The sequence below is a fragment of the Saccopteryx bilineata genome, chromosome 8 (assembly GCF_036850765.1).
Source record: "Saccopteryx bilineata isolate mSacBil1 chromosome 8, mSacBil1_pri_phased_curated, whole genome shotgun sequence".
Lineage (NCBI taxonomy): Eukaryota > Metazoa > Chordata > Mammalia > Chiroptera > Emballonuridae > Saccopteryx > Saccopteryx bilineata.
The window spans coordinates 55,869,905-55,940,664 of NC_089497.1; the positions used below are offsets into that span (position 1 = coordinate 55,869,905).

Consider the following 70,760-nt stretch of genomic DNA (forward strand, 5'->3'; position numbering starts at 1 on the left):
TTTAGCCATCTTCTTTGTCAAAAGGGTTTCTGCAGCCTGACCAAGCAGTGGCACAGTGAATAGAGCGTCAGACTGGGATGCAGAGGACCCAGGTTCAAGACCCCGAGGTCGCCAGCTTGAGCGTGGGCTCATCTGGTTTGAGCAAAGCTCACTAGCTTGGACCCAACATTGCTGGCTCGAGCAAGGGGTTACTCAGTCTGCTGAAGGCCCATGGTCAAGGCACATATGAGAAAGCAATCAATGAACAACTAAGGTGCCGCAACGAAAGACTGACGATTGATGCTTCTCATCTCTCCCCCTTCCTGTCTGTCTGTCTCTATCTATCCCTCTCTCTGACTCTCTCTCTGTCTCTAAAAAAACCCCACAAAACCCAAAAAAACCTACCAAAAAATGGGGTTTCTGCAATTAGCTAGCTGACTACTTGATTAAAAGGAGGGAAGTTTACTTCCTGACCTCACAACAACCCATGTACATTACACATTATCCAATAAAAATTTGGTGTCCTGGAGGACAGCTGTGATTGGCTCCAGCCACCCGCAACCATGAACATGAGTGGTAAGAAATGAATGGATTGTGATACATGAGAATGTTTTATATTTTTAACGTTATCATTTTTGTTATTAAAGATTTGTCTGTGAGCCAGATGCAGCCATTAAAAGAGCCACATCTGGCTTGCGAGCCATAGGTTCCCAACCCCTGTTATAGAGAATTGATAGAACTTCTTCCTGAAATATTTGGTAGAATTTACCTGTGAACCCACTTGAGCTATATGCTTAATTCTTGATAAGTGAATGCCAGGATTAAATTAATGTTGTTTTATATGGAGATATGATTACATTTTGAGGCATTTGAGGGTAAAGTCACAACCTTGCACATAAGAAAGGGGTTTTGCCCTGGCCGGTTGGCTCAGCGGTAGAGCGTCGGCCTAGCGTGCAGAGGACCCGGGTTCGATTCCTGGCCAGGGCACACAGGAGAAGCGCCCATTTGCTTCTCCACCCCTCCGCTGCGCTTTCCTCTCTGTCTCTCTCTTCCCCTCCCGCAGCCAAGGCTCCATTGGAGCAAAGATGGCCTGGGCGCTGGGGATGGCTCTGTGGCCGCTGCCTCAGGCGCTAGAGTGGCTCTGGTCGCAACATGGCGACGCCCAGGAGGGGCAGAGCATCGCCCCCTGGTGGGCAGAGCGTCGCCCCATGGTGGGCATGCCGGGTGGATCCCGGTCGGGCGCATGCGGGAGTCTGTCTGACTGTCTCTCCCTGTTTCCCGCTTCAGAAAAATGGGGGAAAAAAAAAAAAAGAAAAGAAAAAAAAAGAAAAGAAAGGGATTTCACCTGCTAGGAGAAAGTCATTCTCTGTGTAAAGCCAACAGTTTGAAATCTCTGTTCAGATCCAAGATTGTGTTTCTGTGGAAACTTCCTCTAACACCATTACACGTCACCTACAAGAATGAACCTGAGCACCAGGTTTGTATCATGTGATCTCTTCTCCTACCCTATGGCCACAATTGATTAGACCAAAGATGGACAACTGACATAATTTGGACCAATCAGATGTTCTCTTCAGGTATTTTGTATTTAAGACCAAAGTGCAGTTATCCAGTTTCTGCACACAGTTGGAAACGAGGAGCGCCAGATACAGGAGTTGTGGGCCAGTTGTTGGAGTGTAAGTTATTTCTGCTAAGAGAGAAGGATAAGGTAGAAACTGATCTGGTTGCTGGGAACACGCAGGCAGAGTGGGGCTGCTGGACGGTGGGGTGGAGAAGCTCAGAAGGCTCTGCCTAGGGCAGGGGAAAGGACAGAGAAAGTGTGAAAGGTATCTCTGCCAGGGTCCTTGGAGGACCAAGCCTTGGCTTGTGTTGGGGTGAGCAGAAGAAAGTGATGTGGAGACAGAAGCAAGGATCCAAGTCTGGGCTGGAGCAACTGAGTTTCCCAACGTGTTGTACTGAGAGCTGAAGCAGGATGGGCTCTAACCCATCTCTGCTCTCCCAGCCCTCGGGCCTAGCTGTTAGTCAACAGAAGAAAATAACAAATGGAACTTGTGGCTTTGCAAAGACAAAAAGAGAGGCTTTATTTAAATAGACTTTAATTAGAAGTAAACAAGAGAGTGTTAAGTGCAAATGCAGTTTGGTTTTTAAGTTAGAGCCATCACCCCATTATTAACTCTGGTGTGTGTGTGGGTGTGTGCAGGTTAGTGCCCTGCTTGTGTGTATGTCTGTGTGAGAATCCATCCGTTTATGTAGTAGATCTTTATGGCTTCTTCCAGCCCACCTCTGCGTCTGCTGATAAGTTATGCTCTTGTCTTTATCATTATTCATCCCTATTATTCATTCTCCTTGATGACTCCTGAACTGCCTTCAGTCATCTTTTCCCGATCTCCCCAAAGCAAAGGCGCCTGGGAGTCTGCAGTTGAGCATGGGGTGGGGCTTGAGGTAACAGGCCACAGCAACGCCCTGGGGTTGAGGCTTCAGCTTTCTGAGTCCAGTGGGTAGGAGTACCTGAAGCCCCAGAAGCGCAGGCCCACAAACACCACGGCCCCGAGCAGCAAGAGGGCGCCCAGGACTCCAAAGAGAATCCCGAAGAAGGCCCCGAGTTTCATGCTCAGATGTTCACAGTGCTCGCCCCAGGGTGCATAGATGGAGAAGGGCACACAGCTGGGGACAGAAAGAGGGAACACGGTCAGTGGGGGCGGGGCCAGAGGAGGTTTCCCACGACAAGTTGTGCTCCCCTTTAGGGGAAGAGACCCAGTCACCGTGAGGTGGGGCTGAAGAGAAGTCACCGGGCAAAAGAGCAGACGTGATGTGACTTCTCAGGGGTCAGCATCACCAGAGCAGCGGGGCGGGGCGGGGCTGGCCACAGGTGAGCACGCGCAGTCACAACCCCAACCCCGCCCCTAAGAGCTGGGCCCCGCCCTCGGCTCCACCCGCTCGCTCCTCGGACCGAGAGGAGATGCAGTGGGCACGCGTGTAGACGGATGGCGCTGATGTGACAAGGCGACAAGGCCCAGGTGCGCTGCCCTCTCCTCCTTAGCAGGCCTGCGGACGTAGTGCGTTCCCCCGTGGCAGCCCCGCAAACAGTTAACTTATGTCCAAGGGGACACAGGGCTCCCGTTTGAGAGCACCCTCCCCCTGCCTGGTACTCTTAAGAAGGGGCAGACCAGGCCTAGACACAAGGCAAAGGGTTCCTTTTCTCCACAAGGAGATAGCAGGGTGGTCACCCAAGAAGCAAAATCAGGTGGAAGAGTTTGACTTTGGAACCCATACCCCGCTACTTAACTTAATGGGTGCCTTGGATAGGGTCCTTAACATCTCTGAGCTGAAGTTTTCTCGTCTTTAAAATGGTCATAATACCTACATAGTAGCTATTGCGAGTTTCAGAGGTAATAGGCACCGTTATTCCCCACAGAGTAGGCACTCACACGTTTACTTTGCCATCATCCTTTTCTTTCTGGCCCCTATTCTTTCCATAACAAAGGGAACCATTGTAATTTTCAGACATCCTGAGGGACCATGGACTTTCTGGACCCCTTGCAGTATATTTGCCCAGCTTGGATTCCCCAGCACTGTCCTCTGCCTCCTGCTCCCTGTGCGCCGTCTCACTCACCTGCAGCGGGGCCCATCAGGCAGGTGCTGGCACTGGCCTCCGTGCTCACAGTAGCCCTCCCTGCACGGCGACACGCAAGTGAAGCCGTCCCGCGGGCTGTAGACCAGGCGGTAGTCCTTGTAGCCATTGCATTTTAAGTAAGTCTGCAGCGTGCTCTCGTTAACTGTCAGGTAAGACACAGATGGACACAGAAAGCAATTCATTAGCACTAAATCTATACCTTTTCAATCAAGAATTCCATTTTAGGCACTTATCCTTAGAAATAATTGGAAGAGTGCACAAATATATATGTTCATGAAAGTCCAGAGCAGCATGGTTTAAAGAATAACAAAGCCAAAGTCAGCCAGCGACTTTGGGCTCCAAGCTAGTGACCTCTGGGCTCAAGCCAGAAGTTGTGTTAAATAAGGAATATTGTGCAACCAGTAAGCACCAAAGTAATGGAAAATGCATTGGTTATGAGACTATGATTTAAAGTTAGCCAGACCTGAGCTGAAATTCAAAATCTACTACTAATTCTTAATTTTTTCAGCCTGTTTCTGTATCTTTAAAAGAAAATGATCCTGACCAGGTAGTGGCACAATGGATAGAGCATCAGACTGGGATGCTGAGGACCCTGGTTTGAAACCCTGAGGTTACCAGCTTGACACGGGCTCATCTGGGTTGAACATGGATTCACCAGTTTGAGGACAGTGTCACTGGCTTGAGTGTGGGATCATAACCATGACCCCGTGGTCGCTGGCTTGAGCCCAAGGTTGCTGGCCTGAGAAAGGAGTCACTGGCTCAGCTGGAGCCACCTAGTCAAGGCACATATGAAAAAGCAGTCAATAAACAACTAAAGCGCCGCAACTATGAGTTGATGCTTCTCATCTCTCCCCCTTCCTGTCTGTCTGTTCCTCCCTCTCTCTCTCTCTCTCAAAAAAAAAAAAAAAAGAAAGAGAAAATGATAATAGCATCTACTTTTCTGTGAAGTTTAAATGAGATAATATTCAGTATACTGGTTGACACAGTAAGCACTACTAATGGTCACTATTAGTATAACATTCTATTTAAAATATATTATACCATACTATATTAAAATATATATATTATAAAATAATGCATCAAATGGGAATATGCACACAACATACAAGGTAATGTGTTCACAATTGTTTAATAAGGTTATCAAACACTAGGTATAATATGAGCCCTTTATTATAGAAAAATTTTGATCAGTGTGAAAGTGTCTGCATAAAAGAAAAATCAGGATACTTACAAAATGGATTTGTCTCTGGGGATTGGAATTACAGCTGATTTTTTTCTCTTCTTTTTGTTAATTTTTGTTTCCTAAAGTTTATAGTTTATACTAGTGGTAGTCAACCTGGTCCCTACCACCCACTAGTGGGCGTTCCAGCTTTCATGGTGGGCGGTAGCGGAGCAACCAAAGTATAAATAAAAAGATAGATTTAACAATAGTAAGTTGTTTTATAAAGATTTATTCTGCCAAACAGCGAAAATCCCACATAAAGTACTTGGTAAGTAATTATTATTATATGCCTTAACTTGCTGTAACTCTGCTTTATAAATTTTATAAAGTAAAGTTACTTCCCTACTTTATAAATCACCATTACTGTGGAACTGGTGGGCAGTTAGAAAATTTTACTACTAACAGAGATACAAAAGTGGGCAGTAGGTATAAAAAGGTTGACTACCCCTGGTTTATACAATAAACATATTTTACTTGTATAATAAAAACTACTGGTTTTTGTTTGTTTTCTTGAACAAAAGGCACAGTCTTGTCTTGGGCGGTTGTTCCCTTGTCCCCACTCCTACTGCACATGCACATAGTTGTTCACAGAATTTCCTATTGTGGCCCCCAAGAGGGACGAGGCTTAGCCTGCATTCCAGAAGAAGCTCTTGCTTGGCTCTGGACCCAAGTAATACAGCAATTTCTGCTGGATTTGGCATGGTCACGGCCCTGTTCTGTGTCTCACTCCCAAAACAGCGTGGGCTATTCCTTTACTTCTCTGACAAGCTTGTCAAACTGTCTCATTCCTGCTCCAGGATAGCCAGGGCCTGAAAGGGACCTCAGAAATCCCATCCCATTTTCTACATGGGGGGGTTGAATCCTAGACTGGGGATGCCTTTGCAAAGGATCACACCCCTCTAGGGAGGCTATCTCTGCCCCTGGGCTGAGACTGTACCTTAATATCTTCCAACTGAAGGACAAAGGAAAAAGGATGTCTTTGTTTATGTATATAAAGTACAATGGTGTTTTGGCTCTGCCTGGTTAGCTCAGTTGGTCAGACTGTCCCTAGTATGTCAAGGTTGCAGGGTCAAACTCGAGTCAGGGCACACACAAGATCAACCAATGAATAAGAGGAACAATAAATCAATGTTTCTCCTTCTCCCTCTCTCTCTCAAATCAATAAAAAAAAAGGTTTAAGTAAAATGGTATCTTAACAAAATCACTAACAATTTTACTAAAAGAAAGCAAACCATTAATGGTGGTTAGGAAGGCAGTGGTTGATGTAATTGCTCTGTGAAACTATGTACATGGGGATTTATCAAGTACTATTTTGTGCTCCTGCTCTTGGACCTAGAAAGCTGGTGTAAAATGCTTATAATTGCTCTCAAAAATTGCAAACAAGGCCCTGGCCGGTTGGCTCAGTGGTAGAGCGTCGGCCTGGTGTGCAGAGGTCCCGGGTTCGATTCCTGGCCAGGGCACACAGGAGAAGCGCCCATCTGCTTCTCCACCCCTCCCCCTCTCCTTCCTCTCTGTCTCTCTCTTCCCCTCCCACAGCAGAGGCTCCATTGGAGCAAAGATGGCCCAGGCGCTGGGGATGGCTCCTTGGCCTCTGCCCCAGGCGCTGGAGTGGCTCTGGTCACAACAGAGCGACGCCCCGGAGGGGCAGAGCATCGCCCCCTGGTGGGCAGAGCATTGCCCCTGGTGGGCGTGCCGGGTGGATCCCGGTCGGGCGCATGCGGGAGTCTGACTGTCTCTCCCCGTTTCCCAGCTTCAGAAAAAATACAAATAATAATAATAATAATAATAAATTGCAAACAAAAAGCCCTGGCTAGGTAGTTCAGTTGGTTAGAGCATCATCCCTATACACCAAGGTTGTGGGGTTTGATCCTAGGTCAAGGCTCATATAAGAATTAACCAATGAATGCATAAATAAGCAGAACAAACAGATGTTTCTCTTTCTCTACAATCAATAAATAAATCAAAAATTAAAAATTACAAAGAAACTAAATAACTTGCTTCTAGCAAGTAGAATACTTGACTGCTTTCTCATGTATGCCTTGACCAAGGGGTTCCAGCTGAACCTGTGACCCCTCGCTCAAGCCAGTGACCATGGGGTCATGTCTATGATCCTATGCCCAGTGGCCAGATGAGCCTGCATTCAAACTGGGGACCTTGGGGTCTTGAACCTGGGTCCTCTGCATCCCAGACTGACGCTCTATCCACTGTGCCACCACCTAGTCAGGTGCAAATAGAATACTCTCTCTCTTTTTTTTTTTTTTTGTATTTTTCCAAAGTGAGAAGGGGGAAGGCAGACAGACTCCAGCATGCACCCAATTGAGATCCACCCGGCATGCCCACCAGGGGGCAGTGCTCGCCCCATATGGGGCATTGCTCTGCTGCAACCAGAGCCATTCTAGTGCCTGAGGTGGAGGCCATGGAGCCACCCTCAGCGCCTGGGCCAACTTTTGCTCCAATGGAGTCTTGGCTGAGGGAGGGGAAGAGAGAGATAGAGAGGAAGGAGAGGGGAAGGGTGAAGAAGCAGATGGGCGCTTCTCCTGTGTGCCCTGGCCAGGAATCGAACCCAGGACTTCCACACGCCAGGCCAACACTGTACTGCTGAGCCAACCGGCCAGGGCTAGAATACTCTTTTACTATTGGTTTGTATGGGCTATCTGGCAGGCTCCCTCTGTTTACCTCCTCCTTCAGCTAACCCTGTGACTGTCCCCAAGATAGCAACTCACAAAGCTTCACACTGAGCACTCCTCTCCTGGAGATGGCGTGGAAGACTACATTGTTCCTAGGCTGCTCACTCCTCTTCCACCTCCCAGGCCGGGCCTCCAGTAAAAATGCCTCCAGCACAGCATCCAGCAGCCGGGTGTTTAGGAAGTCGATGACAGGCCCCCGAGGGCGGTACTGGAACTCTGAGGTGACGTCCCATTGTTGAAGGTAGCCTCCTGAAGCCAGTGCTGTTGGAGGGCCGCTGTATGGGAGGGGTAGAGTGAGGGACTAAGGGGTGTGGGTAAGAGGAGAGTTTGGGGACCAGACAGGAACAATACGACTTACATTTTTTCCACTTTGCTATTCCTGAAAAAGGCCCGCACATCCAGCTTCTCCAGTCTGTAGGCCACCTAGTGCAGAGGGTTAGGGGAATGGGGTGGGGGTGAGGCTCAGTCCAGAGAAGAGGCACTTCCCTTGTTAATGTATTCATTCATCCCTGTCTGTTTCCATCTTTGAATGTGAGCTCCAAGACCCCATCTCGTCCATTTCTGCGTTCTCACACCCCAGCCTACCCCGTGACTGGCATGGGTCCCTGATTAATAAAAGTTTCTTGGTGAGTTAAGGACTTTACATACCTCCCCGACCCCCAGCCTCCTAGTGCAAGGGGAGAACCTGAGATGAATGGCCCCACCTTGCCTCTGATCCTTGACTTACGCACTCATTCCCTTCCCATGTGTACAGTGCATATAGATTAGCTAGACGTAGGGGATGATCGGGGCTGGGATGTCAGCTTGATTTAGGAACAGTCCAGATTCAAAGTCCCACAGTCTGGGGCAGTAGACAATGTCCACAGATTCTATGAGTGTAGATTGCTATAGTAGTAGTAGTAGCAGCAGCAGCAGTAGCAACAGTAATAGCAGCAGCAGCAGCAGGAGGAGGAAATATTGTAGTTTTTGAACACTTGTGTTTCAGGCACCATGCCAAGTACTTTACATATGTTATCATTTAAACCTTGACACAAGTCACTGACACAGGTACTATTATCATTTCTATTTTTATAGATGAGACATCAAATACTTTGTCTAATGAGTGGTAGAGCCTGGATATAAACCCAGGTCTGTAGGATTCTAGAGCCTCAATAACTCAATCACTGTGATTGAGGAATGGCTAGGGGATGGAATCCAAGAAAAGGGAGCCCTCTGTTCCCTCCTGGGAAGTCAGGGAAGGCTTCCTGGAGGTGAAAGGCCTTTTGTGTTTCTTCCATATAATACCCAAGTACAGGTCTCCAGGGACTCTCAAATGGAGGCTGGGGTGACACAGCCACCCTGGGCTCTGTTCATTTCAAGCTGGCCCTTCCAACCCCCTTAAAGGTCTCTGTCCTGAAGCTTCTGCCTTCCTCACCAGGCCTTTCCTGAGGCAGAAGGCCCTTGTCTGCTCTGGTAATTGAATCTAGGTGGCTGATGAAACTGCAGAATGCACAAGTGATGGATGGCTAAGACCCTGCCCCAAGCCTGCCAAGATCCTCCTCCCCCTCAGAGCCACCTGCAGCACTGACCGAGGCGTTGACCTCTGCATCGGAGGCATTTTCTTCTTCTCTGAGAAAGAGCCGGATGATTCTTAAGGGAAGCTCTGGAGATGGGAGAAGCAGATTCATAATCTCTTTGTGAGTTTACCCAGACTTAGCCAAGAAGCCAGTTCAAGGAGACTGCTGATTCTACAGCGATCGGTCACCAGAGGATCAGCAGAAGAGGCTGAGTCTGCTGACCCTCACACTAGAGCTCGTTTGACTATGACCAGGGCTTCCCTGACTCTCTTCTCACTGAGCCATAAGGTCGCCTTCAGTCTTTTCTCGTAAGACCACTCAGGCCCGTGCCTCATGCTGGGACAGCTGCCCCCACCAGCTCTCATAGCCTGCAACTTACTACCACCCAAGAGAAAGTTGGATTTCTGTCTGTGAGTTTGTGGAACTTTGCTCTGGGCCCCAAAGTCCCCCCATCCCCCATTTTTCCCTAAGAGGAAGAAGAGTGATGGCGACAGTGGTGGCAGCATCTGGTGACAACCTGAAATGATGGTGGGAGTGAAACTGTTCCCAGCCAGGAAGCATCGGGCATCTGTGAAGGCTGGTGGGCAGGTGCAGGTAGGTTGGCAGCCAAGAGTCTGGGAGATGTAGCAATGGCCGTGGTTGTAGCAGTAGTTCACAGGGCAGGACGTGTTCTCACAGAGTGTAGTGTCCTCCAGAGCTGCGGAGAGAGCAGAGGTCAGCAACACCATGCTGGGCAGCGGCAGAGAGCCCCCACCCGTGGAAAGCTGCTCCCAAGACAGCTTGGTTTCTTTCCCCCAAAGCCCACTCAATCTACATTCCACCCGTGGGCCACTCTGAACCCTAAACTATCCTCCTCCCTTTTACAGGCACGTCTCTACTGAAAAACTTTTCTCCTCTGCCAGGTGGTATTTGCCCACTTCTGCTGAGGGAAGAGGGGGTTAATCAGACCCTCCACGTCAGGAAAGGACCCAGAAGGCTTTCTCCACTTCCATCCCATTTTCTGTCTTCAAAAGACTGTGGTTCTACCCACTCTGACCTCTGCTCAGATTTCACTTGGGCTTAGTGGAAGCCTCACTGTGATTTCCCTCATCATGACTTCAGTGGCTCAGAGGTCAAGGAGCAAATGGTGGGAGACCTCAAGGGGAATATGAGGCATCCCTGCCTCCCACTGCCCATGACAGCTCCTCCAAGTTTCCCGATTGGAGGAAGCAAAGACCCCAGGCCTTGCATTTATGAAGACCCCAAGGAGCCTGAGGGTCTAGGACACCTCTGGTTTTCTGGCTCTGCCAGAAATCTCTCTTCTCCAGGCCACCTTCAGCCTTTTGCCCTGGCTTTTCCCCATCAGTGTCTCAGGGTGGCCCTGCCCCAGCCTCCCCCACCGCCACATACCTATACAATCTCTTCTCCATCTGCCAGACAGCCTTCCATGCCTACCCTACCTCCTGTCACACCCACCTATTGTTGATCATTCTAAACACTTCCAAGAAAAGGAAAAGAAATGGTTTGCTTGTGGCTGTCTTGGACCTTCCAGGTGTCAACTGTCCCCAGAACCCTTTTTGGCCAGGGTCCCGTTATCAGCTTACGTGCACAGTGATGTCCGTTCCCAGTTAGATTTGGGGGGCAAGACTCGCAGCCCCTCCCAGGATTGCAGTTCACGTTTGGGAAGCACTGCTCCTCACAGAGATTGTTGGAGCGTTCACAGTAGAGACCGAAGGTGTTATTGTCACACTTGCAGCTGGCCACCTGGAATAAGTTGCTGATCACTGGGCGGTCAGGAGGCTGAACCGTTAAGGGCACCTGGGCATTTCAGTACTGACCCATTTGGTCTGAGAATCCATGGACCTTGAGTCCGTGTCTTATTTTGGCCAGCATTCACTGAGCACCTTCTTGGCCAGGCCCTGGGCCTTCGCGCCCCTGCCCAGAGGCACACCGTCCTCCAGCCCGCGTGCCCCAGCCATTCTTTCCCCCAACCCCTCTGTCTGCCTGGCCCTGCCCCAGGTGTCTGGCTCTTCCCTCTCTCACCATGTCTCCACGCCTGAAATCCTTTCTAGAGTAAGACGGGGGGGAGGGGGGCTAAATAAATACATAAATATTCTACTATCCCTTGAAAACTGGATCCTCTGAAAGCTGCAGTCTCCTGCTCATTTCCCCCTTGTTAACCCCAAAACCAAGAAGACAGAGCCTTGCTGCTCAGCACAATGAGAACACCTGTAACCTAGCAACGGCCCAGGGAAGGAGCAGTTCTGGAAACCTCGTCACACTCGCTGGGCTCTCTTTTCTGACCCCTCTCCTGAGATGACGCTGGAAATCTCCCTGAAATGCAACTCCCCAACACTTTCTGCTCCCCAGACTGGATATTTTGGAATCTCTAGGATAATACATTGACTTTAATCTCTATTTTCCCCACTCACTATGTTTTCTTCTCTTCTCCAGCCCCTGGGCTCCCCCACCTCTCTTCCTAACACCGTGATGGTGAGACCGCAGAGAGAAATGGCTGTGCGGGGCATTACACCCCCTTAGGGAAGATTCTGTTTCAGAGCACCTCCCTGGGTCTGAAGAGGAGGGAGTATGGAGCTTGTAATCACTGTAGGCTGTGCCCAGGAGCCCACTTTCCTAACCCACATCTCAGTGCCTGGTTCCAGAAACACGGAGCTATGAATCACTGGGGAACTCTAAGAAAGCCTGAGGTGAAGATTTCCTGCCAGACTGGCAGAATGGGAGCTGGGAGATGGAGATTCAGTTGAGCTGTAAACTGTAGAGAAAGTTCTAATTTTCACATGAATAATTTTGTGGCCTGAGATTGGAATCCACACGCCTCACCTCCCACAGCTCCACCCTCATCCCAACGCACACTACCACAGAGGGGCTACCACATCCCTCCAGTTCCCACTGCCTTCCCTTCAGGACGGAAACCTCCCCCAGCCCCTCCCAGCACTCACCTGCAGGGAGGAATTGCCCACCCTGCTGGTCTGGTTGTATGAACACTGGTCCTTGCCCTTGCAAGCACAGACCACGGTCTTCGGCTGGAGCACAGATGCTAAGTTGTTCTTGACATTTCTTGCTAGAATCTCCAGAGTGAACGGTTCCAGCGAGTTTGGCGTCCATAGCAATGTCCCATTCTCTGCCCCAGGGAAGGAAGACGAGATGGTGGGAAGGTGGAAGCCTCGTCTTCTCTGCTGTCCGACCTGTCTTGGCATCTAACACCCTGAAAGCTGATGCTAGGCCTTCCCCGCCTCTCTCAGACCAGCCCTCAAACCTCATCAGGCATTTCCTTGAGCAAGGCTGGTTTCCTGGGGTCATCCTGGGCATGCTCCAAGCTGGGGGAAGCACCAGGCTAACGAACTGATTATAGGGTGGAACTCCCCATAGAGGGGAAAGCAGTTGCCTCCTGAAGAAACCCCCAGAGGGCAACCTGCTGGGCCTGCACCAGGGTGGGACATCCAGGGGGGGATGGAGGATGAAGGCCAGGCTACACCCCAGGCAGCACCGCAGGCAAACTGGCTCCACCTTCACGGCAGCCCACCCCTTGCCCTGAAGTCTCGCCCATTCCTCTCACTTCCTGGACCTTAAACCAGCCACCCCTTCAGACACCAGTTTGTACTGAAAGCACCATTATGTTTCAAGAAGGACTCTTCTGATCAAACCTGTCTCATGTTTTTCAAGAAAATAGGAAAGACTCCTTAAAACATCAGGATAGGGGGAACTGATAGTAGGAGCAGACAAGAGTAACTTCCAAGCCATCACTCTTCAGGAGATGAGTCCAGTGGAGGAGAAAATCTCCTGATGCCCTTGTCTGTCCCTGTGAGGATGCCACATGGAGCAAAAGCCTGCAGACAAAGCAGTCCCTTCTTATGCGCAGAGAAAGAAAATGAGGAAGAGAGGCGATCAGAGCTCAGAATATGGTCCCTAAGGGCTTTGGTTTAGCAAAGAACAGTCACCAGCATAATTAGTGCTGGCAACAGAAGGCAAGCTGCTTCCTGTGGGCTTTCACACTTTGAGTCAGATCATAGTTGCAGGCCTGGGGGTCTCCACACCATTACTGAGAAATAGAGAGAAGGAGCTTTGCTTTGTCCCAGCACAAAAAATCAGACAAGAAGAGACAAAGGTAAACATAGTAGATAAATGTAAAAATAGTTACAAACATTCTAAACAAAAGTATTTGTATTTCTTTACATATTGTTCTACAGTATATCCTTTTAAAAAGTAGATATAAAAATGTTTTAAATTAGTATTTCTTAGTTGTTATACTTTATTCTAATAATTTGTTGATTACACAGAGATGGTTAAAGGCGATTGCATATTATAGACTGAGATGAAATGATCCTCAAATCAGGTGTACATGCTCCGAGTCAGTCTAGCTCTCTAGCTAAGTCTCCATAAGTCCACCACTATTCCCTGTGGGGGTGGTCACCTATTTGAATGATAGGAATCGTTTTTAAGAAATGCTAGGCCTGAATATTCCAGTGGAAAAGTGACATGAAGTTGCACAGGGTATAATAATGCAAAATTACCCAAAGCTTGACTCTGAAGCTATTCCCTATGCCCACAGCCAAACATTCTTACCCGAAATATTGAGGTTGTCAGTATGGTCGTTTCTAAGAGTGAATGTGACATCCTTAGAGCTGCTGGTGTAGTCGATCTGCACGGTCTGGCCCATGTAGGCTTCTACCACATCGGGACCATCGATAGACGGCGGGTTCTGATCTGGAACACAGAGTGGGGATTTGGGGCCTGAGGTAGGACACTCTACTGACTTGTGGGCCTCTTTTTTTTTGTTTAAGTGAGAGGAGGGGATATGGAGAGACAGACTCCTGCATGTGCCCAGACTAGGATCTATCTACCTGGCAACCCCCATCTGGGGCTGATGCTCAAATTAACTGAGCTATCCTCAGCACCCGGGGTGATGCTCAGACCAACTGAGCCACTGGTTGTGGGAAGGGAAGAGGGAGAGAAGGGGGAGAAAGAGGGGAAGAGAAGCAAACGGTCATTTCTCTTGTGTGCCTTGACCGGGTCCTGGGACTCCCACATGCTGGACCAACTCTTTATCCACTGAGCCAACGGCCAGGGCCATGGGCCTCTTCTTTCTTTCTCTGGACTTCTAGCTTGTCTAAGGCATTCACAGGACTGTGACCCACCTCCCGAAGTAAGAATTACTCTGTGTACCTGTTCTCAGACCTATGCAGAGCAGGTTGGGGCTTACTGCCCACCTGGCCAAATCTTTATTCTCTCCTTATCTTCCCCCAAACATGATCATTTCAAGATCTTTCCTGATCAGAGTGCTATGTTAGGCTTGGTATGAAGTGAATCCAAAAACAAAGTTGTTCAGACCATCATAGCCTTTTTTTTTTTTTACCTTTGAAAGAGGGCTAAAAAACATAAAGGTAATATCTAAGTGGGTATTGCATTTGTCAGGAAATAAGGAGTTAAATCTTTTCACTGGTCTCTGGTTTTTGGAGCCGGGCTATATTCATCTTATTTTTTGTTCATTTATTCAGTCAGTCACTTGTTAAAGTATTTATTGAGTACCTACTATGTGGCTGGCACTGTTCCAGGTAGTGAGTACACAGCAATGAACAAATCATAAAAAAGATACTTATGAAAATTAGAAAATGGCCCTGGCTGGTTGGCTCAGCGGTAGAGCATAGGCCTGGCGTGCGGGGGACCCGGGTTCGATTCCCGGCCAGGGCACATAGGAGAAGTGCCCATCTGCTTCTCCACCCCCCCCCTTCCTCTCTGTCTCCCTCTTCCCCTCCCGCAGCCAAGGCTCCATTGGAGCAAAGATGGCCCAGGCGCTGGGGATGGCTCCTTGGCCTCTGCCCCAGGCGCTAGAGTGGCTCTGGTCGCAGCAAAGCGACACCCCGGAGGGGCAGAGCATTGCCCCCTGGTGGGCAGAGCTTCGCCCCTGGTGGGCGTGCCAGGTGGATCCCGGTGGGGCGCATGCAGGAGTCTGTCTGACTGTCTCTCCCCGTTTCCAGCTTCAGAGTATTTAAAAAAGAAAAAAAAAAAAGAAAATTAGAAAATATGTTTGATAGTTATAAATGCAAAGAAGAAAAAATAAAGCAGGAAAAGTGACTAGGGACTGTGGGTGAATGTGTGTGTGAGGTTTTAGACAGGCTAGTTAAGAAAGGTGACTTTTAAACAGAGACTTGAAGGAGGTGAGGGGCAAGCCCGCGGTTGTCTGGTGGAAGGGTGTTCCAGGCAGAAAGAACAGCATGTGTAGAGTTTCAGAATTAAAAATTAGTCTGGCAGCCCTGATCAGTTGGCTCAGCAGTAGAGTGTTGACCCAGAGTGTCGAAGAACCGGGTTCAATTCCCAGTCAGGGCACACAGGAGAAGTGACCATCTGCTTCTCTACTCCTCCCTTTCCTCCTCCTACTCTCTCTTTCTTTCCCTCTCCTGAAGCCATTGCTCATTCAAGCAAGTTGGCCCTGGGCACTGAGGATGGCTCCGTGGCCTTGCCTCAGGCACTAAAGTAACTTGGTTGCTGAGCAACAGAACAACAGCCCCAGATGGGCAGAGCCTTGCCCCATAGGGGGCTTGCCGGGTGGATCCCAGTAAAGGCACATGCGGAGTCTGTCTCTCTTCCTCTCCACCTCTCATTTAATAAATAATAATAATAATAATAAATAGTGAGTCTGGCATGTTTGGAGGACACAAAGAAGCCAGTGGAGCTGCAGTGGAGAGAGGGAGGAGGGAGGGCTTGGATATTTCGAGGAGCAATTTAGATAAAGCTTTGAAGGTCGTCCTAAGAACAGAATGAGCTGAGTAATCATGGGAGGGTTTGAGCAAAGGAATAATTTGAGCCAAGGAATCTGGTAAATTTTGAAATGTATAACTTAAGAGAGTGTCATGTGCCCCCTAACTCTGAAAACGCCTCTCTGGGCCTCATGCCACTTACTGAGGGTATCGTTCATCTGCTGGTAGCTTTGCAAGAGCATCTCAGTGTTCAGTCCAGTCCTTCTGTTTCCTGTGGCCAGGGTGTCATAGATGCATTGTTCAACTCCATTACACCGGGAGGTCAAGTCTTTATTCAAGGAGTTGTTTTTCAACAGTTGGGAAAAGAAGACAGGGGTGAAGTTGGAAGGCAGGTGGTTGTCCCTCTTGCCAAAGAGGCTTGTTCCGTTGATTTCCCCTGTAACACATGAGGTTCGATGGTGGTGGCACCAGGCACAGGCCTCCAGCTGTGTTTCTGCAGTGCCCACCCCTCATCCTCACTCTGTATGGCATGGAGGGCAGAGGGGACATGAAAGGACCAGTTGACCTCGGCTTCTGAGTATGGAAATTCTGTTGTAGTGATTGAGGGCCACCAGTTCCCCTGTCCTCTTCCAGGTAGAGAGACACAGGTGGGAGGCAGGTGGGGCAGACATCTGGGGCGGCACAAGAATCCTCAGTGTCTCCTCCTCACTTTTCCACCTCTCCCTTATGAAGGACAGAGGTCTGGGTCCCACAGGCCTGAGGGAGACATCCTGGCCCTGTCCCCGCTACCCCAGCACTCTGAAGTCCATACTCACAGGTCATTCCGTAGTGAAAAAGCATCTCTTCAGTGCCATTATGAACAGTGGTGCCATTGGGCATCCTGAAGTCGTCATCTGGATTGCCATTCCAGACCCCTGAAAGATAGAGTAGGGGGTTGGCCGCCCTGGGCGGTGGTTCTCCCCATTCCCTGGGGAGCACAGGTCATGCTCAAAGTGTGAGAAGGGCAGGGCGCCCAGGAAGCGTCTTTCTGTTACATCTGTTCTTGGTTCAGTCTTCTGGGAGGAGGGTAGAGGATGGGCCAGACCCCCAGAGCTCACCCCTCGGCTTTATGGAGAGAAGAGGAGAGAAGGAAGGAGTGGAGGCAACAAAAGGTAGTATGGGAAAACGGGAGGTGTAGGGAGAAGGGCTGCTGGCTCCATCCTTCTCAGAGCCCGTCTTGGATGTTCCCGTGGCTGCCCCGGAAGTGGAGCTTTAGGAGGACAGGAAGTGAGTCTCAGGGGTAGCTGAAGAGGTCCCTGTCCTTCCTTGTTGCTCTGTGCCCGCAAGATTCTTTCAAGGAGGGAGGTTAAGAAAAGGAAACAGCTGGGCTGTCTGCAGGCCAATGGCGGGGGGTGGGGGAGAGACACTGGGGTTCTGGGTGTCTGAGCTCCTGTTGTGGCCACTGCCTCCGAGGCAGGGTCCTGTCTGCTTCTTACCCAGGAGGCCCTCTGTGTGGTTTCGGTACTCCTCTGGGAGGATGCAGGAGGCATGGAGGATGTTGGAGAGAGCAATCACTGAGATGACCACCGTCCCATCTAAGCTGGCTAACACCCGGGAGCCATTGCGGGTCATTACGATTCCAGTGGTGGTGAAGTTTTCCTGGTCTAGAAGGTTGGGAGACATATGAGGAGGAAACCAGCGTTGGGTCCCTCCCTGCAGGCTCAAGACTTGGCAGTGTTGAAGTTCAAGATGCAGAGAGGAGACTGGGAGCAGCTCTGGGATGTCCTTCTCCAGTGGTCCCCAAACCAAACCAACAGGGCACCCCTCAAGGCCACACTCTCCACTGATGCTTGGGGACTGAAGACAGGGGCTGCCACAGAGAGGCTGTCACAGCACCGGAGGAGGGACAGGAGTGAGGAGGGAGTGCTTAATGCCCTGCTCCCGGGGGAAGAGGCTGTTCAGGCACTGCTGACAGGACAGCATGGCGGCCACCACTCTCTTCTGCCCAGTGCTGCCTCCACACCCCATCGCACTGCTCCTAGGCAAGGGGCCACCCCCTGGACCCTCACAGCTGTCCCCAGCCTACCTTCTCCTCTTTCAAATGTCACAGTCTTGTTATTGAGCCGCACGCGGACTGTGTCATTGGGCTCAAGGAACCACTGAACCTGAAAGGAAATTGGAGGAGGACTAAGCCTGACCCGCTGGTGGGCTCCAAGGCTGAGGAAAAAGGCTGTGAAGAGCTCAGAACCTGGGCCCTGGACGAAAGTGAAGGTGATGGAGCGTGTGACATGGAGGTTTTTCTGCCTAATGCCTATGAAGGCTTAGCATGGGCCAGGCTCTGAGCTAGGCACACGGCTTAGATTATCTCATTATATCTCACAACAGCCCTGTGAGGTAGGTAATATTACCCCCATTTTACTGTAAGGAAACTAAGGCATCGGAAGTTAAGTCATGTCTTCAGTCACATAGTTGGTGGACCCTGGATCCTAATCTTGTGTCTCCAGGGTTGACTCTTAAAGTATACATCAGCAGGAGGTGTCCTCCCCTCACCCAGGCCCTTCCCTTCCTCCCTCTCTTCCCTTCCTGGGCCTCAGTCTCCAGCAGAAGTTCCCTGAGGGCTCTGTGGGAAGGGGACAGGGATGCCGAGTGCCCGTGCCTCACTCACCGTGATGGGGGCCAGGCCGCTGGAGCTGTACTGAGCAGCAAAGGCGATGAAATTGGTGGCCTGGGCTGAGCCGGTCTGGGCAGTGCGGCCCTGCAGCAGGAAGGAGGAGTTCCCATCCCTGGCCCTGACCAGCAGGAAGTCCCCCAGCCCATTGAAGGTGTAATTGGCACCATCCAAGGTGGTGATGTGGGGGTCCCCGAACATCCAGGCTGGGAAAAGGAGGCACCACATTGGCACGTCAGATGAAAGAAAGGTCTGAGATTCCCCATGGCCCCAGGTAGACTGAAGCCTGGGGAGCTGTTCACGGTTTACAGAATCCTCCTTGGAAGCCCTCTTGCATTTCTGTGCCCCCACCCCACCCATGTCTGCTCATCATTTCCCACCCCCCATTCCCAATACCATGTACAAAGCCCTTCTGTTTGCTCTCCACTGAACAACAGAACCATCTCCACCTTCCCTTGGAGCCACAGCCTTGCTCCGGGAATCGAGTGCTGCCCTTGTCCAGGCCCCGAGAGGCTACCCCTCCCCAGGTCCTCTGCTTTGGGCCTGTCCCAGGGCGGGCCCCAGTGGACTCACCGGGCCTTGGGGGTTGGTACCCAAGGCAGCTGATGTGGGGCCGCCTTTGTTGGTACAGTGCGCAGAAGGAGGGCCGGTCATTCCAGCGGCAGCACCAGTTCCACGGCTCTAGTTCTTGCTCTGTGGAGAAGAGCAGCGTGTTGAAAGGTGGGTGGGACACGGAGGGCCTGAGAACCCCTTGGAAGGTTTGTGGGGCAGTATGATGTGGGTGGCAAGGGCGTGGTTTGGGAACCAGGCATACCTCAGTTCAGATCCCTTCCTGCTCAATGACCTTAGGCCATGGACCAGTGACGGTCTCTTTTGCAGGCTTGTTGCAGCCAAGCCCCCGGGTGGGCCCGCTCAAGGTTGGAAATGAAGAACTTACTTCCTTGAAGGGTGGGGTGCTGAGTCTCACTGTTCTCAGTGCAGGGAGGGGGAGGATGTGGCTGATGATCTGGGACTAAGGAGGCTGCTTGGATTACAGGGAGGAGGGGGAGGATGCACATCATCTGTCCCACTACACCTCTGCCCTCTAGCTCTTCTGAAGAGTCTAAGAAGATGACTCCGTGTCTTTCCCTGGACAGCTGCTAATATGACTCCAGAGGAACAGGATCAGACCAGGTTCCCTCCCCTTCCCTGGGAAGATACCCCCCTCTGGGCTGGGGTTATGGGGCCAAGTGGAGATGTGGCAGAAGGCACTCAGTCATAAACCCCTAAGATGCCAGCTGGAAGGGATGTTGGGAGCTGCCTAAGTTTACAAGATCAGGAAACTGAGGGCCAGAGCAGGGAGGAACTGGGAAGGATGGGGACAAAAGGCTTCATCCTGTGGGTCCCACTGCTTGGTGTGGAACCCGTGGCTGGCCTCTGACAGGGAAGAGTAGAGAGCTCCAGAGGAGGTGGGGTGGAGACCTCTGGGGACACACATACCCAGATGCCAAGGACTCCACACTCTCCAGCCCTGGAGAAGCTCTCCCCACGGCCCGTAGCTGCAGCACACGCCACCGCGCCAGGAGGAGAAGCTGCACAGCTGCCTGCTGCTGAGCCCCCACCAGCCTGCAACAAGGGCACACACCCTCAGGCCCAGGACGCTTGTGGTGGGGGCAGGATGGGGGCGGGGTGTTTCTGGGGAGGGGCTGAAGCTGCCTCAAAAGGGACAGGTTAGGCATGACCAGAGGGATGGTGGGTGGGTTTGTGGGGGACAGTGGGGATGCCCCGAGAGACAGGAAGGAGTTGTCACCTATGTGGATGTGCTGGAAGCGGAAGTCCCATACTCCCTGCTGCCAGGAGCAAGGGCAGGAGATGTGGTTCCAGCCCCAGCTGTGCCACTGAGGCTGCCTCTTCAACCACTGCAGGCACTTGAGACGGTAGTTGGGTCTTTCTTCCCTGTGTAGTTGGTAGACCTGCAGCCCTCTGAGGCCTGGGGGAGCAAAGGATGGAGGGGTTATCCCGGGACCTGGGGCCATGCTGGGCCTGGGGCCATGCCGAGACCTGGGGCTATGCTGGGGCCTGGGGCCATGCGGGGCCTGGGGCTATGCCGGGGCCTGGGGCTATGCCGGGGCCTGGGGCCATGCGGGGCCTGGGGCTATGCTGGGGCCTGGGGCCATGCGGGGCCTGGGGCTATGCTAGGGCTGGGGCCATGCGGGGCCTGGGGCTATGCCGGGGCCTGGGGCCATGCGGGGCCTGGGGCTATGCTGGGGCCTGGGGCTATGCCGGGGCCTGGGGCCATGTGGGGCCTGGGGCTATGCTGGGGCCTGGGGCTATGCTGGGGCCTGGGGCTATGCCGGGGCCTGGGGCTATGCTGGGGCCTGGGGCCATGTGGGGCCTGGGGCCATGCTGGGGCCTGGGGCTATGCTGGGGCCTGGGGCCTGGGGCTATGCTGGGGCCTGGGGCTATGCTGGGGCCTGGGGCCATGCGGGGCCTGGGGCTATGCTGGGGCCTGGGGCTGTGCCAGGGCTGGGGCTATGCCGGGGCCTGGGGCCACAGGTTCTGCCTTAGCTCTAGGAAAAATCAAAACTCAGAGATGTACCCTCTGTACGCCACTTTTCCCCTCTGGACAGCTCTTCTATGGATGAGACCCAATTCAGATTGGCAGCAGTTCCTCCCCAAAGACCCCTTTGATGTGATCTCCAAAGCCCTCAAAGCTTGGACCTTAGGGTGAAACCCTAAGTTGAGTACCTGTACTCAACTCAGAGCCAAACCCTGGACCTGAGTTTCAGTCCCCCCCCCCTTTTGTCTGTCACTCTAAGCTTACCTGCCAATGCCCCAAACCAGTTCCTCCTCATGTGCCCTGTATCTCAAAGCATGATGCCACCAGCCACTAGCCACCTGTTCAGATACTTGGCATTCATCCTTGACCCCTGGTTTCCCCAGCCCAGACATGTCAGTGGCCAAGGCAGCCAGGGCCGAGGCCGATGCTCAGAGGCCAGCTTGGGACCACAGAGAAGATGGCATGCAAGGCTGAGTCTTGCTCCAACACCACAAATCTAAAGAAGCGTCTGCTGTGCCCAGACACTGTTCTTGGAAGGGAGAAGTAAGCAGGAGAAGAAGCCCTGAAAGGGGGTGTGAACTTTAAATAGACCTTCAATTAACTGTAAGTTTGTTTTTTTTAATTTTTGTTGTTGTTGTTTTTTTGTATTTTTCCGAAGTTGGAAACGGGGAGGCAGTCAGACAGACTCCTGCATGCACCCGACCGGGAGCCACCCGGCACGCCCACCAGGGGGCGATGCTCTGCCCATCTGGGGCTTTGCTCTGCCGCAATCAGAGCCATTCTAGTGCCTGAGGCAGAGGCCACAGAACCATCCTCAGCGCCTGGGCAAACTTCGCTCCAATGGAGCCTTGGCTGCAGGATGGGAAGAGATAGACAGAGAGGAAGGAGAGGGGGAGGGGTGGAGAAGCAGATGGGCGCCTCTCCTGTGTGCCCTGGCTGGGAATCAAACCCGGGACTCCCACACGCCAGGCCGACGCTCTACCACTGAGCCAACCGGCCAGGGCTAATTAACTGTAAGTTATATTCTACCCACCCCAACTTCCTTGAGTGAGAAGGGTGGGGGGCTTCAGGGTTCATTCAGATATACTAGGACATTAGATTTTGACCCTGTTCTCACATAAAAGAAATATTGTCAAGATAACTATAACTTCTTAAGGTTTTGAAAGGAATAATTGTTTATGATTATCTGTTTGTATATCTTCTCCACAACAACCTGGTATCAGGGGAAACATATCAGATAATCTCCCCCAAAACACACATGCACACTTTGTCGTATTGCGCCCCCTAGGGTCACAAGCGGATGCATCTTGACAGAAGTACCCTAATCTGACTGGGCAGCTTTCTCCACTAGATGGCACTTAGCTTCTGTTTACCAAATGTTCTTGCTACAGAACAGAGAGAACTGGATTTATGCTTCAGAATTTACATGGCTGATTTCTAATGATAAAATATCTTTTGTTCTATCACATTTTGGAAATGATCATTTTTTTTCCCGTTGGGGCTTCCAGACAGTATGGAGGAGGCCCCATGGGCTTCTTCCTGACGCTAAAGTACTAGCCTTCTTACCAGAGTGAGAGTTTTTTGAGAGCAAACATAGTTGGTCTTTTCCCTTTTATTTCATATTCCTGGCTCTTAGCACAGTGTCCAGCATGTAGCAGATGCTCAATAAATGACTAAATGAAAGTCAGACCTCTGGAGCACCTCTTGGTAGATTCCTTTAAGTTAAGGGATCTCATCTGGCTTCACGTTCCATTTCTTGGACAGGATACCTGGAGAACCGTCCTGACCACCCAGTCATAGTCCGACACCCTGCCACACCCTGGTCCTCACTTTCAGGACCTGGGCCCCCACGGAGGGACCACCTGAGTTTAGCTCATCCCAGGGAGGAGACAGAGCCCCGATGGAGACTGTACTGGGGGGAGGGCAAAGAAGGCACCAGCTGCTCCCTGGGCAGTACCAAGTCCCTATTCCATCTGCGGGAGACCAGTTTGTGCTGGGGACACCCTTCAGGATGGTGGGGATGCTAGAGGGTTGTCTCTCCAGGACTGTCAAGGCCCACAAAGTGGAGGCAGCAGAGGACTGAAGCCCAACTCAAGTGTGATTAGGCGACCCTTTTACCTGAGTTGGAATTCAGGAATTGGTCCGGACGATACTTCTCCCACGCTGGCTGGGATGTCAGTGGGCTGTTTTTGTAATACCCATCTCCACTGCAGGCAAAGGAAAGAAGCTCAGGCCTCTGTCACACACAGAGTCTTTCAGTGGCAAGTTATTCATTCAACCAGTCAGTCAGCCCGTTAGTCACTCATTCAGTCCAACTAGTCAGTAGTTATCAGCTGGTCCAACAGTTATTCAATCAGTTGGTTAGTCAGCCAGCCAGAATCACTGACTCCCACCACTAAGCAGGAAGGAGGAAGACTTTGGATGGATGGAGCAGGGGTTGGAAACTCTAATCTAGTCCACATCTGACCGACAATGGGCAGAAACTGGTCATGAGGCAGGGGTGTGAAAACAAGAGTTCAAGCCTCCTTCAGGTTAGTTTCCCTACAACTAGGGATTAGTGGGGAAAGTGTGTGGGGATGGTGAAGGGCCAGTCTCTGAAGTTAAGCAGCCGTGAATTCAACCCCTGATTCCAGCACTTAGTAGCTTGGTAACCAAGGAAAAGTGACTTTGCCTCTTTGATTCTTAGTTTTCACATCCATGTAAAAGAGATTATAGTAGCATCTACCTCACAGTATTGTGAGGATGAAAAGTGGTGATATCTGTAAATCCCTCAGAACTGAGTGAGGACCAGATGCAACAGGTGCCCCCCCTCCACCCGTGGTGGGGTCCCAAGGCTGCTCCAGGAAGGAGAAAATCCTGGAACGGATCCTGCGCACTCTGGGTGTGTGCCTCAGAGCAGTGACTCTGATATATTCTCCTCTCTGTCACAGGATGGGTGATGTACACAGGCATGACAACTTCCAGGGGGCAGGCACACTCAGGATGGTGTGAAATTCCTAGGTGATTAGGTGGTTCCACTCCTTTCTCCTTCACAGCACATTAACAAGCAAGTGAAAGAAGTGTGATTATAAAGGCAATCCTGAACACCGGTGCAATGAAAACTATTTGAGCAATTACTAGTAACAAATTACATGTGACCTTCACAGCCAGCACCAGGAAATATCACGGTGGGGAATTGTGGTGTCAGAGACTGAGCCACCATCACACACAGGAGCCCACGCCCCCCTTTGCAGCCTCATCCCTCTGCTCCCTGTCTTTCCCAGTGACCCCACACAAGCTGTTGGTGGTCCTGGGTGAGGGGTTCATTCTCAGCCCAGGGGCATCAGAAGTCAGGAAGGCAGATTTCAGCCTCAGATGTCTGAGTTCAAATTCTTGCTTTGAAAAAAAAGAAAGAAAGAAAGAAAGAAAGAAAGAAAGAAAGAAAGAAAGAAAGAAAGAAAGAAAGAAAGAAAGAAAGAAAGAAAGAGAAAGAGCCTGACCAGGCGGTGGCGCAGTGGATAGAGTGTCAGACTGGGATGCAGAAGACCCGGGTACGAAACCCCCAGGTCTCCAGCTTGAGTGTGGGCTCACCAGTTTGAATGCCGGGTTGCTGGCTTGAGTGTGGGATCAAAGACATGGCCCCATTTTCGCTGGCTTGAGCTCTAGGTCACTAGCTTGAGAAAGGGGTCACTTATTCTACTGTAGCTCCCCCTCCTCCGGTCAAGGCACATAAAAGCAATCAATGAACAACTAAGGTGCCGCAACGAAGAATTGAGGCTTCTCATCTCTCTCCCTTCCTATCTGTCTGTCCCTCTTTCTGACTCTCTGTCTCTGTCAAAAAAAAAAGATTCTTTCTTTGCCACTTCCCAGCTCTGTGACTTTGGGCAATTAGTTATCTATTTGTACCTCAGTTTTCTTCTCTGTAGAATAAGTAATAAACAGTATCCCCTTCATAGGGTTATTGTAATTAAATGAAATAATGCATATTAAGTACTTAGTATAATAAATATTGGCCACTATTATTATAATATTGAAAAAATCAAAAGAGGTCAGTTAATGTCAATGGAAATCAGAGAAGTCAAAGCTCTGGGAATTATTACATTGCAAATGTTCTTGGGGAGGAAAGAGAATGGCAGTGAATAGGGATCTTTTAATGTGAAACAGTAAGAAATAGGATATAGCCTATTCATGGGAACTGGCACCGGTGTGAGTCAGAAGCACTAACAAGGAGGCTTCCGCCTGGTCGCGGGGTACAGGAGTGTGTGTGCAGCAACAACACTGCTCTGCCCTGCTTCCTATTGTCTGCTCAGTGCTGGCAGCCCTCCCCCTCCTACCTGGAGAAGCCCATGAGCACCTCGTTGTCTAGGTGCTGGCTCACATCCCACTGCATCCCACCACTTTGGTAGAGAAACAGGGCGAAGGATCTGCTCCCATCTGTGGAGAGGATGGCCTGGTAGGTGTTGGTCTGGGGGTTGGTTGGAGACAAACATGGAGATGCCTGTGAGAGAGCTGGAGAGTCCTTCCTAATGTCCCATCATTCATCCCACACCCCTGCCTTGACACACATATCTTTTCCTGGCCCACTCAGAAAGGCATGGGCTTCAAACGCTGACAAATTCGGAAGTGCACAGGCTACTTTTCACTCTTGGTGTTAAAGCACCTAGCATGGTGCTTGTGCCTTCTTTGTGACTTTTTTCCAGAGAAGGGCAATAGAAGGCTTTGGGTTAGAGACCAGTTGGAAAACAGGACAGCTAGTGCTCGACTTACGACCACGATTGGTTCCAACAGACCGTTGTAACACGATTTGGTCGTAAGTTGAGTAGGCTATATGTACAGTACTGTGAAATGATGTTATAAAAATCTTTAAGTCATATTTTATCGTAATTTTCTTTCATTGTTGTTATATATCATAATTTTCTTTGTTCATTTTATGCCATTTGTATCATCTCTACACCATTTTGTTTCTTATTTTTACATTCGTCAGGTTTAAGTAAAACACTGCATTACCAGTACAACTGGTTTAATATTTGCAAAGACAATTTCCTCTTGGTAGACATCTTGGGAGGGGTTTGATGAAAAATATCTAAGACACAAAACACAAATTGCTGTACCGAGTCTGGGATAACAGTTGAAATGGTGCACACGGAGATGGTAGTGCTGCCGGAAGCTGGTCCGCACTGTCATACGCCCAGCTGGGCAACGCTTGTGCTGCCAGACGCGGAGCAGTCGTGGCTAGCGATTATGATTGTGAAGTCGAATGGTCGTAAGTTGCATAGGTCATAAGTTGATCAATATTTGTATAAGAAAGAATCAGGAACCTCAGAGATTTGCCAAGACACCAGAGAGCTGAGAGAGGCCTATTTCACTTTCTCAGGAATATTTAAGGACATTGTCCAAATGTCTCCTCAAACTGAGTAGTGGAAGGACCATAGCAGGTGAGACTGGAGGTTCTCTGAAGGCAAACACCAAATACTGTGCTTGTACTAAGTAGGTAATCAATGAACTTGTTGAACCAATGAAGAGACGAATGACTTTAGGCCAGACACAAAGGAGAACTTGTGACTGTAAGAGCTGTGAGTCCTCAGAGAGAAAAACTGGGGTGATTTTGTGGTGTGTCCCTCTCCACTGGAAGGAGTTACAGTTGGGAACCAGAAACTGAAGTCAGAAAAACCTCAGTTCCAGACCTGGCTTTGTCATTTACTATCTGAGTGACCTTGAGCAAGTTGCTTAACCTCTCTAACCATCATCTTCCTCATTTCTAAAATGTAGATATTATCAGGTTAAACCGTATAAAATTGCCAACAGCCAGCCATTTTGATTTACAAACGTTCCATTTCCTAAATTTGAACCTACTAGTATACTAATGTAACACCCAGTGCTCCGGGCTGCTGAGGTCATGAAAGGAAAGGGTCGCGGTAGCCTGGTGCACAGAGAGCGTTCAGCACTGGGGTGGGCAGCAGAGTGCTGCGATCAGCAACCTGTCCTTGAGTCAGAAAGGGTTGTGGAAACTTGGCTCCTGCCTAGGATTCTATGATGTCTGACTTCTAGATGGTTCACAAGGAGATGTTCATTGATCCACTCACCCTGAAGTTCCGCTGGGCGGGATAGGCAGGGGCGTTGACCCATGTGACCTTTAGGGTCCACCTGGCTTTGTAGTTCCAGGTGTTTGTAAACTTTCCAATCCAAGACTCCACCTGCTGGACTAGAGCTGGTTTGTAGTCATCGTAGAGTGTCTCATACTCCTGGGAAAGGAAGGTAAACAAGGACAAGGAAGTGAGGGTCCCAGCTCAACACCCCTACCGAGGGAGCCCCACTTTCTGTATGGTGGTCCTGATCACTTTAGTCTACCCGTGTCTGACATCCTTCCCCCGCCCAGACCCCCATTTTCAGTTAGTCCTTGGACCTCAGTTCAGACTCGGTGGCAGGGAAGCCTGGGGTGTGTGGAGTGGAGAGTCAAAGCCCAGAAATCCAAGTCATCTGGGCTTGAACTCATGCATTTCTTAGCACAGCTGGCTTGGACAGCATAGCCACCTGTGCCTACTGTACCTCTTTATGTCCACCTGATGGGTCCTTGAGGACAGGTATGTGTTTCTCCATCTTTGGACCTTCTACAATGCCTGTACATGGCAGGGGCACCGTCCACACTCACCTGCAGGAGCTTTCATTACACACTCCCACTAATTAGAACTATTAACTCAATCCAGGAGCACACACAAGGGCCCTGCTTGGCTCAGGCTTATTAGGAAAGAGCCTCTAAAACCTTATTCTAAACTAAAACTCTGATTGCCAGGCCCATTCTTGTCACCTGCAGGTATTCTCATGGTTGTGTCAGGGTATTCCTGAGTTTGTGTAGTAGTCCTAATCTGCTTCCTCCCCATCCCCATATTTTTTTTTTAATATTTTATTTATTCATTTTAGAGAGGAGAGAGAGAGAGAGAGAAGGGAGGGAGGAGCAGAAAGCATCAACTCCCATATGTACCTTGACCAGGGAAGCCCGGGACTTCGAACCAGCGACCTCAGTGTTCCAGGTCGACGCTTTTACCCACAGCGCCACCGCAGGTCAGGTCCCATCCCCATATTTAAGCACCAATCCCTGCTCATACTGAGCCCAGCCTTGACAGCAATAGCACATGCACCGCCCTCCACACAGCACTTTGTCGCCCCTTGCTGGCTTCTAGGGGATCCTGGACGCCAGACTTGGAAAGACCCACCTGGTAAAATATGGTTCCCCGGCGGCTAGAGAAATCAGCATTGTCCCAGAATGGAGCCACCACGGCAGGATAGTCCCCGCCTGTGAAGCCTCCCCGTGGAGGGTTGGGGTAGGAGAAAATCTGATATTCTGACTCCGGGAAAACGATCTGACCGTTATCTGTGAACTGAGCACAAACGTTCCTCCTGTTAGCATTCAGGGGGGCGGCGGAACAACTGTGGGACAGCTCCTCAGAAACGTGACACCCAAGGGCCTTTCTGGGTAGAACTTTAGAGGTACCAACAACCTCTGGAAGGCCAAGTCACCCCCCCTCCCGCCTGCTGGGAGAGACCCTTTTACTTAATTCTCACACGGACACTGTTCACCCGCAGGACGCTCCTCTGGTCTGAATTCTTCCTAAGTTGGTAGGGCTCCTAAGTTGGTAGGGCTCGCCCTGCTTCAGCAGTAGACCAGCCTGTCCCAGAGCAGACCTCTCTGGGTATATCCACTCGGCCCCATCCTGAAGTTGGTGCCATATCTGAACGGGCTAAAAGGACTGAAACCCTTACCCTACCACTGTGTCTCACTTTCATAATGTGTCCTGACTCAGCCTCCCTCACTGAGAGCTACAGGGACCATGACTGTCATTCAGGACACGGGAGTTTCAGGAAATAATTACAGAAAATGTGAATGGCATCAAACAGTTGTTTCCCAAGTAGAGCTTCCTGTTCATAAAAGGGCCCTGTAAAAACAGTAGAGAGCTAACTGGGCCCCAGGATCTCCTTCCTGAGGTAAAAGCACGTTTATTCATGCGGGTAGGTGAACCTCGCCTAGCTCCTTGTCTTCCGGGGCTAATGCTCTGACATTAGAGATTGTGAATGCAAACTGAGAAAGGCAGGGATACAGTAGGTGCCTAACAAGTGTTGCTTTCATTCTTTCTTCCTATCAGGCTCACAATCACAGTCACAGGGCCATCTTGGAGCCCTGGAGAGGGAAGCAGGGTGGGAAACACCAGATGACACAGGTCTTGCCCTTTGGGCTACAGCCAGAAACTCACATAGAGGAAATCTCGGAGAGAAGAGCCGAAAAGGAAGCCAATCTGGGGCTTGAAGAGCGGCGAGGTGAAGTCCACACGCCTCCTGACAAACTCCCAGTCTCCAACACGTGACCCGTAGGGGAAGAGGGAAACACCTGGGCCAGAGCAGAGAAGAGTGGGAAGTCCAGGAACGCATGCCCAGGAAGTTTCCCCAGCTGCCCCTCTGTTCCCCTCACTGGGAGCCGTCAACTCCTCCTCTCTCCCCCTTTCCACCTGCATTTAACCCTTCTCCTCATTTTACCCTTTAAACTGATACTGTCGTTCTTCCCCAGTTTAGAAAATATCAGCTCCTGCTGTCAAAATACCAACAAATTATTCTGCATCTGTTATGGCACTCATAGTTCTTTTAAGGGTAAAAAGACGAAACTCCTCCAATGCAGTGAAGATGAGTAATTGAAAGACCATTTTATAGAATGAGACTTATTTCCTAAAATACTATTTCTCTAGGTAAACTTGAAGACTCCCCCTAGAATTTTTCCAGGAGCCCCTGGAGGTCTTTGGGCAGTTTGAGAAACTGTCCTAAACATTTCTCAAATGGGTCTCCTTCTTCCCATACTCACCCACAACTGATCTTGCCTGGAATCCACAGCAGTCTCTACACTGCTCTCCTGGCTTCCTGCAATTCATCCCCCACCCCAGCCACCATAGCACCATTCACAAATGCAAATCTAGCCACATCCATTCTGGTTCCCATTATCCAGAAGATTCCCTTATATCACAGCGTTTCTTTTTAACACTCCTCACCTTCCTTCCAGCAACTCCAAATGCTTTGGGGGTCTCCCCATCCTATACTGGGACTACTTATCACATTTATACCTTTAGTCCAGCTGTTCAGGCCTTCCTGCTGGCTTAGGGTGTTTCTTCTCTCCAGCTCCTATTAATTCTTTCTAAGAAGCCTCCTCCTCACTTGAGCCCACCCTCATATCCCTTCAGGGACTTTCATTGTGTGTGCCTAATACCCTGGGCTTATTTCTCTAATTGCACCTCCTCCGGCAGCAGATTGATCACAGCACCTTGATCATTTCCTTATCTCCACCTCCTACCCCAGTGCCATGTACAGAGCCAGCCTTCAGTACCCAACTCTGGTGCCATCTCATTGTCCCTTGTGAGGCCCTTCTGACATGAAAGAACAGAGGCTGTGAGCAAACAGGCTGAGAGCATTCAGTTACATCACCCTATAAAGGAGATATGGGGAGCAGCTCGACTTTCCATGGTCCAGAAAGGGCATCGAAGATATCCACAGAACTAACTACAAGGGCCCTCGTTGGTAGATCCAATCCAGCTGACACAATTACTAGCTTCACATCTAGCTCAGTCCTCTTCATTCAAGGGTGGAAAGGTCCCAGCTTGATGGCATCACTTACCTGTCATGGGCTTGGTAGGGACTAGGGTAGCCGTTGAGCGTGTGCCTGTGGACGTACTGGCAGTTGAGGTTGTAAGGGTCTGGGAAGTTGTTGAGGGTAGTGATGTTGCTATGCTTCTCTTGCTATCTGTCCTCAGTGGGGTTGTAATTGCTCCTGGATGAGGGGAGAAAAGACTGGAGTGGGTCTTACAGTCAGAAAATAGCAGAGTCAAAACCAGCCACAGACTTTAGGAGTTGGAAGAGATGACTAGAAACCCTCTTGTCTGTCTTCTGGTCATTCCCAAACCATTCTCTGCAGGTAAGCAATTGTCTGCTGGGGCAGAGAGGATGGTAACCCTGTCACCCACCACACCTCCATTCACTTCATCCGTTTGTGGACCTGACCTAAATCCTAGCCTGGTAATGTTTACTGACCATCAACTCTCAAGCACTAGGCCAAATTGAGCAATGGGCCACTGTAAGAGACCGAGACACCGGAGTTCCCGCCTACCTGAGGTCTGAGTCTTCACAGTGGAGCTTAAGGATGCTGTGGATGGTGGGAAAGTGCTGGCTCCAGACAGAAGTGTGGGATGGCCTGTGACTGTGGTGGTGGAGCTCCAGGTGACTGCAGGGCCAGGGGCTGATTGAGAGAATGAAGAATTACAGGTTGAAGTATAGAAACTCGGTATGATCTGAGGTTGGTTAACATTACCAGGGGAAGTAGAGTCAGAGAAGCAGAGTCCTAGTCCATCAATGGCTGTAGTACACTGTAAACAATGTACCCTTAGAATACTCAGATGCTGAAGTATCAGGAGTGGTCTTGATCAAAGGGTAGGTTGTAGACGGAAATGACAGAGTCAGTGTGGACCCAGCTATGCTGTTAGGATTATCTGTCGAACTCGTATGTGTTGGTCTTGTAGTAGGGTTGGTAGTGGAGGCTGCCAGGTGAACAGTTGCAGGATGCTCAGTGGTGGGTGTGCTTGGCTTGCTCACCGAGGAACTTGGGACTTGCGTGGTATTCATCAAGGAGTTACCGCCATAACCCACAGTGGGAATGGCCACTGCAGTCATGTTTTTATGGATGACTGGGCTTGAGGTCATTGTCAGAACTTCCCCACTTGTGACAAAGTAGTGAAATAAGAGGCTGCATCACTCAGGGTGGTAGAACCAACTGTAGTTGGCCCTTCAGTTGGCCCTGATGACAAGGTTGGCATTGCCGTTTGGGTCCTGTGGCTGTCTCTGACTGGGCTTGAGATTAATGCTATGCTGGTGCCTGAAGGTGACAGAGCGTGGGCAACAGTGTGTGGAGATGTGTACACACTTGGTGTGAATGAAGATGTGACTGTTGAGAAGCTGTTAGTCACCTGGGAGACTGCGCTGACAGCTTCAGACCCTCGGGTGGTTCCTGTACTTTGAGTCTGAGCTACCTGGGAAATAGCTGGTGTTTCCTCAGAAGAGGTGCTGGCAGAAGTTAAGGATGGCTGCTGCCTTGTCAGTCTCCCTGCTGCTGAGACCTCAGAGGGGATGGTTGGAATGGTGCTGGGGACAATAACGGACATGATTCCCATAGTTCCTGAAGTGTGACTGGTTGCAGTGGACAATTCAGTTGTGGACTGAGTTGTGTGGTTTTCCCTGGAGAGAGTTGGTGCGAAACTCTTAATCTTGTCTGAGGTGGATATTTCCGGGACAGCACTTCCTGCGGTTGTTTGGGTGCTTGCTGTGGATGAAGAGGCTGCAGCTGTGCTCACTGAGGTGGTGCCTCCCCCAAGGTGGTTTCCATCACCAAACAAGCCAGTGTGCTGGTGTGTGGCTCTTCAGTTGTCACTGTGCCTTGAGCCTGATGGGTTTGGAAAATGGCTGATGTTGTATCAGGCAAGGTAACAGGAGATGTTGACTGTCCCCCTAGACTTATAGAGGTGGCCAGAGGAATGGTGCTTTTCATGAAAAATGATGTGCCTCCTGAGGTTCCCAGGGTGGTGGCAGGGCTGGTTGGTTCTGTCCACTGTTCTGTGACAGTAGCAGTGACTTGAGTTATGTGGCTGTCCCCGGATGGTGCTGACGTGAGTGTTGTCACTTCACCTGTGGACCTGAGGAACACGTTCTGAGACTGTGTATCCAATTGGTTTGAATGAAGAAATTGCAGATGTGATTGTCTTGAATGTGTTTGTCATGGGGGAGACTAAACTCATGGTGTGTGATTCTTGTGTGGTCTGTGTGCTTTCAGTGGGATCTATCTGGGTAATAACTGATGATTCTTGAGGGGAGACGGTGGTAGACAGTGGTGTTAGCTGCCTTGGGCTTACTGTTACAGTTTGTGGAGAGGTATATTCACTTAGTATGGATGAAGGAGATTCAGATGTGCCTGTTTTGATAGTTTCAGTCACACTGGAGCTAGTGCTGCTGACATGAGTATCTCCAGTGGTCCTTGAGACTTGTGACCAATGAGTCTGGGGAAGTGCCAGTGTTGTCTCCTGAGGAGATGTGCTCATGTATGTGATTGGCTCTCCCTGTTCACCTACAGTTAAGAGTTTAGAGGTAACCCAAATAATGGTTCTAGCTGTGTGAATAGATGTGTTTTCAGGGGCCAGAATAGTGGCAGTTATTGGTGTTAAAAACTGTTCTTTTTGTGACTGAGTTCTGTGGCTATCACTAAAGGAAGAAGAAGTGAATGTTGTTTCACCTGGAGTGAACGTTTCATGAGAAATACCTGCAGATATTTAGCTGATGGCATAAGGCCATCCTGTGGTCTCTGTGCCTTTGCTCTGGTGGCTGTGAAAAACTATAGATAAATGCAGAGCTGAAGAACTGATAGGGAGTGATGTTGCTGGTACCCCAGACTCCCAGGTTGTAGAAACCTTAGATGTAAACGGGGAAAAACTTCTAAAGGCAGACAGTGATGTCTTCCAGGTGTTATCCACAGAAGTATGTTCTAAGGCTGGCTGTGTCAATATTTCTGATGTTGACAAAGGTGTGTTGCTGACAGTGAAAGAAGATGAAGTGGTTGTTTCACCTAAAAAAAAATGTTGCCAGCGAAATGCTCCCATACACAGAACTTTCACTTGGTGACAGGGAAAGAGTTGAAGTGCTCACTGCTATAATGATGATAGTCTCTGGGTCCTTGGTGGCTTCTGGGCGTTCGGTGTGGCAGATCTCAGAAGATGCTGAAGTTTCCTGAGGAGAGGTGCTGAAAAAGGGTACTGGGTTTTCTTTTTGCCCATTTATTTGAGTTGTCACCATAGCTGCTGAGGTGAGTGGAGTTGACGTTGTCATTACAGAGGGCGACTTTTCTTCTCTTATTCTTAAAGTGGTGTCTGTTGAGGTTAGTATTGTCATCATTTCTGATGTGGTGAAAGGTGTGTGGCCAACAGCAGAATATGATGAAACGGTAGTTTCACCTGAAATGAAAATCTCCTGAGAGTCACACGAAGTAAAAATGCTTCCAATGTGTAAAGATGAAGGAGTTGATATGCTCACCGGTGTGACGATACTAATTTGTGGTTCTTTGGTGTTTTCAGGGTTCTCTGCTGGTGCTTCTGAGAAGATACTGACTTCCTGAGGAGAGGTGTTGAAATAGAGTTCTGTTTTTTATCCATTCACTTGAGTTGTCACTACAGCTCCCGAAGTAAGTGGAGCAGAGGTTGTCATTACAGAGGATGGCTTATCCTCTCTTACAGTGGTTTCTGTTGAGGTTAGGACTGTCATCATTTCTGATGTGTGCAGAGGTGTGTGGCCAGTAGGAGAATGGGATGAAGTGGTAGTCTTACCTGAAGAGGATGTCTCCTGAGGGACACCCAAAGTAGAAATGCTTCCAATGGGTGAAGATGCAAGAGTTGATGTGCTCACTGGTGTGTTGATGCTAGTTTGTGGTTCTGTGGTTGTCTCAGTGTTCACTGTGTGCTGGTTCTGAGAAGGTGCTGATGTTTTCTGAGGAGAGGTGCTGAAAGAGGGTTCTGTTGTTTGTCCATTTACTTGAGTTGTCACTGAAGTGACAGCTGCTGAAATAAGTGGAGAAGAGGTTGTAGTTACGAAGGATGACTTGCCCTCTCTTATTCTTTCTTTCTTTATTTTTTTAGAGACAGAAAAAGTCAGGGAGAGGAACAGACACGGACAGACAGACAGGAAGGGAGAGAGATGAGAAACATCTGCATTGTGGCATCTTAGTTGTTCATCTACTGCTTTCTCACATGTGCTTTGATTGGGAGGCTACAGCAAAGTGAGTTACCCTTGCTCAAACCAGTGACCTTGGGCTCAGGCCAGTGATCTTGGGCTTCAAACTAGCGAATTTTGGGATCAACCCAGTGACCATGGGGTCATGCCTATGATCCCACACTCAAGCCAGTGACCCCGCACTCACGCTGGATGAGTGCATGCTCAAGCTGGTGACCTCAGGGTTTTGAACCTGGGTCCTAGGCATCTCAATCTTACGCTCTATCCACTGCACCACCTGGTCAGACTGTCCTCTCTTATTCATTTAAAATTTTTTTTTATTTTATGAAGTGAGAAACAGAGAGGCAGAGAGACAGACTCCTGCATGCACCAGACCGAGATCCACCCAGCAAACCCACTAAGGGGTGATGTTCTGCCCATCAGAGCCATTGCTCTGTTGCAAGAAAAGCCATTCTCATGTCTGAGGCAGAGGCCATGGAGCCATCCTCAGCACCCAGGGACAACTTTTCTCCAGTGGAGCCCTGGTGACAAGTGGGGAATAAAGAGATAGAGAAAAAAGAAAGGGAAGGAAGGAGAAGCAGATGGGTGCTTTTCCTGTGTGCCTGGAAGAGGAATCAAACCCAGAAATTCCACATTCCAGCCGAGCTTTACCACTGAGTCAACAAGCCAGGACCTGTCTTCTCTTATTCCTAATGTGGTGTCTGTTGAGGTTAGTACTGTTATAATTTCTGATGTTGGGGAAAGTGTTTGGTAGACAGTAGAATAGGATAAAGTAGTTGTCTCACCTGAAGTGGATGTCTCCAGAGGAACATTCGAAGTAGGAATGCTTGCAAAGGGTGAAGTTAAAAGAGTTGATGTGCTCACTGGTGCGTTTATACTGGTTTGTGGTTCTGTGGCTGTCAAAGAGTTCTCTGTGTGCTGGTTCTGAGAAGATGCTGATGTTTCCTGATGAGAGGTGCTGAAAGAGGGTTCAGTTGTTTGTCCATTTACTTGAGTTGTCACTGGACTTTCTGAGGTGACTGAAGAAGAAGTTGTCATTACAGGGTGTGAATTGTCTTCTCTTACAGTGGTGTCTGTTGAGGTTAGGACTGTCATCATTTCTGATGTTTGCAGAGGAGTGTGGCCAGCAGTAGAACGGGATAAAGTTGTAGCCTTACCTGAAGTAGATGTCTCCTGAGGGACACCTGAAGTAGAAATGCTTCCTATGGGTAAAGATGCAGGAGTCGGTGTGCTCACCGGTGCGCTGATACTGCTTTGTGGTTCTGTGGTTGTCTGAGAGTTCTCTGTGTGCTGGTTCTGAGAAGATGCTGATGTTTCTTGAGGAGAGGTTCGGGATGTGGGTTGTGATGTTTGTCCATTTACTTGAGTTGTCACTGTAGCTGCTGAAATAAGTAAAGAAGACATTGTAGTTACAAAGAGTGACTTGTCCTCTCTCAACCTTAATGTGGTGTCTATGGGGTTATTCCTGTCATCATTTCTGATGTTTTCAGAGGTGTGCGGCTATTAGTAGAATAGAATCAAGAGGTAGTCTTACCTGAAGTAGATGTCTCCTCAGAGACACCCGAAGTAGGAATGCTTCCAAAGGGTGAGGATAAAAGAGTTGATGTGCTCACTGGTGCGTTTATACTAGTTTGAGGTTCTGTGGTTGTCTGAGAGTTCTCTGTGTGCTGCTTCTGAGAAGATGCTAATGTTTCCTGAGGAGAGGAGCTGAGAGAGGGTTCAGTTGTTTGTCCACTTATTTGAGTTGTCACTGGACCTTCTGAGGCGACTAAAGTAGAAGTTGTCATTACAGGGTGTGACTGGACCTCTCTTAGAGTGGTGTCTGTTGAGGTTAGGACTGTCATCATTTCTGATGTTTGCAGAGGAGTGTGGCCAGCAGTAGAATGGGATAAAGTCATACCCTTACCTGAAGTAGATGTCATCTGAGGGAGATCCGTAGTAAAAATGCTTCCTGTGAGTAAAGATGTAAGAGTTGGTGTGCTCACTGGTGCACTGATGCTGGTTTGTGGTTCTGTGGTTGTCTGAGAGTTCTCTGTGTGCTGGTTCTGAGAAGATGCTGATGTTTCCTGAGGAGAGGTGCTGAAAGAGGGTTTAGTTGTTTGTCCATTTACTTGAGTTGTCACTGTACCTTCTGAGGTGACTGAAGTAGAGGTTGTCATTGTAGAGGGTGAATTGTCCTCTCTTACAGTGGTGTCTGTTGAGGTTAGGACTGTCATCATTTCTGATGTTTGCAGAGGTGTTGGGCCAAGAGTAGAATGGAATGAAGTGGTAGTCTTACCTGAAATGGATGTCTCCTTAGAAACAGCCAAAGTAGAAATGCTTGCAATGGGTAAGGATACAGGAGTTGATGTGCTCACTGGTGCCTTTATGCTAGTTTTTGGTTCTGTGGTTGTCTGAGAGTTCGCTGTGTGCTGGTTCTGAGAAGATGCTGATGTTTCCTGAGGAGAGGTGCTGAAAGAGGGTTTAGTTGTTTGTCCATTTACTTGAGTTGTCACTGTACCTTTTGAAGTGACTGAAGTAGAGATTGTCATTGTAGAGGGTGAATTGTCCTCTGTGACAGTTGTGTCTGTTGATGTTAGGACTGTCATCATTTCTGATGTGTGCAGAGGTGTGTGGCCAGTAGTAGAATGGGCTGCAGTGGTAGTCTTACCTGAAATGGATGTCTCCTTAGGAACAACCAAAGTAGGAATGCTTGAAACGGGTAAAGATGCAGGAGTTGATGTGCTCACTGGTGTGTTTATAGTAGTTTGTGGTTCTGTGGTTGTCTGAGAGTTCTCTATGTGCTGGTTCTGAGAAGATGCTGATGTTTCCTGAGGAGAGGTGCTGAAAGAGGGTTTAGTTGTTTGTCCATTTACTTGAGTTGTCACTGGACCTCCTGAGGTGAGGGCAGTATAAGATGTCACAGAGTTTGACTGGTCCTCTCTTACAGTGGTGCCTGTTGAGGTTAGGACTGTCATCATTTCTGATGTGTGCAGAGGTGTGTGGCTATTAGTAGAATGGGATAAAGTCATAGCCTTACCTGAAGTAGATGTCTCCTGAGGGAGATCCGTAGTAGAAATGCTTCCTATGGGAAAAGATGTAAGAGGTGGTTTGCTCACTGGTGCACTGATGCTGGTTTGTGGTTCTGTGGTTGTCTGAGAGTTCTCTGAGTGCTGGTTTTGAGAAGATGCTGATGTTTCCTGAGGAGAGGTGCTGAAAGAGGGTTCAGTTGTTTGTCCACTTATTTGAGTTGTCACTGGACCTTCTGAGGTGACTAAAGTAGAGGTTGTTGTTCCAGGGTGTGACTGGACCTCTCTTAGAGTGGTGTCTGTTGAGGTTAGGACTGTCATCATTTCTGATGTTTGCAGAGGAGTGTGGCCAGCAGTAGAATGGGATAAAGTTGTAGCCTTACCTGAAGTTGATGTCTCCTGAGGGACACCTGAAGTAGAAATGCCTCCTATGTGTAAAGATGTAAGAGTTGATGTGCTCACTGGTGCACTGATGCTGGTTTGTTGGTTTGTGGTTGTCTGAGCGTTCTCTGTCTGCTGGTTCTGAGAAGATGCTGCTGTTTCTTGAGTAGAAGTGCTGAAAGAGGATGTTCTTGTTTCTCTATTTACTTGAGTTGTCACTGTACCTTTTGAAGTGACTGAAGTAGAGGTTGTCATTGCAGTGGGTGAATTGTCTTCTGTTACAGTGGTGTCTGTTGAGGTTAGGACTGTCATCATTTCTGATGTGTGCAGAGGTGTTGGGCCAATAGTAGAATGGAATGAAGTGGTAGTCTTGCCCGAAGAGGATGTCTCCTGAAGGACACCGGAAGTAGGAATGCTTCCAAAGGGTGAAGTTAAAAGAGTTGTGCTCACTGGTGTGTTGGTGCTGGTTTGTGGTTCTGTGGTTTTCTGAGAGTTCTCTGTGTTTTGAGAAGATGCTGATGTTTCCTGAGGAGAAGTGCTGAAATAGGGTTTTGTTGTTTCTCTATTTACTTGAGTTGTCACTGTACCTTTTGAAGTGACTGAAGTAGAGATAGTCATTGTAGAGGGTGAATTGTCCTCTGTGACAGTGGTGTCTGTTGATGTTAGGACTGTCATCATTTCTGATGTGTGCAGAGGTGTGTGGCCAGTAGTAGAATGGGCTGCAGTGGTAGTCTTACCTGAAATGGATGTCTCCTTAGGAACAACCAAAGTAGGAATGCTTGAAGCGGGTAAAGAAGCAGGAGTTGATGTGCTCACTGGTGTGTTGGTGCTGGTTTGTGGTTCTGTGGTTGTCTGAGAGTTCTCTGTGTGCTGGTTCTGAGAAGATGCTGATGTTTCCTGAGGAGAGGTGCTGAAAGAGGGTTTAGTTGTTTGTCCATTTACGTGAGTTGTCACTGGACCTTTTGAAGTGACTGAAGTAGAGATTGTCATTGTAGAGGGTGAATTGTCCTCTGTGACAGTGGTGTCTGTTGATGTTAGGACTGTCATCATTTCTGATGTGTGCAGAGGTGTGTGGCCAGTAGTAGAATGGGCTGCAGTGGTAGTCTTACCTGAAATGGATGTCTCCTTAGGAACAACCAAAGTAGGAATGCTTGAAACGGGTAAAGATGCAGGAGTTGATGTGCTCACTGGTGTGTTTATAGTAGTTTGTGGTTCTGTGGTTGTCTGAGAGTTCTCTGTGTGCTGGTTCTGAGAAGATGCTGATGTTTCCTGAGGAGAGGTGCTGAAAGAGGGTTTAGTTGTTTGTCCATTTAATTGAGTTGTCACTGGACCTTCTGAGGTGAGGGCAGTATAAGATGTCACAGAGGTTGACTGGTCCTCTCTTACAGTGGTGCCTGTTGAGGTTAGGACTGTCATCATTTCTGATGTTTGCAGAGGTGTGTGGCTAATAGTAGAATAGGATAAAGTCATAGCCTTACCTGAAGTAGATGTCTCCTGAGGGACACCCGTAGTAAAAATGCTTCCTATGGGTAAAGATGCCATAGTTTGTGTGCTCACTGGTGCACTGATGCTGGTTTGTTGGTTTGTGGTTGTCTGAGCGTTCTCTGTCTGCTGGTTCTGAGAAGATGCTGCTGTTTCTTGAGTAGAAGTGCTGAAAGAGGATGTTCTTGTTTCTCTATTTACTTGAGTTGTCACTGTACCTTTTGAAGTGACTGAAGTAGAGGTTGTCATTGCAGTGGGTGAATTGTCTTCTGTTACAGTGGTGTCTGTTGAGGTTAGGACTGTCATCATTTCTGATGTGTGCAGAGGTGTTGGGCCAATAGTAGAATGGAATGAAGTGGTAGTCTTGCCCGAAGAGGATGTCTCCTGAAGGACACCCGAAGTAGGAATGCTTCCAAAGGGTGAAGTTAAAAGAGTTGTGCTCACTGGTGTGTTGGTGCTGGTTTGTGGTTCTGTGGTTTTCTGAGAGTTCTCTGTGTTTTGAGAAGATGCTGATGTTTCCTGAGGAGAAGTGCTGAAATAGGGTTTTGTTGTTTCTTTATTTACTTGAGTTGTCACTGTACCTTTTGAAGTGACTGAAGTAGAGATAGTCATTGTAGAGGGTGAATTGTCCTCTGTGACAGTGGTGTCTGTTGATGTTAGTACTGTCATAATTTCTGATGTGTGCAGAGGTGTGTGGCCAGCAGTAGAATGGGCTGCAGCGGTAGTCTTGCCTGAAGTGGATGTCCCCTGGGGGACACCCAAAGTAGGAATGCTTCCAAAGGGTGAAGGTAAAAGAGCTGTTGTGCTCACTGGTGCGTTGGTGCTGATTTGTGGTTCTGTGGTTTTCTGAGAGTTCTCTGTGTGCTGGTTTTGAGAAGATGATGATGTTTCCTGAGGAGAAGTGCTGAAAGAGGGTTTAGTTGTTTCTCTATTTACTTGAGTTGTCACTGTACCTTTTGAAGTGACTGAAGTAGAGGTTGCCATTATAGAGGGTGAATTGTCCTCTGTTGCAGTGGTGTCTGTTGAGATAAGGACTGTCATCATTTCTGATGTGTGCAGAGGTGTGTGGCCAGCAGTAGAATGGGCTGCAGTGGTAGTCTTACCTGAAATGGATGTCTCCTTAGGAACAACCAAAGTAGGAATGCTTGAAATGGGTAAAGATGCAGGAGTTGATGTGCTCACTGGTGTGTTGGTGCTGGTTTGTGGTTCTGTGGTTTTCTGAGAGTTCTCTGTGTTTTGAGAAGATGCTGATGTTTCCTGAGGAGAAGTGCTGAAATAGGGTTTTGTTGTTTCTCTATTTACTTGAGTTGTCACTGTACCTTTTGAAGTGACTGAAGTAGAGATTGTCATTGTAGAGGGTGAATTGTCCTCTGTGACAGTGGTGTCTGTTGATGTTAGGACTGTCATCATTTCTGATGTGTGCAGAGGTGTGTGGCCAGTAGTAGAATGGGCTGCAGTGGTAGTCTTACCTGAAATGGATGTCTCCTTAGGAACAACCAAAGTAGGAATGCTTGAAACGGGTAAAGATGCAGGAGTTGATGTGCTCACTGGTGTGTTTATAGTAGTTTGTGGTTCTGTGGTTGTCTGAGAGTTCTCTATGTGCTGGTTCTGAGAAGATGCTGATGTTTCCTGAGGAGAGGTGCTGAAAGAGGGTTTAGTTGTTTGTCCATTTACTTGAGTTGTCACTGGACCTCCTGAGGTGAGGGCAGTATAAGATGTCACAGAGTTTGACTGGTCCTCTCTTACAGTGGTGCCTGTTGAGGTTAGGACTGTCATCATTTCTGATGTGTGCAGAGGTGTGTGGCTATTAGTAGAATGGGATAAAGTCATAGCCTTACCTGAAGTAGATGTCTCCTGAGGGAGATCCGTAGTAGAAATGCTTCCTATGGGAAAAGATGTAAGAGGTGGTTTGCTCACTGGTGCACTGATGCTGGTTTGTGGTTCTGTGGTTGTCTGAGAGTTCTCTGAGTGCTGGTTTTGAGAAGATGCTGATGTTTCCTGAGGAGAGGTGCTGAAAGAGGGTTCAGTTGTTTGTCCACTTATTTGAGTTGTCACTGGACCTTCTGAAGTGACTGAAGTAGAGGTTGTCATTGCAGTGGGTGAATTGTCTTCTGTTACAGTGGTGTCTGTTGAGGTTAGGACTGTCATCATTTCTGATGTGTGCAGAGGTGTTGGGCCAATAGTAGAATGGAATGAAGTGGTAGTCTTGCCCGAAGAGGATGTCTCCTGAAGGACACCCGAAGTAGGAATGCTTCCAAAGGGTGAAGTTAAAAGAGTTGTGCTCACTGGTGTGTTGGTGCTGGTTTGTGGTTCTGTGGTTTTCTGAGAGTTCTCTGTGTTTTGAGAAAATGCTGATGTTTCCTGAGGAGAAGTGCTGAAAGAGGGTTTAGTTGTTTCTCTATTTACTTGAGTTGTCACTGTACCTTTTGAAGTGACTGAAGTAGAGATAGTCATTGTAGAGGGTGAATTGTCCTCTGTGACAGTGGTGTCTGTTGATGTTAGGACTGTCATCATTTCTGATGTGTGCAGAGGTGTGTGGCCAGTAGTAGAATGGGCTGCAGTGGTAGTCTTACCTGAAATGGATGTCTCCTTAGGAACAACCAAAGTAGGAATGCTTGAAACGGGTAAAGATGCAGGAGTTGATGTGCTCACTGGTGTGTTTATAGTAGTTTGTGGTTCTGTGGTTGTCTGAGAGTTCTCTGTGTGCTGGTTCTGAGAAGATGCTGATGTTTCCTGAGGAGAGGTGCTGAAAGAGGGTTTAGTTGTTTGTCCATTTAATTGAGTTGTCACTGGACCTTCTGAGGTGAGGGCAGTATAAGATGTCACAGAGGTTGACTGGTCCTCTCTTACAGTGGTGCCCGTTGAGGTTAGGACTGTCATCATTTCTGATGTTTGCAGAGGTGTGTGGCTAATAGTAGAATAGGATAAAGTCATAGCCTTACCTGAAGTAGATGTCTCCTGAGGGACACCCGTAGTAAAAATGCTTCCTATGGGTAAAGATGCCATAGTTTGTGTGCTCACTGGTGCACTGATGCTGGTTTGTTGGTTTGTGGTTGTCTGAGCGTTCTCTGTCTGCTGGTTCTGAGAAGATGCTGCTGTTTCTTGAGTAGAAGTGCTGAAAGAGGATGTTCTTGTTTCTCTATTTACTTGAGTTGTCACTGTACCTTTTGAAGTGACTGAAGTAGAGGTTGTCATTGCAGTGGGTGAATTGTCTTCTGTTACAGTGGTGTCTGTTGAGGTTAGGACTGTCATCATTTCTGATGTGTGCAGAGGTGTTGGGCCAATAGTAGAATGGAATGAAGTGGTAGTCTTGCCCGAAGAGGATGTCTCCTGAAGGACACCCGAAGTAGGAATGCTTCCAAAGGGTGAAGTTAAAAGAGTTGTGCTCACTGGTGTGTTGGTGCTGGTTTGTGGTTCTGTGGTTTTCTGAGAGTTCTCTGTGTTTTGAGAAGATGCTGATGTTTCCTGAGGAGAAGTGCTGAAATAGGGTTTTGTTGTTTCTCTATTTACTTGAGTTGTCACTGTACCTTTTGAAGTGACTGAAGTAGAGATAGTCATTGTAGAGGGTGAATTGTCCTCTGTGACAGTGGTGTCTGTTGATGTTAGGACTGTCATCATTTCTGATGTGTGCAGAGGTGTGTGGCCAGTAGTAGAATGGGCTGCAGTGGTAGTCTTACCTGAAATGGATGTCTCCTTAGGAACAACCAAAGTAGGAATGCTTGAAACGGGTAAAGATGCAGGAGTTGATGTGCTCACTGGTGTGTTGGTGCTGGTTTGTGGTTCTGTGGTTGTCTGAGAGTTCTCTGTGTGCTGGTTCTGAGAAGATGCTGATGTTTCCTGAGGAGAGGTGCTGAAAGAGGGTTTAGTTGTTTGTCCATTTACTTGAGTTGTCACTGGACCTTCTGAGGTGAGGGCAGTATAAGATGTCACAGAGGTTGACTGGTCCTCTCTTACAGTGGTGCCTGTTGAGGTTAGGACAGTCGTCATTTCGAATGTTGTGAAAGGTGTGTGGAAGACAGTGGAATAGGATGAAGTAGTTGTTTCACTTGAAGTGGATTTCTCCTGAGGGAGATCAGCAGTTGGGAAGCTTCCAATTGGTGAAGATGAAATTGTAGATGTACTCACTGGTGCGTTGATGGTGGTTTGTGGTTCTTTGGTTGTCTGATTGTTTTCTGTGTGGTGGTTCTGCGAAGATGCTACTGTTTGCTGAGGAGAGGTGTTGGTAGAGGTTTCTGTAGCTTGTCTATTTACTTTTGTTGTCATTATAGTTCCTGAGGTGAAAGGAGTAGAAAATATCATTATAGAGGGTGACGCTTATTGCTCTCATTCTAACGAAGGACATGTAATAATTATATATTTGAATGCCCAACGTGTCCAATTACATGCACTATTGACAGTACATATGAACAAATTGTACTGTCTTAAACAATTTTGCAATATAGAACAGTCTAGCATGTAACCAATTATAGAAGAGAATTTATGAGGAATCAAGTTTAAAGTGACTGGAATATTGTGGGGGTCATTGTTGGTGTACACTGTCTTATTTTAGAGATATACTTACTTTTGTTTCATTGTACTTTCCCTGAGGACCTTTCTTTGTCTGCGGTCCCTCTACCTACTACAATCTAGAACTTTTTCTCGCTTACTTCACTTTTTCTATTTACTGGGAGTAGAGGTAATTCTGTCTCCTTTTCAGCATCTTGTGAGGTCCTAATCTCAGGATCATCTCCTTTATACTCACCACAGCAGGCTTACAATTTCTCAAGGCACCTCCACCTTACAATTGCCAGTGAGGCCACGGATAGGTGGGTGCAGATCCCACAAGGCACAGGCCGAAGCTATTTTTGGAATCCAAAAGAACTATTTTTATGCTCACTTCTCTTACAATCAGAGGGTAAGAAATCATTCTAATAATGATAAACATATAATAATGAATCCAGCATTGATTGCATTAGCCTTTAGTTTAACATAATTATATAATATAGTTTTAAAAAATTGTTTTTAACAGAGAAAGGGGCTCAGGAAAGCAAAAGTGCTTAGGTTCTGTGAAAGTCATCGTATGGCCCTTTGCTAAACGACCCAAACAAAAATCTACACACATTAATAAAAATACAAGTATAGAAACATCAAATTATTAGATTGTACACCTGAAACTAACATTATATGTCAATTATATCTAAAAAAAATATTTTTTTGTATTTTTTCCTGAAGTGAGAAGGAGGAAGGCACAAAAACAGACTCCCACATGAGCCGGACTGGGATCCACCTGGCAAGCCCACCAGGGGGCTGTGCTCTGCCCATCTGGGGTGTCGCTTCATTGCAACCAGAGCCATTTTAGCGCCTGAGGCAGAGGCCATGGAGCCATCCTCAGTACCCGAGCCAAATTTTGCTCCAATGGAAACTTGGATGAGGGAGGGGAAGAGAGAGATAGAGAGAAAGGAAAAGGGGAAGGGTGGAGAAGCAGATGGGCACTTCTCCTGTGTACCATGGCTGGGAATTGAACTCAGGACTTCCACATGCTGCGCTAATGCTCTACCACTAAGCCAACTGGCCAGGGCCTAAAAAAATTTTTTTCTAATTAATTGAGAGCAGGGGAGGAAGAAAGACAGACTCCTGCATGCTTTCCTGACAGGATCAACTAGGATCCACCCAGCAAGCCCATTATGGGGCAATGCTTTGTGTATCTGAGGCGTTGCTCCACTGCTCAGCAACTGAGCTGTTTTAGTATCTGAGGTGGAAGCCACAGGAGCCATCCTCAGTACCAGAGCCAACTTGTTTGAATTAATCAAGCCATGGCTGCAGGAAGGGGGAGAGATAGAGAGAGAAAGAGGGGAGGTGGAAAAGCAGATGGTTGCTTTTCCTGTGTGCCCTGGCTGGGAATCAAACCTAGGACATCCACACACCAGGTCGACGCTTTACCACTGAGCCAAATGGCCAGGTCTATATTTACATTTTAAAGAGATAGGCATAGAAAAGGGAACTCTCCTGCACTGCTGGTGGGAATGCAGACTGGTACAGCCTCTGTGGAAAACAGTATGGAGATTCCTCAAAAAATTAAAAATTGAACTGCCTTTTGACCCAGCTATCCCACTTTTAGGAATATACCCCAAGAACACCATAGCACTATTTCTAAAGAAGAAATGCACTCCCATGTTTATGGCAGCATTGTTCACAATAGCAAAGATCTGGAAACAGCCCAAGTGTCTGTCAGTGGATGAGTGGATTAAAAAGCGATGGTACAGATATACAATGGAATACTATGGGGCCATGAAAAAGAAGGAAATCTTACCTTTTGCGACAACGTGGATGAACCTGGAAACTATTATGTTAAGTGAAATAAACCAGGCAAAAAAATAAAAATATCATATGACCTCACTCATTTGAGAAATCCAATGAACAATGTGAACTGAGGAACGAAATTGAGACAGAGGAGAGATCAAAGGGACCAGAGGAAAAGAGGACAGAGGGAAGGGGGATAATAGGATGGGATAAATCTGAAGGGAAGGGGAAAGGGCGTAGTGGGGAGGGGGACAAGGGAGATGTTGAAGGGAATATGGAGGAGGGGGGATGCATTCAGGGCAACACTAGAATCTATGTAAACACAATAAATTAAAATCAATAAAAAATTAAAAAAATAAAAGAGATAGGCATAACTCAAAACACTTTCATTTATTTAACTTATTTTTTTCATAAGAATCCAAACTTGAGTTATTTTTATTTTTTTTGTTAAGTTCAAATTTATATATATTATATTATATATATTTATATATATTTATATATATATTTATATATTATATATAATAATATATATTATTATAAAATAATTATAATAACTAAAAAAAGATAGGCATAATAGCATAAGTTCACCAATGGCAATCTAATTTCATTTTATATTTTACATTAATTTTTGTCCCTTTTGATTTTCCCCAAAGCTATCTTTAGCTTTAAAAAGAAAGCTTATTTAAAAACCAGAGTTAACTTCTTTTTGGCTCAGCTCTTATGTTGATCCTAAATCACCCCCCCCCCCCATGCAGTTATTGAGATATAACAACAAATTCAGTTAACACATTAGTAGTATTTGGCTCTTTATTGAAAACCCTTTCTTCCTAACCGGTGGTTGTGCAGTGGATAGAGCATTGATCTAGGACACTGAGGTCTCTGGTTTGAAATCTCAAGGTTGCTGCCTTGAGCATGGGCTCACCAGTTTGAGCACAGGGGTGCCGGCTTGCCATGGTTGCTGGCTTGAGCCCAAAGGTGCTGGCTTAAGCAAGGGGTCACTAGCTTGCCTGAAGCCTCCCAAGTCAAGGCACATATAAGAAGCAATCAATGAACAACTAAAGTGCTATAATTATGAGTTGATGTTTCTCATTTCTCTGTCTTCCTGTCTCTCTCTGTCAACCCCCCCCAAAATAAAAAACAAAAACACTTTCTTGTCAAGAGATATTCTCTCAAGTAATCAATAACAAGAACATCAAAGCTAAGACACTGCTTCTGCTTTTTTTTTTTTTCTAAGTGAGAGGAGGGGAGATAGACAGACTCTCATGTGCACCCTGACTGGGATCCACCCAGCAACCTCCGTCTGGAGCCAACACTCTGTCCATCTGGTGCTGATGCTCACAACTGAGCTATTTTTAGTGCCTGAGGTGGAGACTCTACAGAGCCATCCTCAGTCCTCAGGGCTGACACACTTAAATTAATTGAGCCATGGCTGCTTTCAGAAAAGAAGAGAGAGAAAGAAAGGAGAGAGGAGGGTGGGAAGAGGGGGAGGTTGCTTCTCCTATGTACCCTAACCAGGAATTAAACCCAGAACTTCCACATGCTGGGTTGATACTCTACCACTGAACCAATTGACCAGGGCCAACACTGCTACTGTTTTTGAAGAAAGCTTTTTCTCAAATGTTTCAAAATTATTAATTAGGAGAAGTTTTTTCAGAGTATTAATAAGATTAATATTTATTTTAGAGGAAAGTGCTTCTCTGGTGATTGAGGGCTTTAATGGATACATTCAGCACCTCAAAAGTAAATTTGTCAAATTTTAATATTGTTTATTTGATCTGAAGTGGCCAGTCTTTTCTGCTAAATTTGTCAAATATTCCATCCCTTAAGACAGCCCCGAGAAATACAAAGATAAAGACAAGTTTCTTCACTATGGAGAATAAGTAGCACCCATGTAGGAGGAAAACCTTCAGTCTTGCAGTGTGGTGTGCAGCCCTGGACAGCCAGGCAGCCCTTAGGCTAACTGAGCCAGAAGTTCTGTCTGGTCAATAAAACCTGCTTTGGGTTGAAAGTTTAGACATGCCTGAAGGGAAGCTTAAAGGAAAAATTCTGCAAAAAAAGACTAAGGGTTGGAGAATTGGAAAAATATATGCACCCTTATGTTCATTGTAGTGTTATTTATAATAGCCAAGATATAGAAGCAACCTGAGTATCCATCCACAGATGATTGAATAAAGAAATAGTGCATATATATGATGGAGTATTGCTTAGCCATAAAATGAATGAAATTTTACTATTTGCGACAACATGGATGAATCCAGAGGGTATTATGCTAAGTGGAAAAAAAAAACACAACAGAGAAAGACAAATACCATATGATTTAATTTACAAGTGGAATCTTTTATTATTTTTATTTTCTTTTTTTCCAAGTGAGAGGAGGGGTGATAGAGAGATAGACTCCTGCATGTGCCCCGACTGGGATCCACCCAGCAACCCCCGTCTGGAGCCGATGCTTTGCTCATCTGGAGCCCCATGTTTGAAACCAAGCTGTTTTTAGTCCCTGAGGTGGAGGCTCCATGGAGCCATTCTCAGTGCCCCATGCCAATGCACTCAAACCAATTAAGCTATGGCTGCAGGAGAAAAAAGAGAGAGAGAGAAAGAGAGAGAGAGAGAGTAGGGGACAGGGCGGAGAAGGAGACGGTCACTTCTCCTCTGTGCCCTGACTGGAAATTGAACCCAGAACATCCACATGCCAGACCAAGGCTCTACTACTGAGCCAACTGGCCAGGGCCCATGCAATCTAAGAAACAAAATAAATGAACAAACAAAACAGAAACAGCTTCATAGATACAGAGAACAAACTAATGGTGCCAGGTGGGAGAGGGTTGAGAGGGTGGGTGAAAACATGAAGGGATTAAGAGATACAATTGGCAGTTACAAAATAGTCACAGGGATGTAAAGTACAGCATAAGGAATATAGTCAGTAATATTGTAACAACTATGTATGGTGTCTGGTGGGTACTAGAATTATTGGGGAGATCACTTCATATATTATATAAATGCCTAACCACTATGCATACACCTAAAACTAATATAACATTGAAAATCACCTGTAATTGAAAATAATTTTCTTAAAAAAGACTAAGGAGTGGAGATGCAGGATTCTCATAGAGTGATTAGGGTTGCTTCCAATTAAAAATAAATAAATAAATCTCAGGAATATAACAACTCAAGGCTGTCTTTCTGGTGAGGAAAAAGGCAAGGTTAGACTACAGGGGTAATCAGACCATTTAAAACTCTGCAGTGGGAGGGAATATTAACTCTTTCAACCTGAATTATAGCATTTTTTAAAAAGCAAATTAAATTTTAGACCCTTTTATTTTTCATTTTTAACATTTGTCTCAGTCTAGCAGAAACCTAAGTAAGTGCATATACTCCAGTCCTGGTCACATCATAACATGATGTTAATTCAATTGATCATGTCAAGTTTTTTGGTTTTTGTTTCCAATTTATTTATTAGGCAGAACATTTAACTACCAAGCTGTTTGGTTTAAGATATTTGAGCCCTGGGTGGATAGTTCAGTTGGTTGGAGCTTCATCCTGAAGTGCAGAGGCTGCAGTTTGATCCCTGGTCAGGGCACATACAAGAACATATCGATGTTCCTGTGTCTCTCCTTCTCTTTCTCTCTCCCTTCCTCTCTCTCTAAAATCAATAAATAAAAGTAAAATTTAATAAAATAAAATATTTGAATACACTCACACTAGTTACAGACAAAGCCTCAGCCAGCTTTAATTTATTAAAAATAAGTGACTCGCTGCTCTGGCTGGAGAGCTTAGTTGGTTAGAGCATCCTTCAGAAGCGCCAAGTTTGCCAGTCAGGGCACATCCAGGAACAAACCAATATTCCTGTCTCTCTCTATCACCCTTCCTCTCTCTCTAAAAAAAATCAAAAAATTAAAATTAAAAAAAAATAAATGACTCGCTTACAAACTTCTGTATTTTGTTAATAGTTACTAATTAAAGGTGACACACTTCTCAACTGGTGTGCACAACTACATGAACTGAGTTTCAGAGTGTCTTAGGAGAAACTTGTGTCCCTGCTTAACCCAAAATGACCCTGCTTCAACTTTAAAAAGGAACTTCCTTTATTCAGAATTATGAGTTGATTTGTTTATAGGACAGCAAACTCTGTGCCTGCTCTCTCTTCAATAAAGTTCCAAAACTTGATTTCTCCAGATAAAGTTTAGATGAGAAAACATTCACTATGCAATTATGATTAACCTAATTTCATTTTTCTTATAACATAAATGAAAGCACTGGTCCATTATCTGGCTTTGAGTCACCAGAGAGAAACTATTGACATGTCAAACTACTATTATAGATTCGGCAACTAGCATATTTTCATAGCCTTCATCATCTATCTTAAAATCAGTATCAGCAGCAAATGTTTCTTGAGATCACAGTCCAACTTTTTTTAGGGGTGTGGGGAGGCAGGGAGGCAGAGAAACAGACTCCCACATGTGCCTGAACCAGGATCCACCCAGCAAGTCCCCTATGGGATGAGGCTCTGCCCATCTGGAGTCGCTGCTCTGTTGTTCTGCAACCAAGCTATTTCAGCACCTTAGGTGAGGCCATGGAGCCATCCTCAGCGCCTGGAGCCAAATTGCTTAAATCATTTGAACCATGGCTGCAGGAGGAGAGGAGAGAGAGGAGTGGGGGTGGGGGAGGGGAGGAGTATAGAAGCAGATGGTCATTTCTCCTGTGTACCCTGACCGGGAATCAAACCTGGGGCTTCCACACACAGGGCTGACCCTCTACCACTGAGCCAACTGGCCAGGACACAGTCCAACTTTTTACCTAAAGATTTTTATTTATAAAAGTAATATAGCTTCATTTCTAGCAACATGGTAGAAGAGATAACCCTTTAAATACAAAACCTGCAAATACCAGATAATGTGCAATAAATTTTTTGTAAATACAGAATTGAGATCAGAAGGAAAAAAGGGAAACAGGACTGAAAGATTTGAAAACTAAGATGGTAAGCTTGTGCTCTCATGGGATTTACAGATTTCTGAGATCTAGTGTTTTGGGTTTTAGGGACTGCATGTGGAAAGGAGACACTGATCTTAAATCAGAATGCTGTAAATTGAACATTTTCTGCATAAAGCTAGAACCCTCAGTGAAAAGGTGAACTAGAAACATCAGGAAGAAATAAGAAAAATAAAGATGAACGAGAGCTATAATTAAGAAAAGAATAGGCCTTGGCCGGTTGGCTCAGTGGTAGAGCGTTGGCCTGGCGTGCAGAAGTCCCAGGTTTGATTTCCGGCCAGGGCACACAGGAGAAGCGCCCATCTGCTTCTCCACCATCCCCTTCTCCTTCCTCTCTGTCTCTCTCTTCCCCTCCCGCAGCCGAGGCTCCATTGGAGCAAAGATGGCCTGGGCGCTGGGGATGGCTCCTTGGCCTCTGCCCCAGGCGCTAGAGTGGCTCTGGTCGCAACAGAGCGACACCCCGGAGGGGCAGAGCATCGCCCCCTGGTGGGCAGAGCGTCGCCCCTGGTGGGCGTGCCGGGTGGATCCCAGTCGGGCGCATGCGGGAGTCTGTCTGACTGTCTCTCCCCGTTTCCAGCTTCAGAAAAATAAAAAAAAAAAAAAAAAAAATAGAAAAGAAAAAAGAAAAGAATAGAACTAAATGATATAGAAAAAAATTAAAAACAAAGTCAATAAATTAAAAGTTGGTTCTTTGAAGATAAAATAGACAACTTCTGGGCCAATTTAATCAAGAAAAAGAAAGAAGGGAAGGAAGAAAGAAAGGAAGGAAGGAAGGAAGGAAGGAAGGAAGGAAGGAAGGAAGGAAGGAAGGGAGGGAGGGAGGGAGGGAGGGAGGAAGGAAATTTAGGAATGACTCTAACTTTATAACTTAAGGAACTAGAAAGAGGAGAGCAAACTAAACCCAAAGCAAGTGAAAGGAAGAAAATAATAAAGATTAGAGCAGAGATAAATGAGGTAGACAAGAGAATAGAAAAGCAATGCAGGAAATCAATGAAACCAAAATTAGTTCCTTGAAAAAGATCAACAAAATTGACAAAACTTTAGCTATATAGAATAATAAAAAAAAGAGAAAACTTAAATTACTAAGATCAGAAATGAAAGTAGAGACACTACCAATTCTACAGAAATATGAAAGATTATAAGAGTACTATGAACAATTATAACCAACAAATTGGGTAATCTAGATGAAATGGTCAATGTTTGTTTTAGGGACACAAAATCTATCAAGATTGAATCAAAAAGAAATAGAAAATCTGAATAAATCTATAACTTGTAAAGACTGAGTCAGCAATCAAAAAATTTCCAACAAAGAAAAGCCCTGGACCTAAAGGATTCACTGGTGAATTCTACCGTTTGGAGAAGAGCTAATGCCAATCTTTCTCAAACTCTTCCAACAAATTTGAAGAGAAAGCAGTACTTCCTAACTCATTTTCTTAGGCCAGCATTATCCTGACACCAAACCTGATACCAGCATTATCCTGATACCAGATGAAGACACTATAAAAAAACAACACCACATATCTACTATGACCAATATTTCTTATAAACATGCAAAAATCCTCAATAAAATAGCAACAAATCAAGTTCTGCCTAATATTAAAATAATTATACACCCTGAAATATATTAAAGAAGACATATTCATTAAAAATTACAAAATGTAAAAAATTGAGACATCAAAAACCTATCACCTCACACTACCCAGAAAACCACATCGTTATGTATCTTTCCAGGATTTTTTTTACACTTTAAAAAATACATAATTTAATCAACTTGATTTAATAGATATCTTCAGAACCTTTCACCCTAAAGCAGCAGAATATACATTCTTTTCAAGTGCTCATGGTACATTCTCTAGGATAGACCACATGTTAGGGCACAAAAGTGGTCTCAACAAATTTAAGAAGATTGAAATCATATCAAGCACTTTCTCTGATCACAATGGCATGAAACTAGAAATCAACCACAGCAGAAAAGCTCAAAAATTCTCAAACACATGGAAACTAAATAGCAGGTTGTTAAATAATGAATGGATTAAGAATGAGATCAAAGAAGAAATAAAAAAATTCCTAGAAACGAATGATAATGAGCATACAACAACTCAAAATTTATGGGACACAGCAAAAGCAGTACTGAGAGGGAAGTTCATAGCACTACAGGCATACTTTAAGAAGCTAGAAAAAGCTCACATAAACAACTTAACCCTGCATCTAAAAGAACTAGAAAAAGAACAGCAAGTAAAGCCCAAATGTAGTAGAAGGAAGGAAATAATAAAGATCAGAGCAGAAATAAATGACATAGAGACTAAAGAAGCAATACAGAGAATCAATGAAACTAGGAGCTGGTTCTTTGAAAAGGTAAACAAGATTGATGAACCTTTAACTAGACTCACCAAGAAAAAGAGAGAGAGGACTCAAATAAATAAAATTAGAAATGAGAGTAGAGAAATAACAACTGACACAACAGAAATACAAAGGATTGTAAGAAAATACTATGAAGAACTGTATGCCAAAAAACTAGACAACCTATATGAAATGGACAAATTCCTTGAAGCATATAATCTTCCAAAAATCAATCTGGAAGAATCAGAAAACCTAAACAGACTGATTATACCTAATGAGATCAAAACAGTAATCAAAAAACTCCCAACAAACAAAAGTCCTGAGCCAGATGGCTTCACAAGTGAATTCTACCAAATATTCAAAGAACTAACTCCTATTCTTCTCAAGCTATTTCAAAAGATTCAAGAGGAAGGAAGACTTCCAAGCTCCTTTTATGAGGCGAGCATAATTCTGATTCCAAAACCAGACATAGACAACACAAAGAATGAAAATTATAGGCCAATATCCCTGATGAACTTAGATACTAAAATCCTCAACAAAATATTAGCAAACCAGATCCAACAATATATGGAAAAAATCATACACCATGATCAAGTGGGATTTATTCTGGGGAGGTAAGGCTGGTACAATATTCACAAATCAATCAATGTGATTCATCACATAAACAAAAGGAAGGAGAAAAACCACATAATAATTTCAATAGATGCAGAAAAAGCATTTGATAAAACCCAGCACCCATTCATGATCAAAACTCTCAACAACGTGGGAATACAGGGAACATACCTCAACATGATAAAAAGCCATCTATGACAAACCCACAGCCAACATCATACTCAATGGGCAAAAATTAAAAGAAATCCCCTTAAGATCAGGAACAAGGCAGGGGAGCTCCCTTTCACCACTCTTATTCAACATAGTCCTGGAAGTCCTAGCCACAGCAATCAAACAAGAAGAAGAAATAAAAGGCATTCAAGTTGGAAAAGAAGAAGTAAAGCTATCATTATTTGCAGAAGATATGATATTGTATATAGAAAATCCTAAAGTCTCAGTCAAAAAACCTGATAAATGAATTCAGCAAGGTGGCAGGATATAAAATTAATACTCAGAAATCAGAGGCATTTTTATATACCAACAATAAACAGTCAGAAAGAGAAATTAAGGAAACAATCCCCTTCACTATTACAACCAAAAAAATAAAATACCTAGGAGTACATTTAACCAAGGAGACTAAAGACTATACTCGGAAAATTATAAAACATTGATAAAAGAAATCAAGGAAGATACAAACAAGTGGAAGCATATACCATGCTCATGGTTAGGAATAATAAACATCATTAAAATGTCTATATTACCCAAAGCAATTTATAAATTCAATGCAATACCAATTAAAATACCAATGACATACTTTAAAGATATAGATCACATATTTCAAAAATTTATATGGAACCAAAAGAGAACACGAATAGCCTCAGCAATCTTAAAAAAGAAGAATAAAGTGGGAGGTATCACACTTCCTGATATCAAGCTATATTTTATTACAAGGCCATTGTACTCAAAACAGCCTGGTACTGGCATAAGAACAGGCACATAGATCAATGGAACAGAACGGAGAACCCAGAAATAAACCCACAGATCTATGGACAACTGATATTTGACAAAGGAGGTAAGGGCATACAATGGAGTAAAGACAGTCTCTTCAACAAATGGTGTTGGGAAAATTGGACAGCAACCTGCAAAAAAATGAAACTAGACCACCAACTTACACCATTCACAAAAATAAACTCAAAATGGATAAAAAGCTTAAATGTAAGGCGTGAAACCATAAGCATCTTAGAAGAAAACATAGGCAGTAAGCTCTCCTACATCTCTCGCAGCGATAAATTTGCTGGTTTATCTCCACGGGCAAGGGAAATAAAAGACAGGATAAACAAATGGGACTATATCAAACTAAAAAGCTTTTGCACAGCTAAAAACAATAAGAACTGATTAAATAGACAAACTACACAATGGAAGAACATATTTGACAGTACGTCTGATAAGGGGTTAATAATCAAAATTTATAAAGAACTTGTAAATCTCAACACCAGAAAGACAAACAATTCAATCAAAAAATGGGCAAAAGAAATTAATAGACACTTCTCCAAAGAGGACATACAGATGGCCAATAGGCATATGAAAAAATACTCAACGTCACTAATCATTAGAGAAATGCAAATTAAAACCACAATGAGATATCATCTCACACCGGTCAGAATGGCGCTCATCAACAAAACAACACAGAATAAGTGCTGGCGAGGATGTGGAGAAAGGGGAACCCTCTTGCACTGCTGGTGGGAATGCAGACTGGTGCAGCCACTGTGGAAAACAGTATGGAGATTCCTCAAAAAATTGAAAATCGAACTGCCTTTTGACCCAGCCATCCCACTTTTAGGAATATACCCCAATAACACCATAGAACCGTTCCAGAAGGAGAAATGCACCCCCATGTTTATAGCAGCATTGTTCACAATAGCGAAGATCTGGAAACAGCCCAAGTGTCCGTCAGAGGATGAGTGGATTAAAAAGCTTTGGTACATATATACTATGAAATACTACTCAGCCATAAGAAATGATGACATCGGATCATTTACAACAACATGGATGGACCTTGATTAACATTATACTGAGTGAAGTAAGTAAATCAGAAAAAACTAAGAACTATATGAACCCATGCATAGATAGGACATAAAAATGAGACTCAGAGACATGGACAAGAGTGTGATGGTAATAGGGGGTGGGTGGAGGGGTGGGGAGGGGGCGAGGAAGGAGAGGGAGGGGGAGGGGGAGGGTAGGGGCACAAAGAAAACCAGATAGAAGGTGACAGAAGACAATCTGACTTTGGGTGAGGGGTATGCAGCATAATCAAAAGTCAAAATACTCTGGAGATGTTTTCTTGGAACATATGTACCCTGATTTATCAATGTCACTGCATTAAAATTAATAAAAATAAGATTAAAAAATATATATAGTTTAACTTACTCAGTATGTACAACTTTATATCCTGTTTTTAAATTCTGCCTGATATTGCGTGACCTGTGGTGGCACAGTAGATAAAGCATCGACCTGGAACACTTAGGTTGCCAGTTTGAAACCCTGGGCTTGCCTGGTCAAGGCACATATGGGAGTTGATGCTTCCTGCTCCTCCCTTCATTCTCTCTCTTTCTGTGTCTGTCTCCTCTCTAAAATAAATTAAAAAAAATAAATTTTACCTGATATCATGAGTTCTTCGCGTATTCATTTTTTGTAAGCATAGCCTGAGGATAAACAAATCCTTTGTGTCTTGAATGGCATCTTTTTCTCTTCTTCCCTTTGGAAGTGTGGCTCAGAGGGATTGGGCCTGCTAAGCCCAGCAGCAAGATCATGGGGGCTGCATGTAAGCTCCCCTTGCTGGGCTCTGAAGGACCCCTTTTCCAACAAAAGCATTCCCTCGGCCTGAATCCTTTCATTGTCACCACTCCCATTTCCCTATAAATAGCAGCAGCCCAGGGGTAAGTCTCTCTCCTGGAGCTTTTCCTTGAGTGTGTCTGGCTATAACCACCTCTCTGTGAACTAAATAGAGCTCGGGGATTATGCACCCTACTGCTTCTTTGCTTGAAAGTTTTTCCTTAATAAAACTTACTTTATTCTTGCTCCAACATGTTGCTAGTATTATGTGTGATAATGTGTGTGTGTGTGTGGCGGGGGGGAGGGGGTGTCCATGTTCCTCATGGAACATTGGACATCGTTTTTATACATTAAATAACATTCCATCATAAGAATAACCCATAATTACTGTTTTCAACATGTTGCTATTATACATAAAGCTTTGATGACTATTTTTATGTATAATATTTTGTTTTGTTTTCATTATTTCAGGTCATCTCCTTAACATAAACTTCTCCAAGTGGGCCCCAGCCAGTTGTCTCAGTGGTAGAGCATCAGCCCGGCATGTGGATGTCCTGGGTTTGATTTCCAGTTAGAGCACACAATAGAAGCAACCATTTGCTTCTGCACCCTCCTCCTCTCACTTCTTCCTCTCTCTCTCTCTCTTTCTCTCTTCTCCTCCCCTCCTGCAGGTATGGCTCTATTAGAGTGAGTTGGCCCCGAGTGCTGAGGATGGCTCCATGGCCTTCACCTCAGGTGCTAAAATTGGCTCTGGATGCAACAGAGCAAGGGCCCCAGATGGGCAAAGCATCGCCCCCTAGTGGGCTTGCTGGATAAATCCCGGTCAGGTGCATGCGGGAGTCTGTCTCTGCCTCCTCTCCTCTCAGTAAAGAAAACATACAAAAATTTCTCTAAGTAGAATAACTGGCTAATGCTATAATAAAATTTCTCATGTCATTACATACTGCTAAATTTCTTTGCAGAAAAGTCATGCCAATTTACAATCTCATTAGAATATGAGAGTGTACCTGTTTCCAAATGTCCTCTTCCTTTGAACAAATCTTTGTTTGGCAATAATAGTTTTAAATCTTGTCAAACAAGGCTGTGTCTGCTTTTTGAATTTTTACTGAAAGAACTTGCTAGTCATGGGCTGAGATGATTAGAATGTCCTCCCCTAGCGAGTAGCAGGTGAGCCCCTTCATGTTGATGACAGTTTTATTGTGTAGGGAGGGGAGTAGGTGCAGCCTGAACAGGTCCTAAATCTGTTGGGCTTGTTGCTAGAAGGAAGAGATTAGCATTAGTTGCATCAAAACACAGTGTGGTATTTGTCTTTCACAACCATTTAAACAATAAATCTGAAACCACTCCTTCAACAAATTATTCAGCTATTTAGGAAAAACAGTTTGCAGATAACCCAATCTACTAAATTTGAGTAAGTTATTTTTAGACTAGTAATCCTGGTGGTAGTGGTAAGGGGGGATGGCTTGTAGAGTTCCTTTTGGCAAGAAAGTGATTCTTAAAAGAGAGCGTGCGTCTGACTCTCTGAGGAAGCATGTAAAAATGTGTTCTGGGGCCCACAACCAGAGTCCAAAACCCTATGTGTTGGGCAGGGTCCAGAATCTGCATTTTAACCTGTGCCCAGGATGATTCTGATACAGGTGGTCTATGGACTACATTTTGAGAAACATTGCCCTTAAAATGATAGTATCTGTTCCTGAAATTCTTTGTAAGCTAAAACCACCTTACTGAAGTTGTAAGGCATAGAAATGTGGAGTCTTGATCAAGCTTTATTCCAAAGAATATTCCCAGACTTATTCTTGCTGCTCAAGCTTTGCTGGAGTGAACTGACTTCATCTTTTACCAGAATACAAGTCACGCTCCTTGGTCTCCAGGGGATTAGACAACCGAAGCCTGTTGTTATCACCATGGCTAAAATCATAGTATATTTACAGAGCAGAGAGCTAGGATTTTGACTGTGAAGAACTGATATCTGAGAAAAACTCTTCTCCTGTACTCTCTCCTTATTCTATGACACTTCATCTTCTACTTCACTGAAAAGACCCAAGTCATTGATGTCCCAAAACTGTGATAAGGTACCAAGGAATAGCAAAAATTGTTAACATTAGTATTTTAAAAGGAAATGTCAGGCCCTTTTACCCCTCCTCTCTGAAAAGAAAAAAAAAAAAACAGAGAAAGAGATTAAAGGGGCAAAAGTTGGTTAGTAACTAATCATAGTTCTCTGAAAGGACTAAGGCCACTACTTGCTAGATAACAAAGAGAATAAAACTTATCTGAAAACTTCCTCCTCATCATCCTTATGATCCTTTAGGAGATAATGTTTACATATCTTAATTAAACTTCCTACACTGATTCTAACTCTTCCTCCCCTCCTGGAGTCCTGAGAGTGACTTAGGGATCACTAGCCCACTCCCCTTGCTTGAAAAACCCGCATTCTGTAACATTTTATATGCTTTATACTAATCATCCCTTTGAAATCCTTTATATGTATAAGAACTTGTAAACTAAACAAGCTGGGACTAGCTTATTAGGAAACCCAACACTTTTAGCAAAGGTAATTTCATTTAGCTTCTCTCCTTATCCTAAACTAAATATTTTGTAGCGACCGGGGTGGGGGTAGACACTAGAAGATTTGGGAATGTCTTTGCTGGGTATGTAAAACAATTATCACTACTGTGTTATCTTGTGGTCTTGATGTGTAAGAATGCTTTTTCCTTTTAATAGATCTTATGGATAGATGTTGTAAGCTTGTTAGTAATTGACTATAGTACCATGCTCCTTATCCACCCCAACCAGTACTTGATTTTGTATAAAAGAAGATTCAGAACTGTAAGAGGGCCTACATGATTTGGGACCGTGCCCCATGTAGCTAGCTGGCTAATTAATAAACTCCTCAAATTTCTTCTGCAACCTGCCTGGTGTCTCTATGTAACTCGCAGATTGCATTACTTTATAACAAAACCTCTTCTCCGCCAGGAAATATCTCTGCCTTCATCAGGTCCCTTAACCCACCCCAAAAGAGAGGCTAAATCTCCATAGAAAGGCTGTACATACACACACACACACACACACACGCACGCATGCACGCACACGCATGCACGCGCGCGCGCGCACACACGCACACTCCTCTGTCTGCTCCCCTCTTCCCTCCTAACCTCTCTGTCTGCGAGTCTTTCTGCATCGCTCCTTCTCTTCTGCTGACAATCACATTGAGGTCTCTCTTGATCTAAAATAAAAGTCTTTCCGCCTGACCAGGCGGTGGCGCAGTGGATAGAGCGTCGGACTGGGATGCAGAGGACCCAGGTTCAAGACCCTGAGGTCGCCAGTTTGAGCGCAGGCTCATCTGGTTTGAGCAAAAAGCCCACCAGCTTGAACCCAAGGTTACTGGCTCCAGCAGGGGGTTGCTCGGTCTGCTGAAGGCACATGTGAGAAAGCAATCAATGAACAACTAGGGTGTTGCAACACGCAATGGAAAACTAATGATTGATGCTTCTCATCTCTCTCTGTTCCTGTCTGTCTGTCCCTGTCTATCCCTCTCTCTGACTCACTCCCTATCTCTCTAAAAATAAATAAATAAATAAATAAAATAAAATAAAAATAAAAGTCTTTCCTTCATCATCTTGTGTCCTCCTTATTTCCATCTTTTGTTTCATCCATGAGCACCACCACTTTTTTACCATCTACTTCTCAAAATGTGCCCTCCATCTGAATCAACTCACTGAAAACACTCCTCAAAATTACCAGAAAAACTCCTTCCTAAAAAGACAAAAACAAACAACAACGACAAAAAACTCTTTCCTAATCACTAAAAGCACTTTTCTTCTTAGTTCCATTAGTCTCTGTGAAATCTGGCACCAACACTTGCCCTGTTCCTTCCGTTCCCTTGCGGCTTCTCTTCTCAGCTCCTACATAAAGTCAGCCTCCTGGGTGATGTCTCCAGCTCTTCCCTCTCCCTCTACACTTTGTGTCTGGCTAAACTGCATCAATTTTCACACGTTACCTACCTATAATACTACTCTGACTTCACAGCCATTTTCCAGACCCACCTTCCAGCAATTTCCTGGCTGGCCTGTCAAACGCAATGTGCCTAAGTTGAACTTTTCCTTGAACTGTCTCTTCTGTCGTCCTCCCCAGGCTGGGGCACCAGCCTGGAACTGAGCACCCTGTCCTCCCAGGGCGACCCTCCCTGCAGTGAGAGTCCCTCCAGAGCCTCTGCCGCCACTCGCTCCTGGGAGCAGGGCAGCCCTTTCCACATCTCCGCCCTTCCTACGAGTCTCAGCGTGGCCTCTTCTGTGACCTTTGGTTATAGAGTCCTCTTCCTTTAGTCCAAAATTGGCTTTTCAAGATGATTGTTCGTAGATTAAGTTGCAATCCAATTTGGTCCTGGGAGGTGGCAGTTGGAACATCCGCCTACTCAGTTGCCATCTTGGAATCCGACCATCCTTCCTTATGTTAATTGTAACATCAGTCTCTCAGACATTTGGGCCAGAACCCCCTGAATCATCTTTGATTCCTTCTTCTTCCTTGTCCCCAACATCATAGTTTGGCACCAACTATTATTTCTCCAAATTTTTTCTCCCATCGTGGTCTCTTGTTCTCTTTGTTGTGTTACTCTTAATACTGTATTGCTGCAGCCTCTTACCGGTTCCTCCTGACTCCTCCATTCCCCACCTTGACTCTTAACTACTGGGTTGATCTTCAGCTATGGAGACCAGAAAAAGACTTTCTTTTTAATTTTATTTATTTACTTATTTTTTACAGAGACAGAGAGTGAGTCAGAGAGAGGGATAGACAGGGACAGACAGACAAGAACAGAGAGAGATGAGAGGCATCAATCATTAGTTTTTCATTGCGAGTTGCAACACCTTAGTTGTTCATTGATTGCTCTCTCATATGTGCCTTGACCGCGGGCCTTCAGCAGACCAAGTAACCCCTTGCTGGAGCCAGCGACCTTGGGTTCAAGCTGGTGGGCTTTTGCTCAAACCAGATGAGCCCATGCTCAAGCTGGTGAGCTCGGGGTCTCGAACCTGGGTCTTCCGCATCCCAGTCCGACGCTCTATCCACTGTGCCACCGCCTGGTCAGGCAAGACTTTCTTATATTGCCTCCTTAGCAGGGATTGTTTCAGAAAATACCTGTATTTCCTGCCCTGGAAGGCGGATGCTTGGATCCTGAGGTCATGGATCTAGTTGTTTCACCAGAGCTATGAAGAATGGTGACTGGAATTGTTCCTATAATCCTCTCACAACTGTAATAACAAAACCAGGGTCCGGGAGCCTATGTCCTCAGAGGGAGGCCGTTTGGAGACGGCTAACCTCTGGTTGTGGCTGAGAAGCCATCAAGAGTCTTGTCAATGGCTCTGTTTGCCCTGTAGAATGATGTCTGTAATGGAGAATGCTCATTACCAAGGCATTTCTGCCTCATAAGCAGTTTCTATGGAATATGTTGTCTATACTTTGAGTCCTTGAATGTCAATTAACTTGTGATTAATGACTCATACAGGTGAGAATATGGATATCTTGGGTACTTCTCTCACTAGGTCCATACAAATGTTGATACCCCATATTTGTATAGTTCTTTATAGTTTTTCTTAGTTAATAGGTGAGGAAAACTGAGCTTTGGAGAAGCTAAGTGACTTCTCCAATATTACATACGTTTTACGTTACAGGGCTGGGGCTCAAAGATTAGAGTAAAGACTTGGAAGGTACAGCAATGGCACAGCTGTGGGAGTGTCATTGAGTGCATGGGCTCTCCACAGGGGGCTCTTCTAGCCCTACCTCAGAAGAGCTGAAGTAAGAAATGGAGAAATGGTGACTGACCTGCTCTGAGTTCTTAGACTGCCACATGCACAGTGGTCTGAGCCTGGGGACAAGTCTGGCACACCTTCAGGAGCAAATGATGTGACACCAGGATATTTCTGCCAATTTTCCTAGTGGCTCCTTTTCTATGATAATGTCAGAGTGACTCGTGATGGCTGTGGGCCCCTTGGGGTGACAACACTGTTGTTAGCAGACATGTGTGTGGTATCACCTAAAATGGGTGGTTTTTAAGAAGTTCTGTCAGGAACAGTGAGGGCACCAGAGCTGGCACTGAGACGTGGCATTCTGCTCTGAGTCACGGAGCCCTCCATAGATTTCTCTGCTACCACTGCAGTTGGAGAGCTTTCAGCAGGGCGTTATTTTTCTTCCCTTGAATTGTATCTGGTGGGAGATGTCCAGCAGTTACCGCAGTCCTCTCAGAGCTGCAGGGATGACAAGGTTGGTAATGTCAATAGGCATTGTTTCTCCTCTGGTGGCCCTCTGGTGACTCCACAGGTATGAGAAGGTGATGGGTGTGCTGTTGACTCAGGTAAAGGTGTGGTGGCAGAAATGGTGATGATGATGAGAGATAACATAACCACAGAGTGGTGAAGTCACTCCCTGAAGAGAAAACAAAGTCTGTGCCTTTCATGCATGTGTTGCGGGCAAAGGCTTATTCTTAGTGCCTGCTTTGTTTGTCTTGAGTTATTCCTGGAACTAGAGGTGAGGAACCCATTAGCTATATCACTCACAGAGTTTCACTTTTCTGCTGTTATTTCCTGATTGGTGAGGCTCTTCACCAAGCTGTTCCTATGACAGTAGAGAACCAAGGAAAGCAGCTAAGTGCAAGGACAGCTTTGAAGAGAAAACTGACTCACAGATAGGGAGCAGGTGCCCTGAAAGGGGTGAAGAAGTCGGAGGAGGGAGGCAGACCACCAGCCTCGCTACCCTATGGAGGGAGCCCAGGGCCGTTTGTGTGTGGCTCGGCTTCAGAATGGGCCCAGCCTCCGCCCTCACCATGTCAGGTGCAGCCTCAGCTCCTCTCACAGAGGAAGCAGGACGTGGAAACTGTAGCTCACACACAAGTCTGCACTTCCCAGGATTGAGGATGAAGACTGTTGTTCCCTCAGAAGTTCTTGGTGTCCAAAGACTGAAATTTCTGAGAGGCTCCTGGGCTATGGGTGACTTCAGGCTTCTGCCCCTCTGTAGTCAGGGTCTGAGAGCTGGAGACTTCTCAGAGCCGCCCCTCAGGGACAGCGGGTGGGTGTGAGCTGATGGATGCAGTGGTTGTCGGGGTTGCTGCTGTAGGGTCTGTGACAAGTGACAGTGGTTTGTGTTCTTGCTGTTATCTTAGAGGAAACAGAAACTGTGACCAGCATTGTGATTGCTAGGTATTTTTCCTCCATTGTTGTTCATTCAAGATGAAGAAAGACACCACCTCGTCCTGGCCAGAAGCTTGATTGGTTGGAGCATTGGCTCAGAGCACAAAGATTGCCGGTTCAGTCCCTGGTCAGGGCACATACAGGAATAGAACAATGTTTCTGTCTCTGTCTCTCTCCCTCTCCCTCTAAAATCAATTAAGTAACCATTAAAAAATTTTAAAAAGAAAAGAAAGAAAGATGCCTCCTCAAAATGCTGTTAGGTTAACTGATCTCATGATGTCTCCAGCACCTAGAATGGTGGCTGGCACACAGGAATTACCTCACAGACATCTGTATAGTAAATGAAATCATGTGTCCCATCTCTTGGTCTTTGGTTCCTTCAGCTGAGATCGAAGGGAGGTTGAGGTTGCACCTGCTTCTCCTTTGACTATCACAGTGGTCCTGGGGCCAGGAGGAGACCAGCATAATGATTATAGTCTGAGAACTGTGCTCAGCACTGTGGCAGAAGGTAGCCAAAGTCCTGAGGGCAACCCTATGCTAGGAGGGTCTGTCTGCCTTGGATGGAGCCAGGGAGTGATGAGCTACAAAACCAAGATGGCGCCTGACCAGGCAGTGGCGCAGTGTAGAGCGTTGAACTGGGATGCAGAGGACCCAGGTTCGAGACCCCAAGGTCGCCAGCTTGAGCATGGGCTCATCTGGTTTGAGGCAAAAAAAAAGTCCACCAGCTTGGACCCAAGGTCGCTGGCTCCAGCAAGGGGTTACTCGGTCTGCTGAAGGCCCGCGGTCAAGGCACATATGAGAAAGCAATCAATGAACAACTAAGGTGTTGCAGTGCACAATGAAAAACTAATGATTGATGCTTCTCATCTCTCTCTGTTCCTGACTGTCTGTCCCTGTCTATCCCTCTCTCTGACTCTGTCTCCTAAAAAAAAAAACAAACCAAGATGGCAGAGGCTGGAGATTGAACTTCTAAGGAGAGGAAGATGTGGAGGGAAAAGAAAGTTGGAGCTGTGCTGGTGAGCATATAGTCCAGGCTTGGTTTTGATGCTTGTTGGCTTGGTCTGGAGCTTCTGGGATTATCACCAAGGTAATCTTGGTGCTTGTCACACCAGACGCTGGGAGAAATTCGGTCAAATGACCTGTGGAGATATCCAAGGTGAAGAAACGCCTGGTCCATAGGCATTGTTTGAGGTGTGACTTCAGTGGTACAGTTAAAAAGGAGAGATAAGTTTCTTGCTTTGGAGCCAAATGTGAAGGGTGGATTCTAAATTATTTTTCTCAGTGTTACTGACCTAAATAACTCAACTCAAAGGAGGTAACTCCATTTACTAATAAGGAAAAGGAAGGAGATATCTGAGGAAGGTGTAAGGATGTCAGTGACTTTTCTGATACTCCAGTTTCCATAGAACATAGGTCAGCTGGTCTTTGGCTTGGGGGAGAAGGGAATGAAGCAGAAAAGCTATATTATAGTAATTTTGTGGTTTCATGATTCCTGACACATGTAGTACTTCTGACGCCCCCTCACAGGTCCTTTCTGAGCCTGAGAAGGGCAAGGAGTGGCAAAATCTCGTAAGACCATGGAGTGAGTAAAAGCTTTCTAAGGGCTATGTGACCTTAAACAGCTTTGGAAGGAGAAACCATGACATTTATTTTTGTGTCCAGAATGCTTAGCACAAGTAGAAGTTCAGCAAATGATAAACTCCAAAGTCTTTCCTCTTCTGAATTCTCACAAATCCATGATCAACAGAATTCAAACTGCAACTTTAGTTGGGGGTATCTACATAGAAAGTAGATGTCTATGTAGACCTTAAAATTGCACATGTGGAGAAGTGAGTTTCATATAGGACAAGCCAGTGCCCTCCGGGTGAGGAAGGCCTCAGTTGTGGAGGCCACATGCACAAACACAAATGCCCAGTTCCTGGGCCCTGATTAGAGTCTCAAGGAAAATGTTTAGTATTTAAACCTCTATGAGCCCTGGCCTGTTGGCTCAGTGGTAGAGCGTCGGCCCAGCATGTGGAAGTGCTGAATTCAATTCCCAGTCAGGGCACACAGGAGAAGCGCCCATCGGCTTCTCCACTCCTCCCTCTCTGCCTTCTTGCTGTCTCTCTCTCTCTCTTCCCCTCCTGCAGCCATGGCTCAATTCGAGCAAGTTGGCCTGGGGTGCTGAGGATGGCTCCACGGCTTCTGCCTCAGGCACTAAAATAGCTTGGTTGCTGAGCAACAGAGCAGCGGCCCCAGATGGGCATAGCATCACTCCCTAGTGGGCTTCCCAGGTAGATTCCGGTCAGGGCACATGTGGAAGTCTGTCTGTCTGCCTCCCCACGTCTCACTTAATAAAAAAATAGATAAGTAAATAAATAAACGTTTATAAAGTGTCAATAAATTGAGTTCATTTCAAATCAACTCCTCAGTCCCACACTGGGGAGTGGAGATTCAATTTTGACTAAGTGCCTGCTTGCCAGGAATCCAGATTAGTAGGAAGGAAGAGGAACATTAGAGGCAAAGGGTTGGGACTGGAGGGATAGGCAGCTTAGAACGATTTCAGTCTGGTCTTTGGGAAGTGGCTCTGACAGCTACATTACATGCCTCTCTGAGCATCTAGCAGTTACCTGAAACCGGAGAGCAGACACAGCAGCAAACCCACTTGTTTGAGCACATAAAAGGCAAACTGCTTCTTGGCCTCTCCTGGCAATGTGGACGTAATTCATTCCCAGGCAAAGCACTGCCAGGACAGCCTCTGCCTCTGGAGCTGAACCCAGAAGCCAAGGGTGCAGGGGAGACTGCCAAGCAAGGAACCGTAAAACAGTGGCGCTAGCCTGAGTGGATCTCCTGACTGTTGGCAGAGCTGACATCCGGTCAGTTCACAAGATAAGCTCCCTTCTGAATACACCCTGCTGGCCCTTGCAAACACACAAGGAAGGGGTTCGTTTTTAGAGGCTCAAGGATCCTTGGATGGATGAAAATTCTCTGAGCCAGCAGAGGTGCCAATTCCATTCCTGGCTCCATCCTCCTCCTCACCCCCAACCTCCCAACTCTAAAATGGAACGGTTTCTTTCTTAAATAAGATTTCATGGTTCTTCCACTTTATACCAAATACTACCTCGTTTTATCTTCTCCACAATCCTGTGAAATATCCTCTTTCCTTTTTACTCTTCTTGCCACCGAAAATAGAATTAAAGGGACTTTCCTTGTGCCTCCTGGTCGGGTAAGTGGCAACCTTGATATAGGGTCTTCTAATTTGCAACTCTTGTTCTTACTCTACATTTTGCTGAACAATTGGCCTAAACTTGATTGATTTTCTTGTCAGGAGCTCTTGTTCAGATTCTCTCCTTTTGGGTGGAGAGAAACCCCAAGCACAGTGGGGGTTCCAGTGAGAGTTTGGTGGTAGTGGTGGTGGTGGTGGTGGGGTCAGGTGGCCTTTGAAGGATTTTGGTGCCATTGGAGAGAGGCAAGTTGGGTAGGCCTCTCCCAGATCCACAGACAGATCGGGGGTTTTCTGAGAGAGGGAGAGCAGGAGCACTCTCCCTCTGGCACTTGTGACCATGGATCGCCCCTGTCCTGCACTTGCTACAATCTCATAACGTCCCAGTGGCCCCATAGGGTGGTGGTTCCTTGGTTACTGGGCCACTGATGATATTGGAGACTGAGGCTTATTTTCACCCAGTTTTCTTACCGGAGGGCATGCAATCAGGGTTGTCAGGCTCCCTTCTGAGTCATTCCTGACGGGATGCACAGGTAGCCACCGGGTTCCTGTTGGCTCCCTGCCTGGCTGACCTAGGCTCACTTTCCTTTTCCCCTTTCACATTCAGAGCCAGGGCTTTTCCTTACGGAAGCCCTTACCGCTGCGGCACCTTTGTGAGAAGCCTGGGGTTTCTCCCTCTGGCCTGGGCAGAGGCTCTGGCGTCTGCTCCAGGGGTGCCTGGGCAAGGGTGTTGGCAGCAAGCAAGGGTGGAGACAGACCTTAGATTCAAATACAGGCAGGTCACCCCTGAGCCTCCTCAGGGATCCACATGGTACTGTCCAGTTTCTACTTTCTCAGAAGCTCCGTGAGAATTTGTGAGTGGCTAACTGCCTGTCCCGTGGAAACTAATTTTCCCTCCAAAGTCCTCTTGACTCTTGATCAGAGGCTTGGGGCTCCACTCCCCAACTCACTGCCACCTCCTTTCCTGGTCCTTCTCTATTTTGTCCCCTTGGGTGAATGAAAGATCCAGCTCCCCTTCAGTAAAGCATAGGACTCAGCGCATTAGGGCATCCCTGCACTTCCCCAGGGTAATCACAAGGACTCCCCCTTCCACCTTCACGGCTCTCCTACCCCTCACACCCCATCGCTCCCCGCCTGGTTTGCCCTACCCACTCCCACCCCAGTGCTGGCCCTTCGGGCTCCTCTCTATGGACTTCCTGACTCCTCCTGAGCTTGATGACTCTAACACAGGACCAAGTGTGGAGCTGGTACTAACACTTCTTGTGATGACTTTAAATAACAAAAGATAAAAACGTAGGAGCTTAAGAATCTGGAGATCATCCCATTCACCACCCCACTTTTTATACAGGAAAACCGAGGCCTGAAGGAAGATACGATAGGACCTGGTGCAGGGATCAGATCAGTTAGTGGCAAAGCCAAGACTGGGCCCCAGGACCCCTAACTCTAAGCCACCGTCTCCTCATTACCCACGGTCATGACTCCTACAGACACACCTCCTTCCACATCCCTCTACTTCACCCCCGGGACAGGACTCTTAGTGCTAGACTCTGCAGGTTCGTCTGGCCTGCTGTTTCTGACTATGTGATGAATGGGGTAAGGGAGTTGTTGGTGCGGGGAGATTGGGGAGGTGTCGGTTGTTTCATTTACTCTTAGCCAAACCCTTAAACATTTCAAAGAGGGCAGTGTATTTCCCTTTACCGGCATCATGTCTCTTATCATCTGTAAGGGAACATGTTTCTTCTGACCCACTCCCCAAGAAATGATTCCATGGGGAAAGCCTCCCCAGGCTTGTTGAGCAGGGGAAGGAGCTATAATTACATCTCTGGTTTGGGCTCCTGACCCCTCATAACCTCCTGGGCCCCAGATCCTCTCGGAAGACAACATCTAGAAATACAGAATGAAGCCTGGTCCTAGAGCCAGAGGGCAGCTTGGCAGGTGGTGAGGAGAGGACTGGGGGACCCAGGGGAACTTTCCCAACAGGCCCTGCTCCCACTCCACCCCAGCTCCATATACAGAGCGGAAGTGGGGGTGTGGGGGAGGCCAAGGCCTGCACCAAAGAGCTCTGCCCTAAGGACATTAACCCAAGAAGAAGCTTGCATTTATTATTTTTTTTTAAGAAGAAGTTTTTAAACTCAAGATCAGAGGCAAGAAACTGACTGTTCTCATCTCAAATGTCACCTGGCCCTGACCCTATTTCTCGCAGCCAGTCTGCCTCTTCCTTTCAGCTCTGCCTGTCTCCTCTAATTTTTCTTCTCTTTGTGTGTCTATTTTGTTTTGGTTCATCTGTGCCTCACCATTCTTTTTCTCTGTCTCTACAACATTATATAAATTTTTCCTCAGGTACTGTCACCTAGCTTTCTTGCTTTTTTCTGTGTCAGCCTCTCCAGCTCTCTCTTTACCTATCTGTAGTCCTGCCTACCTGTCTTTTTCTCTCCACAAAATAAGTGCCGGTTCCTGCAATGGGTTTCTGCAAACCAGGGTCCTTCCCCCACACATCTCTCTGCTTCTCTCTGTCTCTATCTTCTCTTTTCTCTGTCTTTCTAGCATTCCTCCTCTCTCTCTCCCCATCTTGTCTCATCTCCGTTCATCCACCTTTCCCTCTCTGCCTCTCTGTCTCCCTCTCTCCTGTGATAGGCCCCAGCTTCCTGATGGTTTTCCTGCCCCCAGAATGCTGCCCCAGGTGCATCACTTACCCAGGACCACTGGCCAAAGGAGGCAGGAACATAAGCAGCTCAGGGACACCCAGGGGACCCTCCTCCAATGGAATCCCCTCATGGCTCCAGAAAAAGTTCTTGAGGCTTCCCAGAGACTAAGCACAGAGTAGCAGTGTGGGAAGCAGAGGCAAACCTGTCCCCACCAGCTGCCGGCCTGAAACAGGTGTATTTCCCTGAGGGGCCAGAGTACCAGGGTTAGAGGACAAAAGAAGGTGGAGCCTCATGTCAATCATCCTTGTCCCGTCTTTTCTTTCCTCAATCTCCACCCCCTTCCCCCACCAGGAAAAAAAAACAAACAAAAAAGAACCCTATACACTCATTGCTCTGCTCCTTGTCAGCCTGAGCCAAGTAGGAAGAGGGATGGGAGGGGAGAGGAGCAAATAGAAGCCAGGGAATACTGGAAGTGAGTGATCACCCTCTGACCTGGGATCCTGGGCCCTCTCCCGCCTCCTCAAGGTCTGCCCTGTCCTGCTGGAGCTTTGTGCTGTTCTAGTGGGAAGCAGCTGGGTCATTACAGAAGGGAAGGGGAGAGTGAGGAAGAAAGGGGCCAAAAGGGAGTGAGTTTGGGCGGTATAGATAGGAGAAAGGGTGAGATTTGAGGAGCCTCTAAGAAACATGGGGTGTGAGGGGAACAATGTGGGGCGAAAAGTAGGAATACCCTGCAGCCCTGGCTGGTTGGCTCAGTGGTACAGCATCAGCTGGGCATGTGGAAGTCCTGAGTTTGATTCCCAGCCAGGGCACACAGGAGAAGTGCCCATCTGCTTCTCCACCCCTCCCCCTCTACTTTCTCTCTCTCTCTTCCCCTCCTGCAGCCGGGGCTCCAATGGAGCAAAGTTGGCCCTGGGTGCTGAGGATGGCTCCATGACCTCCGCCTCAGGTGCTAGAATGGCTCCAGTTGCAATGGAGCAACGCCCTAGATGGGCAGAGCATCATCCTCTGGTGGACTTGCTGGGTGGATCCCACATGTCAGGTGCCTGTGGGAGTCTGTCTCTCTGCCTCCCTGTTTCTCACTTCAGAAACACACACACACACACACAC

The 70,760-nt window shown here is 46.8% G+C and overlaps 1 protein-coding gene across 13 annotated transcripts; it reads right to left on the reverse strand.

The window, feature by feature from the left end:
- Nucleotides 1–2,034: 2,034 nt before the first annotated feature.
- On the reverse strand, nt 2,035–41,941 carry MUC4 (mucin 4, cell surface associated). Of its 13 annotated transcripts, none has more exons than XM_066240889.1 (28): nt 41,442–41,941; nt 36,267–39,515; nt 35,518–36,114; nt 34,330–34,560; nt 31,077–31,205; nt 30,588–30,740; nt 29,185–29,318; nt 28,150–28,314; nt 27,022–27,180; nt 25,273–25,403; nt 23,078–23,166; nt 20,210–20,389; nt 19,900–20,025; nt 18,994–19,113; nt 18,418–18,626; nt 17,839–17,917; nt 17,249–17,416; nt 16,589–16,687; nt 15,976–16,209; nt 13,642–13,782; nt 12,018–12,199; nt 10,662–10,821; nt 9,596–9,775; nt 9,091–9,164; nt 7,881–7,945; nt 7,559–7,797; nt 3,593–3,755; nt 2,035–2,643 (listed from the first exon to the last, which is right to left on the reverse strand). In XM_066240889.1, the coding sequence occupies exons 1-28, from the start codon at nt 41,752–41,754 to the stop codon at nt 2,457–2,459; spliced, it is 7,956 nt and encodes a 2,651-aa protein (XP_066096986.1). In that variant the 5' UTR covers nt 41,755–41,941; the 3' UTR covers nt 2,035–2,456. The 13 variants fall into 13 exon arrangements, with proteins under 13 accessions (XP_066096986.1, XP_066096982.1, XP_066096978.1 ...); XM_066240885.1 differs by having other exon boundaries at nt 36,267–41,297; XM_066240881.1 differs by having other exon boundaries at nt 36,267–41,357.
- Nucleotides 41,942–70,760: the final 28,819 nt, after the last annotated feature.

Coding starts and splice junctions, on each gene's coding strand:
- MUC4 (XM_066240878.1), bottom strand. CDS start 41,754: ATGATGACAGTCCTAACCTCAACAGACACCACTGTAACAGAAGACAAT. Junction 7,946..9,090: donor ATGCAGAGGTCAACGCCTCG/GTCAGTGCTGCA, acceptor CCTCTGCACTAG/GTGGCCTACAGACTGGAGAA. Junction 3,756..7,558: donor AGTGCTCAGTGTGAAGCTTT/GTGAGTTGCTAT, acceptor CTTACCTGACAG/TTAACGAGAGCACGCTGCAG.